Genomic DNA, 72,089 nt, shown 5'->3' on the forward strand with positions numbered 1-72,089 from the left:
AGAGCTGAGGGAGGGAAGGTGGGAGGGGGCAAGGGAAAGAGGGGGGGGAAGGCAGAGACAAATGTATTTAAAATGTAAATAAATTAATTAAAAAAAATAAAAAAAATAAAAAAAATAAAAAAAAAATAATCGCCAAGACTTAGAAACAACCGGTGTCCCTTGATAAATGACTGGATAAAGAAGATGTGGTACATATATACACTGCAACACTATTCAGCCATCAGAAAAGATGAAATACCGCCATTTGCAACAACATGGATGGACCCTGAGAATATTATGCTGAGCAAAATATGTCAGAAAAAGCTAAGAATTGTATGATTTTACGCATATGTGGGATATAAAACTGAAACTCATAGACACAGACAACAGTATAGTGGTTACCAGAGGGAAGGGGAGTTAGGGAATAGTAAAAGGTAAGGAGGGATCAGGAGAGAAGATGACGGAGGAGTGAATGGGAGTCACGCTGACCTCCTCCCAAAACCAATCTGGAATTGCAACTAAATAAGGGAGTAATCACCTGGAAAGCAGTGGAGCGATAGTGGGAGAGGAGCCTTGGTGCCTCAGACAGTGGATTCTACTCTCACACATCCCAACGGGTGAGAAGTGCGGTGGAGGCTCGAGAGGGTGGGCTGGGTGCCCACGAGCACTGGCACCAGAGGAACATTGAAACGACCAGTTAGCGTCCCCCCGAGAAGAACGGGGTCTGAATCATTAACAGGAACCCCTAAACTACAGCAGCTAAAGCCGAGAAAATACAGACAAAACGCAACCCCAAAAAGGTTAGGGGTGCTCTCTGCCAGAGACAGGTGGCTGGGGATGCAAAGAGACATTTAAAGGGCCAACGCAAAAGTTGAAGTGGCAGCCACCCTCCTTGATCTCTGGGTAGAGGCGGCAGCAGGGTGGGCTGGTGCCTGGGAAAAGACTGGTGAGGAAAACTTTGAGAAGAGAACTGACACAGCGGCCGGTGGAGCCCCAGTGATGGCACGCCTCCCACTCTGCAGCTACCATCTTGCTCAGGCGTCAAGGAATCAATTAACCTGCCTTTTGTGTGCTCCGCACACAGCTTGTACGTGTGTGAGCTGCAGGGCTGAGTGCAGACTGGCTGGGAGAGCCTTGAGGAGAGACTAGACGGAGGCGTTAGGGAAAGAACGGGAGGAGGAACCGGGAAGCCCCGACTCCCTCCCCCTTTCCGTAGTCTCCATTGTGGGCTGGAAAGGTGTGCCCCCAAAGAGGCAGAAGCGGGGTGCGCATGAACCAGACTGCCTGCGATTGAAACGCAGTCCGCACAGGCGGTGGATCCCTGGCCAAAAGGGTCACAGAACTGCCCAGAGACCCATAAGGAGAGACACGAAACGGAGGCATTGGGGAAAGAACGGGAGGAGGAACCGGGGAGTCCCGACTCCTTCTCCTTCCTATAGTCTCCATTGCGCGGGAAGAGGCCACACCCCCAAAGAGCCAAAAGCCAAAAAGCACACATAGACACCCCCAAAACACCCAGTGCAGGTGCGCACACTTGCGCCAAGTGACCGGCGAGGGTTGGTGAGCGTGTGTGTAACCTGAATGGGCTGAGGAATGCTTGTACCAGCCGGCAAGGCCTCCAACAGATTGGCACCAATACGGCCTGCGAGGGAGTGCACAGAGCAGCAAGGGCAGGTGTAAATTGACCAGCCCACCCGCCCGTGATTGCGGAGCGGCCCACAAAATTAATAGAGCTGCACAGAGTCCCTGGAGGAGAGACCAGAGACAGGATTAACTGGAGAGTCCTGGAGCTGACTTCCTCCCATTTCCGTAGTCCCCATTTGGCGAGGGCAAGCAACGCACCCAAAGAGCCAAAAGCAGGGAAAATACTCAATAGAAGACCCTAAACTGACCAGTGCCACGGAGCTCGCCGGCCAGGGGGCCAGATGAGTGCGCGAGGTTACGCATAAGCCCCCTGGTCTGGGGCAAGCACATGCGAGCCCAGGCAGGCGGCGGATCCTGTCGCACTGGGAGCGCGCTCAAGGAGCCTGCATAGAATTGCAGAGAGATCCCAAAATATAGCCCAGCCCTGACCGAAGGGGTCACAGAGCTGCTACAAGCAGCAGTCAGACACAGGCATTAGACTCCTGGAAGGCTCAAACAAACAACCCAAGATCTTATAGGGTCAACAACTGACATCATCAGAGGCAGGCCCAGAAAGAAAAGTAAAGGACAAAAATACTTAACAGACTCTCACAAAATTGGGAAGAAAAAGAAGTTCTCCCCAAATGAGTGGAAAAGGGGACTCCCCACAGAGAGAGCTAAATGAAATAGAGGCGAGGGTACTATCAGATACTGAATTCAAAACAATGGTTATAAGGAAGCTCAATGAGCTCAGCCAGCTCAAAGAGAACTATGAGAAACTGCAGAGAAACTATCAGGATTTTACAGAAAATTATATCAGCCTGGAAAAGGACATAGAAACTATCAAGAAGACACAAGACGATATAAAGAATACCATTTCTGAATTGAAGAACACAGTAGAAGGAATCGAAAGCAGGCTGGATGAAGCCGAGGATCGAATCAGGGAGATGGAGGATAAGGTAGAAAGAAGCTCCCAGACAGAACAAGAAATGGAAAAACGGCTCAAAAAGAATGAAGAGGCATTTAGGGAAATGCAGGACAACCTGAAACGCAATAATATCCGTATAATAGGGATCCCAGAAGGAGAAGAAGAGGAGCTAGGGATAGAGAAACTCCTCGAAAAAGTAATGATGGAAAATTTCCCTAATTTGAGGAGAGAAAGGCTCTCATGGATCCAGGAGGCACAGAGGACCCCACTCTAGAGGGACTCAAAGAGGTCCACTCCAAGACACATCATCATTAAAATGGCAAATGTGAAAGACAAAGAGAGAATCCTCAAGGCAGCAAGGGAGAAGGAGAAAGTAACATACAAGGGGGGCCCCGATACGCCTAGGAGCTGACTTCTCAACAGAAACACTACAAGCCAGAAGGGAATGGCAACAAATATTCCAAGCCATGAAAAGCAAGGGCCTACAGCCAAGGCTGCTCTACCCAGCTAGGCTCTCCATTAAAATAGAAGGGGAAATAAGGAGTTTTCCAGACAAGAGAAGACTAAAAGAATACATCTCTACCAAACCAGCACTCCAAGATATGCTAAGGGGACTGGTTTGAGCAGATGAAGGAAAAGAATGAGACAGAGAGGAACACAGGTACAAAGAGAAAAGATGAGTAAGTTTCTACCAGTAATATCTCTCAAAGTGAATGGACTAAATGCCCCAATCCAAAGACACAGGGTAGCTGAATGGATAAGAAAACATGACCCACACATATGCTGCCTACAAGAGACCCACCTCAGAGCAAGAGACCTACACAGATTGAAAGTAAAGGGATGGAAGAAAATATTCCAAGCAAATGGGCAAGAGAAAAAGGCCGGGGTTGCCATACTTGTATCAGACAAAGTAGATTTCAAAACAAAGGCCATAAAGAGAGACCCAGAGGGGCACTTTATTATACTTAAAGGAAGAATCTATCAAGAAGACATCAACATTGTAAACTTCTATGCTCCCAATATAGGAGCCCCCAAGTTTATAAGGAAATTGTTGGATGACTTCAAAAAAGATATAGACAGCAACACACTGATAGTAGGGGATTTCAACACCCCACTGTCAAAAATGGACAGATCTTCCGAACAAAACATCAATAAACATATTGTGGCGCTGAATGACACACTGAATCAAAGAGACTTAACTGACATATATAGAACCTTACATCCCAAAGAAGAAAAATACACATTCTTTTCAAATGCTCATGGCAGTTTTTCAAAGATAGACCACATGACAGGACAAAAAGCAAGCCTCAGCAAATTCAGGAAAATTGAAATAATACCAAACTTTCTCTCAGATCACAAGGCCTTGAAACTTGAAATCAACCTCAAAGAGAAACTTCAAAAACTTGCAAACTCATGGAGACTGAACAGTACACTATTAAACAATGAATGGGTCAATAATGAGATAAGAGAAGAAATCAAAAAATTTCTGGAAACAAATGAAAATGAACAGACACCAGTCCAAAACCTATGGGACACAGCAAAGGCGGTCCTGAGAGGGAAGTTCATAGCAATACAGGCTTACCTAAAAAGATAGAAACAGTTCAAATAAAAGACCTAACACTACAACTTCAAGAACTGGAGAAACAACAACAAATAAATCCCAGAGCAAGTAGAAGGAAGGAAATAGTCAAGATTAGAGCAGAACTGAATGACATAGAGACAAAAAGAACAATTCAGAGGATCAACCAATCCAGAAGCTGGTTCTTTGAAAAGATAAATAAAATTGACAAGCCTTTGAGCAGACTCATCAAGAAAAAAAGGGAGAGGACCCAAATTAATAATATCAGAAACGAAAGAGGAGAAATAACAACGGATACCGCAGAAATACAAAGGATCGTCAGAAACTATTATGAACAGTTATATGCCAAGAAATTTGAAAATCTTGATGAAATGGACAAATTTTTAGAAAAGTATAATCTTCCAACACTGAAGGAGGAAGAAACAGAAAGCTTGAACAGACCGATAACAGCTGGGGAAATTGAAGCAGTCATCAAGAAACTCCCAGCACACAAAAGCCCAGGGCCGGACAGTTTCCCAGGAGAATTTTACAAAACATTGAAGGAAGAGCTAACCCCTGTCCTTCTCAGACTATTCCAAAAAATCCAAGAGGAGGGAAGACTCCCATATCCTTCTATGAGGCCAGCATCACCCTGATCCCAAAACCAGATAAGGACCCTACAAAGAAAGAAAACTACAGGCGAATTGCGCTGGTGAACATAGATGCTAAAATCCTCAACAAAATATTGGCAAACCGCATCCAGCAATACATGAAAAAGATTATCCACCACGATCAAGTGGGAATCAATCCAGGCATGCAGGGATAGTTCAATATACGCAAATCAGTAAACGTGATACATCACATAAATAAAAGAAAAGACAAAAACCACATGATCATCTCGATAGATGCAGAAAAAGCATTTGATAAGGGACAGCACCCATTTTTGATCAAAACACTTAGCAAAATGGGAATAAATGCGGCATTCCTCAACGTAATAAAGGCCATATATGAAAAACCTACAGCCAATATCATACTCAGCGGGCAAAAACTGAAAGCTTTCCCACTAAGATCGGGAACACGATAAGGCTGTCCGTTTTCACCACTTCTTTTCAACATCGTATTGGAAGTCCTAGCCACAGCGGTCAGACAAGAAAAAGAAATAAAAGGCATCCAAATAGGAAAGGAGGAAGTAAAGCTATCATTGTTTGCAAATGACATGATAGTGTACATAGAGAACCCTGTAGACTCTACCAAAAAGATACTCAACCTAATAAGTGAATTTGGCAAAACAGCAGGATACAAAGTCAACATTCAGAAATCAAAGGCATTTTTGTACACCAGCAATGCAATAGAAGAAGAAGAAATCAGAAAAAAAAATACCATTCGATATAGCAAGAAGAAAAATGAAGTACCTAGGCATAAATTTAACCAAAGACGTAAAAGACCTGTATGCAGAAAACTATATAACATTGAAAAAAGAAATTAAGGAAGACACAAATCAACGGAAGCATATACCGTGCTCATGGATTGGAAGAATTAATATCATCAAAATGTCCATACTACCCAAAGCAATTTATAGATTCAACACAATCCTTATTAAGATACCAATGACGTATTTCACAGATATATAACAGAGATTTCAAAAATTTGTATGGAACCATAAACGACCCCGAATAGCCGCAGCAATTTTGAGAAAGAAACATTAAGTAGGAGGGATCACAATACCAGACATCAAACTCTACTACAAAGCCACCATACTCAAAACAATTTGGTACTGGCACAAGAACAGACCCATAGACCAGTGGAACAGAATAGAAAGCCCAGAAAGAAGCCCAGGTCTCTATGGGCATCTAATATTTGACAAAGGGGGCAGAAGCATAAAATGGAGCCATAATAGCCTCTTCAACAACTGGTGTTGGGAGAGCAGAATGGCTACATGCAAAAAATTAAAATTGGATCATCAGCTGACACCATACACAAAAATAAACTCAAGATGGATAAAAGACTTAAATATAAGTCACAACACCAGCAAAGTCCTAGAGAACATTGGCAGGAAACTCTCAGATATCCCACGCAGCAGTTTTTTCACTGATATGTCTCCTAAAGCAAGGGACATAAAGGAAAGAATAAACAAGTGGGATCTCATCAAAATAAGAAGCTTCTGCATGGCTAAAGAAAACATAAGCAAAATGAAAAGGGAGCCAACCCTATGGGAAAATATATTTGCTAATGATACATCAGATAGAGGTTTGATCTCCAAGATATATAAAGAACTCACTCGACTCCACTCCAAGAAGACAAACGATCCAATCAAAAAATGGGCAAAGGACCTGGGCAGATGCTTTTCTAAGGAGGAGATACAGAGGGTCCAGAGGCATTTGAAAGGATGCTCAGCATCACTAGCCATCAGAGAAATGCAGATCAAAACCACCATGAGGTACCACCTCACACCGGTCCGAATGGCCATCATAAACAGATCCACAAACAACAGGTGCTGGCGAGGCTGTGGAGAAAAGGGAACCCTAGTCCACTGTTGGTGGGAATGCAGACTGGTACAGACACTGTGGAAGGCAGTGTGGAGTTTCCTCAAAAAGCTGAAAATGGAACTGCCTTTTGATCCAGTGATTCCCCTGCTGGGACTATACCCTAAGAACACCAAAACGCCAATACAAAAGAACCTATGCACCCCAATGTTCATAGCAGCACAATTTACAATAGCCAAGTGTTGGAAGCAACCTAAGTGTCCATCAGTAGATGATTGGATCAAAAAGTCATGGTACATATACACAATGGAATACTATGCAGCAGAATGGAAAAAAGAACTACTAAACTTTCCGACAGCATGGATGGAACTGGAGAGCAATATGCTAAGCAAAATAAGCCAGGGGGCGAAAGACAAATACTATATTATCTCACCTATAAGCGGAACCTAACCAAAAGTACCAAGATGCAAGGAAAATATGACCAGCAACACTGAAAGGAAAAGAAATCAACTGAGACAAGAGGGAAGGAGGGAGGGGCGGGCAGGGAAAGGGAAGGGAAGGGGAAAGTCAAGGAACATATAGCAAGGACTCATTCACAAAACTAAAGGGGAAGAGCTGAGGGAGGGATGGAGGGAGGGGGCAAGGGAAAGTGGTGGGGGGGAGGCAGAGACAAATGTATTTAAAAATAAAGAAAGAAAGAAAAAAAAATAAAGAGGGATCAATATATCGTGACAGAAGATGATTTGAGTCCTGGCTGGTATGGCTCAGTGGATTGAGTACCAACATGTGAACCTACCTGTGAACCAAAGTGTCACCGTTTCGATTCCCAGTGAGGGCACATGCCTGGGTTGTGGGCCAGGTCCCCAGTGGGGGTTGCACTAGCAACAACCACATATTGATGTTTCTCACCCCCTCTTTCTCCCTCTCTTTCCCCTGTCTAAAAATAAATAAAAAATCTTTTTAAAAAAGATGATGATTTGACTTTGGGTGGTGGGCACACAGTGCAATATACAGGTCATGTATCATAGTAATGTACAATTGAAACCTATATAATCTTATTAACCAATGTCACCCTAATAAATTTAATAATTATTTTAATGCAAAGATCAAAGCCATGGTATGGACAATAAAATACAGCTTCATGGTTAAAGTTTACTAAGAAAGAATCATAGATCTTAAAATAAATTAGTCTTTGCAATTATATCAGTGAGAACAGAATGATCTGAGCTATTCAGAGAAACCACAACCCCACCATCTAGTTCAGGTGCAATTTCTCAGATCAGGGGTCTTCCAGCAAAGATGAGATACTACATTATACATTTACCTTGACTCTATAGTTTCCAAGGACATGAGCCCTTCCTATACCCAAGACTTTTAACATTTTATTCATTGCCTTACTTTCCATTAAACCTATTAAACAGTGCATCACTTAAATTTTTATCTAAACTCCAACCTTCTCCCAAAACCTATAATAGGATTGTGCCTTACTTTTTTGAGACCGAGCTTTGTTTCTCCTTTAAAGGACCAAGAGTTAAGTTCAGCTTTTGTGTTCAGATTTGAGGGATTTGATTGTATTTTAACATGTAAACTTGAGTACATATAGTAATGGAACATTTTCAATTCCGTAGAAAGCTGTGTGATTATCCTCTAAGGACAGTGTGCCTTATCCTTTTAAGGACAGCAATAAGATCTTTGGTAAGTAAGATTTCTTAGTTTACCTTTTATTTCTATTGAATAAAAGATCAGATTTAGTTTGCAACTTTGCCATATACTTGCTTCCAGTATTTTAAAAATTATTATGCTTTATATAATGATGGCTTCATTTAACAACAATGTAATCTAGTCAGAAAGGTTTATTCTCATCTCTGACTATGAGGCAGTAATATTTTTAAAAATATATTTTATTGCTTATGCTATTACAGTTGTCCCAATTTTTCCCCTTTGCCCCCCTCCACCCAGTACCTTTTTTCCCTCCAGCAATCCTCCCACTTAGTTCATATCCATGGGCTGTGCATATAAGTTCTTTGGCTTCTCCATTTCCTATACTATTCATAACATTCCTCTATTTTGTACCTACCAATTATGCTTCTTAATCCCTGCACCTTTACCCCCATTCCCTCCTTCCCCCCTTCCCCTTACCAGCTGAGAACCCTTCAAATGATCTCCATTCTATGATTCTGTTCCTGTTCTGGTTGTTTGCTTAGTTTTTTTCTTTAGATTCATTATTTTTATAGTTGTGAATTTGTTGCCCTTTTAATGTTCCTAGTTTTTATCTTCCTTTTATTAAATAAGACCCTTTAACATTTCATGTAATAATGGCTTGGTGATGATGAACTCCTTTAAGCTTTACCTTGTCTGGGAAGCACTTTATCGGCCCTTCCATTCTAAATGATAGCTTTGCTGGATAGAGTAATCTAGGTTGTAAGTCCTTGCTTTTCCTCAATTTTAATACTTCTTGCTAGTCCCCTCTTGCCTGCAAAGTTTCTTTTGAGAAATCAGCTGATAGTCTTATGGGAACTCCTTTGCAGGTAACTTTCTTTTTCTCTTGCTGCTTTTAAGATTCTCTCTTTAGCCCTAGTGAGTGTGGCTCAGTGGATTGAGTGCCAGCCTGTGAACCAAAGGGCCATTGGTTCAATTCCCAGGGTAGGGCACATGCCTGGGTTGCAGGCCAGGTCCCCAAGCAGGGGGTGTGTGAAATGCAACCACACATTGATGTTTCTCTCCCTTTCTTTCTGCCTCTCTAAAAATGAATAAATAAATAAATAAATATTCTTTATCTTTAAACTTTGGCATTTTAATTATGGTATGTCTTGGTGTGGTCCTTTTTGGGAGGACCAGCAGTAGTGGCAGTGGAATAGATGGTGCCACATTCATGTATGGTGGATAAAAATCAGGAGGGATACTTTAGGAGTGAGCAATCCTAACCCTAGGCCAGACTGCACAGCCCAGGGTTCCAGCGCCGGGAAGATAAATCCCCATAACCTCTGGCTATAAAAACCAGTGGAGGTTGGAGTGGTGGAAGAAACTGATGGATTTTTCAAAAGACTCCATTTAAAGGGCTCACACAGACTTAGAACATATGCAAACCCACCCATTCTGGGATTCAGCACCAGGGCAACAGCTGGAAGGGCACCAGTTGCATACGAGAAGTGGGCGAAGTGACTGGAAACAGGCAAGTGCTGGGTAAACTTCCAGAAGCCAGGCAGCAACATTGTCCCCTCTCCTATCATTCACCCCACACAGAGGCAGTCATATTTCTAAGTATTGAATGCCATTCTAAGACCAGTTAGTCTTGATCTCTTCCTACAGCTAATTTTTTTTAAAAAAATCATTCTTTCAGGATTTGCCCCTCTGATATGCTCACTCTCTGATTTCATTATTCATATCAGAAATGAACTCATGCACATTAAATTAACAAAAATTTTTAATTTTTTAATGATTTTGATGGAATTTTTTCTAAGTAGCAGCTTGAGATTGTGGCTCTACTTACATCCTTTGCAACTTCCACCGTCTGTTGAGCTTACACATAATGCATTCTAGGAATTCAATCAAATAGCAAAAGATCTTGGTTGTTTATATATCATTTAAGATTTCAGTGGTTATAGTTGCAGTGGTTATATCATGGAAATAAGGAAATTAAGCAAAAATATGAGGATCTTTAAAATACACAGTGGCCAGATACAGAAAATACAGTTTGTTTTCTTTTTCATAAGAAAGTTGAAGAGAGAAGATAGTATTTTCCATATTCTTATTTCGAAAAACCTTTATAATATGAGAGCATTTTCTGCTGGAAGAATTGTCTTAACTACTGTTTAGCCACACTGGCATAGGTATTTTCAATTTCTTTGTCTTCGGGACATGTGTGGGTAAATTCTTCGCGGGCATAAGCATTGTGGAGATAGCGCCAGACTCCTGAGAATTCTGCTGGAATATCAAAGTCACGGTATTTCTTGGCAGCAACCTAGGGTTTTGGAAAAAGCAATTGGTAGTAAAAGGCATCAGTAACATGCCTAGTACATAGAAACATATGTAAAAATTCAAGATCATTGTGTACATGTTATCTATACAGAAAGTACTACAAAAGAAAGAATCTTGGAATTACTACTTTAATGTTTTGTGTACAAATGTAGACAAAGCTATATGTTTGCAATCATATTTATATTAAGCATTTAATTATGAATGTTTAGAAGAACAAAGCACAGAAAAAAAGCATATATCTCCCCGTTAGACTGAGTTTGTTTAGGGTCCCAAGTTTGGCTCATTTTTTGATGTATTCTCTGTGTGTGGCATAGGACCTGAGATAGACTAAACTCTGTTCAATAAAAATTTGTTAATGATTACATTATCATAATACTATTAATAGCCCACATTATTTATCCACTGTTCTAAGCATTTTGCATGTCCTAATTTATTTAATTTTCTCAACAATTCTTTGAAATGGGTAATATTATTCTTGTCTTACAGATAAGACAGTGGAAACTGGTTACCTGAAATAGGAAGAAAGAAACAAGAAGTTTTTATGCTTCCCAGAGGAGATCATGAATTTTTCCTTTGAGGAGAGAAAGGAGATATACACTATGCATAATGATGGTGACAAAGCAGTTGTATAACAACCTCACATAGAATGGTCACCGTGATTCATGCTGGCAACTCCCAAGCCCAGACCAAACAGTTCAGGCTACCTATAAATACTTACTTTAATAATGTTCAGCTTGGGTAACAAGCTGCAGTCAGCCAGTGTCAACTGATCCCCATCCAAGAACAATCTTCTGGAAACTGTGAGTTCCTCAGCACTGTCTGGATCAATTTCATCCAAAAGTGGGGTATTTAAGTAGTCATCCAGACGCTTAAATTCTCTGAGCAGAGATTTTTCAAAATCTGAGGCAATGAAGTCAAAGGGTTACTTATAAATGTATTGTGTTCATAATTAAATACATTCTCAATATGCTTTTCACACAATTAGATATCTCTACACACATTCCTACACTGGCTATTAAAAATCTAAGTAGTTAACTACCCACTGATAAGACAGAGTCAGATGTTTAATTAAATGATGATCGGAAATATTTTTGGACTTTTCTTGAGGAGGTGCATTGGCAGGAGAGTAAAAAAAAGTGATATGTTATCACTCAACACAGAATAGTCAGAAAGTAGAATCAGAGCCTAATAGCTGTCATGACTCAGAGGTTAATAAACTTAAAGAATGTTTGTGGGAAATGATAGGTGCTATGGTTTTAGAAACCTAAAAGGCACACAGGACTGGGAAAGTTGGGAAGAGGCATCTAACAAATCCAGTCCTGCAGTTAGTTTACACCTGGCATTCCAATGCTGTAATTGAGCTGAATTGGTAATTTTTATATTGAATCTCGTGTTCTAAATCTAATAAAACTTCATGCAAAGGAATTTCAGAAAATAGAGCAGAGAAGGAGAGGAAGGATATTCCTCAACATATACCACATACCACATTTTGTCCTGTATAATGTGCACCAATGATTTTTGCCCAAACTGTCAGGAAAAAAAAATCTTTCATTTTAATTTTTAAATTCAATTATTTATTTATTTATATTTAGATACTTGTTTTTTGTATTATAAAGGAATTTTAGCATTTACTTTTGAACATATTATGGTACAAGAAGTTTTATGTAACAAATAATTACAAAACACAAGAGCAGATAAAGTATTTCAGGTACTACCCATGTATCATGTGCATCCTTATTTTTCCCTCAAAAATTTGAGCAAAAAAGCATGCATTATACATGGCAAAATATGTTATTCAGGGAAATCCTATTTTTTGGCTGAGTGAGAATGTGAGAGTAAGCAAGTAAGAAAAACAGGGATTTAAAGAAAATTATCTTACGCTTATTTGCCTCCTTTTGTGTATTCTTTATATATGCAGAAAACTTGGCAAAGAGGTTACATCCCACATCAAAGGACTCCTTGTTCTTGGGACTCAAGCAAGGGTACCTTAAAAAGAAACATCACTGCATTATCATTCACACATGAGGAGATAGAGAACAGATGTTCTAGCTTGCATTCTCCTGAGAATGAAGGTTTTGGAAAATTGTGCTGGAAACTAAAGGTCCTGAGAAATATCTCATTGGGAATATGTATTTTCCTAATCTCAGAATAACTTAGTTTCTAAAGTTCACTGGGAAACCAACTGTCTAGAATTCAAAGCTCATTTACCTGTTTCAAATGGTACTTAGGTCCCCATACTTCCTCCTAAAAGTCTGTTTGGCATAAGATATGGTAGTAATACATTTTCAAAGATAAGTAGTAGGAAAAATATAGCTTCAAATTATAACTTACAAAACAAATGAAGGAATAAAGAAGATGGGCATGTTGGCAAAACAGCCAAGATGTCCTCTTCTAAGTAACACCAAGTTCATTTAGCATAATTACATAATGTAATAATTTTATTATTTTAATAAATTAAATAATGAAAAGTATATGATCATGAATAGATGCAAAAAAAGTATTCAATAAAAATCAGTTCCTAATCATAAAACACATCACTAGCAAGTAGAAATGGTCAAGCCAAACAGCCATCTTCCTTGATTCCTCTCTTTCTCTCCATCCTCACATTTGATCTATTAGCAACTCCAGCCAGTTTACTTTTCAAAATGTACACAGAATCTGTCCACTTCTCACCACCTCCACTGCCCATTTTTGGGTCCAAAGCCTATATTACTGCAACAAGTTTGTGAATATTTTCTCCATTCCAATGCTTGTCTCCCACACTACCAGATACTCTCCACATGCTGTGAAAGCAATCATGTTAAAAGATAAGCCATGTGTCTCCCCTACTCAATACCCTGCAATGTCCCCATTTCATTCAGACTCAGAGCCCAAGTCCTCACAGAGGTCTACATGGACTAATGTGATTTTACCCCACCTTACCTCACTGTTCTCATCTCCTACTTTTCTCTAATTCACACCATTCAGCATTGACCTCTTTGCTGTTTTTCGAATAGGCCTAAGAAGCTCCAAACGCAGGGCACTTTCACTTGGTTTGTTCTTAAAATAAAGAACCTTCCTCCATAGTATGACATGATCTGCTTCCTCTCTTCTTTTATGTCTTTTTCTTCTGATAGCTCCTCTTATGTGAGGCCTTTCTCAGGCCACCCTATCTAACATTGCAAACTCTCTCCTGTCCTCTTTCGTTCCTTGCCTTATTTTTTCTTAGTATTTATCAGCATCAAAACTAGTTTATATTTTGCTTTTTATCTTGCTTATTTACTGTCTTCCCCAACTAGAATTTAAAGTCTACTAGGCCAGAGAGTTTTTACCCTTTTTATTCACTAATGTGTCCCAAGTGCTTTGAGTAGTACCTGATACTAAGTATTCAGTAAATATTTGTTGAATTATTAAATCACTTCATTAATTTTAACTTGATAAGAGGTATACATCAAAAACTTTCAGCAAGCATCATATTAAATGGTAAGATGTTCTTCAGAAGGGCAAATCAAAACCACAATGAGATTATTACCTCACACCTGTTAGAATGGCTATTATCAATAAGATGTAATAACAATTATTGGAGAGGTTGTGGAGAAGAAAGAATCTTCATTCGCTGCTAGTGGGAATTTAAACTGGCTAGCCACTATGGAAAATAGTATGGAGGTTCTTTAAAAAATTTAAGAATCAAGTTACCGTATAATCCAGCAATCCCTCTTCTGGGTATCTAACTCCATAATTTTAAAACACTAATTTGTAAAGATATATGTACCCCTATGTTCATTGCAGCATTATTCCCAACAGCCAAAACATGAAAACAACCTAAGTGTTACTTGATAGATGACTGGATTAAAAAATATGTACATACAGGGTAGAGCAAAAGTAGGTTTACAGTTGTTTGTATGAAACCTATATGTTATTAGCCAGTATTACCAGAATAAAAAAGAGCAAATATTTTCTAAAAGGCAATTCATCCATGTTGTTGCAAATGGAAAGATTTCATTTTCTTTATCCCTCCATAATATTTCATTGCATGTATATATATTACATCTTTATCCATTCATCTATCTATGGACATCTAGGTTGGTTCCATATCTTGACTACTGTAGATAATACTGTATGAACATATGGTGCAGACAGGGTGAGACAAAAAGAGGTTAACAATTGTTCATGTAGAAAATAATACAATAAAAGACCTTACAGGAGAGGGGCAAAATGGTGAAAGAGTGAATGGAAGCCACACAGACCTCCTCCCAGGACCAATCTGGAATTACAACTAAATTGTGGAGAAACAACCTGGAACAAACAACTGAATTAGAGTGATAAAGAAGCCTAATAACCTCGGACAAACAGAAGAATCAGCTTTAGCACAATCTGGCTGGTAAGGAGTAAGGGGGAGACTTGAGAAGGCTGGCAGGGCACCCATGGGTAACAGCACCAGAGGGATATATAAACAGCCAGTTGGATCCCTTGAGAAGAGTGGGGCCTAACCCATAAGCAGAGATCCCCAGCCTACAGCACCAGAGCCCAAAAAGTACAGAAGTAACACCCAGCTGCAAAAAGTGGCAAGGTTGCTCTCTGCCAGAGACAGGCAGCTGGAGATGCAAAGAGCAGTATAAGGAGCCAAAACATAAATTTTTATTTGCAGCAAGTTACCCTGGGCTCTGGCAAAGGTGGGGGCAGAGTGGACTAGAGACACCTGAGGAGGGACTGGGGAAGGAGTCTTTGGGGAGAGAATTGAAGGGGCAGCAGGTGGGATTCTGGTGCTGACTCTTCTCCCATATGGAAGCAGCCATCTTGCTCAGGGAGACCACTCCCCTGAGCATCAGCAGTGTGAGAGGAAACAATAGCCCCACCCTCAGGAGGGACTCTGTCCCATGCTGTGTTGCCTAAGCCTGACTGCTGAGTGCAGAGTGACTAGATTAACAACTGAAGGAGACAGCCACAGACAGTAGATTCCTAGAAGTCAAGAACAGACTGCCTAAGGTCAGATGGGCTCAACATCTGGCATAATCAGAGGCAGATCCAGAATGAAAAAAACAGTGGTAAATACTACAGGCTAACGAGATGAAATCCACTGTGGTCTACTCCAGTATTTGTGATATTTTCTTTACTACATAGCTTTTTAACATCCACTTTGGGTCCATCAAGTTTCTGCATAAGAAGTCATTAGATTTTATACTAATATTTTATTTCTCTCCTTCTGTAAAATAATCTTAATCTCATTACAGTCTTATTAATACTGGTTCATTTGCTGTTGATAATGGGATTGCAGTGGGGAGTTATTTTTGTCGACACGGGTTTCTTTCCTGGGCTTTGTGGTTTTGTTCTGGTAGAAGCACAAAAACACACAAAATGAGGTAAGCAGAGTGACCCTCAGTCAACCAGCTGGAGGGTAAGACCTACCAAAAGATGACCAAACAACAGTCAAAATCCAGTTAGTTCTAGAGAGCCAACATAAATGGCATAAAAGGCATCCAAAGAGCAGCAAGTTCAGGAGATCAAGGAGACTGCACTACTGAATCCCACAGGTCTCCTACCATAGCAGCTCCCACAAAAAAGTCAGGAAGTCAAGACTGATAAATTTAAGAAGAAGAAGCAAAAAAGAAGAGTTTCCCAAATAATGGGAACACAAACACACCCGAGTCAAAGGGAAAGGAGGAATCCCCACAAAGAGAACTAAATGAAACAGAGGCAACTAAACTATCAGATATTGAGTTCAGAACAATGGTTATAAGGAAGCTCAATGAACTCAGTGAGCTCAGAGAGAATTAGCAAAAACCTCAGGGAAACTAAGAGGAACTTACTGCAAACTATATCAGCATGTAAAAGGACATAGAAACTATCAATAAGATGCAAGAGGAAATGAAGAATACAGTTTCTGAATTTAAGAACACACTATGACTCAAAAGCAAGCTAGATGCAGAAGATTGAGTCAGTGAGCTGGAGGGAAGGTAGAAAAAGGCTCCCAGAAAGAGTAAGAAAATGTAAACAGACTCCAGAAGAATGAAGAGGCATTTAGGGAAATGGAGGGCAACCAGAAACATAATGATATCCATATAATAGGAATACCAGAAGGAGAACAGGAGCAAGGGATAGAGAAACTGTTTGAAAAAGCAATGATGGAAAACTTCCCTAACTGGAGGAAAGAAAAAGTCATAAAGTCCAGGAAACACAGAGGGTTCCAACCAAGAGGAACCCAAAGAAGCCACACCAAGACACATCATCTTAAAATGGCAAATATCAAAGACAAAAAGAGAATCCTAAAGGAAGCAAGGGAGAAACAGCTAGTAACATACAAGGGAGCCCCAATATGGCTAGCAGCTGACTTATTAACAGAAACACTACAAGCCAGAAGGGAATGGCAAGAAATATTTCAAGTAATGAAACGCAAAGGCCTGCACCGAGACTGCTCTACTCTGCAAGACTCTCAATTAAAATGTAAGGCAAAATAACTGTTTTCCCAGACAAAAGAAGGCTAAAAGAATACACCTCCACCAAACCAGCATTGCAAGATATTATAAAGGGATTGCTTTAAGAAGATGAAGAAAAAGAGGGAGAAAAAGAGAAACACAGGTACGAAGGGAAAATATGAATAAGTGCCTATTAGTAAGAACTTTAAATGTAAATGAATTAAATGCTCCAATTAAAAGACATAGGGTAGCAGAACAGATTAAAAAACAAGACCCACACATATGCTGCCTATGAGAGTCCTGCCTCAGAACAAAAGACCTACACAGACTGAGAGTAAAGAGATGGAAAAAAAAATTTCCAAGAAAATGGACAGGAAAAAAAAAGCCAGGGTAGCAATACTAATATCAGACAAAATATATTTCAAAACAAAGGCCATAAAAAGAGACACAGAAGGACACTTTATACTACTCAAAGAAGAATTCATCAAGAAGACATAATCATTGTATACCTATACGCACCCAACATAGGAGCACCCAGTATATAATGAAAATCTTGGAAGACTTCAAGAAAGATATAGACAACAACACACTTATACTACGGGATTTTAAAACCCCACTGTCAACAATGGATGGATATTCCAAACAAAACATCAACAAGGATATTTTGGAAGTGAATGAAACATTAGATCAAATGGGAAGTAAACTTTCATCCCAAAGAAACAAAGTACACATTCTTTTCAAATGCACATGGAACCTTTTCACAGATAGACCACATGACAAGACACAAAACAAGCCTCAACAAATTCAAGAAAATTGAAATAATAACAAGAATTTTCTTGGACCACAAGGGCTAAAAATTAGAAACCAAACTCAAGGAAAAAACTCAAAAACATTCAAACTCTTGGAGACTGACTATCATGCTATTAAACAATGAATATGTCAATAAAGAAATCAAGGAAGAAATCAAAGATTCTGGAAACAAATGAAAATGAACACACAACAGTCCAAAACTCATGGGACACAGTGAAGGCAGTCCTTAAAGGGAAATTCATAGCAATACAGGCCTACCTAAAAAAGACAGGAACATTTTAAATAAACAGCCTAACCCTACATCTTCAAAAACTGTACAAACAACAACAAAGCCCAGAGCAAGTAGATGGAAGGATATAATCAAGATCAGAGCAGAATTGAATGACATAGAGACTAAAAGAAAATTCAAAGGATCAATAAATACAAGAGCTGGTTCTTTGAAAAGATAAACAAAATCAAGAAGCCTTTAAGTAGACTTGTCAAGAAAAAAAAAGATAGGACCAAAATAAATAATATCAGAAAAGAAAGAGGAGAAATAACAACTGATACCACATAAATACAAAGGATTGTGAGAAATTACTATGAAAAATTATATGACAAGAAATTTGAAAACCTCAATTAAATGAACAAATTTCTAGAAAAATATAACCTTCCAAGAGTAAATGAAGAAGAAGCAGAAAGCCTGAACAGACCAATAACAGCTGGTGAAATTGAAGCCGTAATCAAAGAAACTCTCAGTACACAAAAGCCCTGGCCCGAATGGTTTCACAGGAGAATTCTATAAAACATTTAAGGAAGAGCTAACCCCTATCCTTATCAGACTATTTGAAAATATTCAAGAAGAAGGAAGACTCCCAAACTCTTTTTATGAGGCCAGTATTATCCTAATTCCAAAATCAGACAAAGACACAACAAAGAAAGAAAACTACAGGCCAATATTGCAGATGAACATGGATGCTAAAATCCTCAACAAAATATTGGCAAACTGCATTTAGTAATATGTTAAACAGATCATGCACCTTGATCAACTGGCATTCATCACAAGGATGCAAGGATGGTACAATATTCACAAAGCAATAAACGTAATAAATCACATAAACAAAAGGAAAGACAAAAATCAATAGATCATATCAATAGATGGGGAAAAAGCATTTGATAAGGTACAGAATCCATTTATGATTTAAAAAAACCCCAGCAATGTGAGAGTAAAGGAGACATACTTCAACATAATAAAGGTCATATATGAAAAACCTACAGTCAACCTCATACTCAACGGGAAAAAACTAAAAGCTTTCTCACTAAGATCAGGAACAAGACAAGGTTGTCCACTTTCACCAATTCTATTCAATATAATATTGGGAGTCCTAGTCCCAGTGATCAAAGAAGAGAAATAAAAGGCATAAATTATCACTATTCGTAGATGACATGATAGTGTACATAGAAAACCGTATAGACGCAACCAAAAAAAATACCCAATCTCATAAGTGAATTTGGCAAAACAGTGGGATCCAAAGTCAATATTCAAAATCAAAGGCATTTCTGTACAGCAACAATGACATATAAGAATCAGAAATCATGGAATAAATCTCATTTAATATAGCAACAAGAAAACAAAGTACCTAGGAATAAACTTAACCAAGTAGGTAAAAGATCTGTATTCTGAAAACTACAAAACACTAAAGAAGGAAATTAAGGAAGACAGAAATAAATGGAAGCATATACCATGTTCATGGATTGGAAGAAATAACATCATCAAAATGTCCAGACTACCCAAAGCAATTTGTAGATTCAGCACAATGCCTATTAAAATACCAATGACATATTTCACAGATATAGAACAAACATTTCAAAAATTTATGTGGAACCATAAATGACCCTGAATAGCTCAACCAATTTTGAGAAAGAAGAGCAAAATAGGAGGGATCATGATACCTGACATTAAACTATATACAAGGTCACTGTAACCAAAATAGTCTGGTACTGGTGTAAGAATAGACACATAGATCAATGGAACAGAATAGAGAGCCCGGAAATAAACCCATGTCTCTGTGGTCAATTAATATTCAACAAAGGGGAAGAAGCATAAAATGGAGTAAAAATAGCCTCATCAACAAATGGTGTTGGGAAATCTGTTTCTGGACGGGGAAAAAAAAATGAAACTCAACCATCAACTTATACCTTACACAAAAATAAACTCAAAATGGATAAAAGTCTTAAATATAAGTCACAACACCATAAAAGTCCTAAAGGAGAACAGGCAGGAAACTCTTGGATATCCCACACAGCAATATTTTCACCGATATGCCCCCTAAAGCAAGGAACAAAAAAGAAAAAAAATAAACAAATGGTATCTCATCAAAATAAGAAGCTTCTGTGCAGCTAAAGAAAACATCAGCAAAATGAAAAGAGAGCCAATCATATGGGAAAATGTATTTGTTAATGATACCTCAGACAGCAGTTTAATCTCCAAAATATATAAAGAACTCATAGATCCCCCTTCCAGGAAGACGAACAATCCTATTAAAAAATGGGAAAGGATCTGAACAGACACTTCTCCAAGGAGGACATACAGAGGGCCCAGAGATATATGAAAAGTTGCTCATCATCACTATCCATCGGTGAAATGCAAATTAAAATCACAATGAGACACCACACCGGTCAGAATGGCCATCATAAACAGATCCACAAATAACGGGTGCTGGCGAAGTTGTGGAGAAAAGGGAACCCTAGTACACCGTTGGTGGGAATGCAGACTGGTGCAGCCACTGTGGAAAACAATTTGGAATTTCCTCAAAAAGCTAAACATGGAACTGCCTTTTGACCCCAGGATTCCACTGCTGGGATTACACCCTAAGAATATCAAAACACCAATACAAAAAAACCCTGTGCATCCCAATGTCCATAGCAGCACAATTTACAATAGCCAAGTGCTGGAAGCAACCTAAGTGCCCATCAGTAAATTAATGGATCAAAAAATGATGGTACATTTGCAGAATGGAATACTATACAGTAGAAAGAAAGAAAGAAAGAACTCCTACTCCTTGTGGCAGCATGGATGGAGCTGGAGAGCAGTATTATAAGTGAAATAAGCCAGGTGGTGAAAGACAAATACCATATGATTTCACCTATAAGTGGAAACTAATCAGCAAAGCAAGCAGGCAAGAAAAATATGACCAGCAAAACTGAGTGAAAGAAGAAATTGACAGGGATGGGAGGGAGGGGGGTAGCAGGAAGGGGAAGGGTCAGATCAAGGAACAGGTGTGAAGGACACATGGAGGAAGCCAAGGTGGGGAAGGATTAAGAGGGGGGTGGGAGGGTAGGGGGAAGTGGTGGCTGGCAAATGGAGAAAAATGTATTTGAAAATTAAAAAAAAAGAAATAAGAAAAAATTTTTAAAAGATTAAATGCACTATTTTTTATAAATAAATTGTTTTTTTTGGTAGCTCCCCCTTTTATATAGTTATCACAATATTATTGACTATATTTAGCTGTACTTCACATTCCTGTGAGTATACTGTAACTACCAATTTGTACTTTTTCATGCCTTCACCTTTCTCACCCATACCCCGATCCTCCTCCCATCTGACAACCGTCAAAAATATTCTCTGCATCTATGAGTCTGTTTCTTTTCTGCATGCTCATTTATTTTGTTTTTTAGATTCCAAATATAAATTAAATCATGTTTTTTGTCTTTCTTTGTGTGACTTATTTCATTCAGCACAATACCCTCTATGTCCATCCATATGATTGCAGGTGGCAAAATTTCACTTTGCTATGACTGAGTCATATTTCATTGTATATATGCACCACTTCTTATCTACTGATCTATTGATTAAAACTTAGGTTGCTTCTATACCTTAGTGATTGTAAACAATGCTGCAAAGAACATATGGATGTGCATGTCTTTTCAATTTAGTCTTTCGTATTTCTTAGAACAAATACCCTGAAGTAGAATTGCTGGGTCCTACTTTGTCTCTTATTATATAGTGTTTGTTTTAAAGTCTATTTTTTGGTATAAGAATTGATACCCCAGGTTTTTGCTTGTTTGTTCGTTTTCCATTTTCATGAAATATATTTTCCATCCTTTACTTTCAGTCTGTGTGTCTTTTGATGTGAAGTAATTCCCTTGTAGACAGCTTATGTAAGGATTTTGCTTTATGTCCATTCAGCCTCCATGTTTTTTTGATTGGAGCATTTAATCAATTTATATTTAAAATATTTGTTGGTAAATATGTATTTATTGCCATTTTATTATTCACATTTATGTTTTTTATTCTTCTTTTTAAAAAAGACCCTTTAACATATCTTGTAATACTGGTTTGGTGGTGATGAATTCCTTCAGCTTTTTCTTGTCTGGGAACCTAGTTACCTGTCCTTCGATTCTAAATGATAGCTTTGCTGGGTAAAGTAATCTTGGTTGTAGGCCCTTGCTTTTCATCACTCTGAATATTTCATGACAATACCTGTGGCCTGCAAAGTTTTTGTTGAGAAATCAGTTGACAGTCTTATTTGAGCTCCCTTGTACGTTACCTAACTGGTTTTCTCTTGCTGCTTTTAACATTTTCTCTCTATGTTTAACCTTTCACACCTTAATTATGAGGCATCTTGTTGTAGGCCTATTTGGGTTCATCTTATTTGGGATTCTCTGTGCTTCCAGTACTTGTGTGTCTATTTCCTTCATCAGGTTAGGGAAGTTTTCCATTACATAGGTTTTCAATTCCTTGCTCTCTATCTCTTCATCTTTTGGTGCCCCAATGAAGCAAATGTTCAATTTGCAACTCTGCCTTAGCCTTCACTTTCTGCTGCATGGTGCCTGGAGTTTAGCCAGAAGTGAAAGCTTAGGATCTTCTCAGGTCTTTGCTAAGCATAGGTCTAGACCTGGGCATGTGCATGGACTTCTAGATTTCTTGAATACATGAAAGCTGTGTTTGTTTGTTTTTTTAGTTTGGAAAACATTACTTTCTTTTTTTTTTTAGTTATTTTTTTCATGAGAGCTTTTTAAAGCCTGTATTCTCTTAAGTATCCCACAAGTATCCTAAATTCATTCTTCCCAGGCTTTTCAGTTTGTCTATTGCTTTCCTGAATTGTTATTCTTTGCCCTATTTGGCAGTGGCTAATACATTTGCCTTTAAATTCCTTCCATGAATACCCCCAGGGAAGCTGCCTTAGCCCTGGGGAAACTCCAAAGTAGGTAAAAAAAGAAAAAGGCAAACCCTTAAGCTATTCATTCAGGGTACCACCAGGTCAAACCACACAACCACAGTTATTTGAGAATAAAGTCCATACCATGTCCTCTCTTTTTCTTTCCTTCTCTCTCTTTCTATTTCTTTCAATTGGACCTTGTTTTGTGAAGGGTAGCAATATACCTTGACAAAAACATTTCCAAGCTCCCTTTTTCAATAGATATGACCATGTGAGTTACTTTTGGATGATGAGATGTAAATGAAAATTGTTGAGTGTGACTGCTGTAAAAATTCCTTATAGCTGGCTTGCATCTTTTGTATTTTGCCCTTCTCCTTCTTCCTGTGTGGTAGTTAGCTCTGTTACCTGGAATTCCAGCAGACATATTGTTACCATGAATTAACTTTGAGCCTGGAAGCCTCACTTGAAGGATGGCAGAGCAGAAAGATTAGAAAGAACCTGGGTCCCCAGTAAAATTAGGGAGGTCATTCCAGCCATGTAATGCCTCATTTTTGGCTTGTTAAGTGATAAAAATAAAATCCACATTTATTTAAGCCACTACTTCAACTCTAGTTATCATCATTGAATACAGTGTTTGATACTTAAGCCAAATATAAAAATCAGAAGGGTATAACAAGATTATTCACAGAGCAAAGCCAAAGGTGTAAAGATGCTCAAACTCACCTATTATTCAGGGAAATGGCAAATTAAAGTGTCAGTGAGATATCACTACACCCATCAGATTGGCACAAATTTAAAAAGAGTGACAGTACGTAGTAATAGAGATATGTGTGAACAGTGTACTCTCATACATTGATGGGTAAAGGAATAAAAAATTTAAAAGATATACCATTTGAACTTTGCTCCAGGGAATCTATTACATTGGCATAAAAGCACCAGTACCTAAAGACATATGAACAAGGATGTTATTTATACCACTGTTTGTAATGGTAAAAAACTGGAAAGAAAAGGAATGTCCATCAGTAAAGGAATAATTTAGCAACTTGTATCACATCTGTGACATGCAATATTATGCAGACATTAAAATGAAATTAATCTATACCAGTAGAGTTAAAGGATGTTATAATGTTCTTTGAAGTGAGATAAGCAAGATGCAATATTTATAAAGTAAATTACATTTATTATTATTATGCTTATATGAACCTAGAAAAAGGTATAGAATGATACATAATATATTTTTTTCACTAGTTGCCTTTGGGAGCAACAAAATATAAGGGAACAGATAATGTGGGGAGAGGAAGTAGTAGAAGAAAATAAGGGAAGGGGAAAGAACAAAATAATACTCAATACTTATAGGACAATCTTGGAGCAAGTACTTAAAATCTAAGAAGCCATCAATAATGGATGAAAGAGACCTAGATTGTCAGAAGAGAATCTAGAATGGTACCCCTTGTTTCTTGTGTAAGAAGTATTATGGACTGATAGAACATTTTGTTTACTACATATATTTATTTATTTATGATTGATTGATGCTTCATTTTTTTAGAGCAGCTTTAAGGTCACAGCCAGACTCCTTACCAATGGAAACTGTGAAATAATAAATGAGTGTCAGTTTAAGACACTGAGTTTGTGGTAATTTGTTGTACAGCAATGAAAAAATAAATACAACAGGCTTCCTGTTTCCAGACACTATCTTTGGTAGGCATTTCTATGTTTAGCTGTCATCCAAGTATAAACAGTGAAGTTCTGGCCTCTGGCTAACTATGTGAGGCCTGTTTCCTGACCTCTAGCCCTTGTGCTGGATATGTATGTTCTGCCCTCATGCCATCAGTGATGGAAAAGCCTAATCATATTCAGTCCTCATGGGCTATACAATGCTATTACCACATGCCCTCACTCTTACTCCACCATGGGTTACTTTTCTATTTCTAGGCCAAAGAGAATTCATGTTCCTATTTTAAGTATGCTATGCATTTAAAAATAATTTGAAATGGTATATCTATGTCATCTTTGTGTATTTAACATTGAAGGAGGAAGTTTATGCATAATAGGCATAATATTTTTCAACCTATAGAGCTAAGAGATAAGACTGAATTAAAGAAAATCTTTACCCCTGACCTGGGTGACTCAGTTGGTTTGGCGTCATCCTGCAAAGAGAAGGGTTGGTTTGATTCCCGGTTGGGGCACGTGCCTGGATTGCCTGTTTGGTCCAGGACATGTACAAGAGGCAGTCAAATGATATTTCTCTCTTTCACTGATGTTTCTCACTCTCTCTTTCTCCCTCCCTTCCCCTCACTCTAAAAATAAATAAATAAAATCTTTTTAAAAAGTTCTTTAATTGAAGATCTTCTGAGGGGTCTACAACAAAAATGTTTGATTTTTATCAGTATAAGTGCTCCCTGAACTTCATTATAAATGAATTAATGAGGCTGAAATTGAATGTGGCCCAAATTTACCTGCCTTTCCCAGGTTTCTAAGTCTGCCTTTTGCCCTTTCTTAATATACTACCTATATTTTATATAGTTTTAATAGTTTTATATATATTAAATAAATAATCCTGTAGTAAAGTTTTCTAATCATATATAGAGTGATCAAGGGGCATCTTTGCAAAGTTTTCTAGAAAGATAACAAAAGAGAGGTCTGACATTGAAAAGGAGGTAGAGGTCTAGAAGTAGGAATCCTCAATCTGCAATAAATAGGCCAATAAAATAAATTTGTCTCAAGAACAATAATATCCTGTAAAATACTGTACCTTGGAGGAGCCAGTGTCTGCTCTAGAAATTCCTCAATTTTAATGAAGTCTGTTTTCAATTCCTTGTTATACAACAGGAAGGGAGGATTGGCACCTGGGGCTAAGTCTTTCAGTTCTTCAGGCTTTCTATGATTTTTAAAAATAAGGAGAATTAGACCTCTAGATAAAGCACACATCATACAAACACAAACATTGTATTGGTATCTATCGATTTCAATCCCTAGAATGTAACCTGTTCCAATTTCTCTTACCTGGTCATGTCAACAGTAGTCACATTGAATTTAACTCCTTTAAGCCAGAGGATCATGAAAAGGCGTTGGCAAAAAGGACAGTTTCCAATACTCTCCCCATCACTTCCAGCCTATTAAGATAAAGAAAGGCCTTATTCATTCATTTTCTCAAAAAGCATGTATGGAGTGCTTCCTGGGAAATGAGCTAGTTGCTAGAAACAAAGTTAAAGTTCTTAATCTCATAGATTCCACCAGTTGTGTGCAGAGAGAGGTAATAAATCAATTAATCTCATTGTATGTAAAGTTACAAGTGTGATGACTATATAATAATACTAAATTATACATAGCATATAATATGTTATATATTATGTTATGTGTATATAGTATATATTATGTTATATAACTATATATTATATAGTTATCTGATATATATGATATGATATATGATATGATATATATTCTGGTAATATATACTTACGTACTATATAATATATTATATAATAATATAGTATGTTATAATATATAATATGTAAGTACATATTACCAGAATACATATAAACATTTCTTATGATGGACATTTCAGATATTCCAAAATTTTTGCTACTCAATTTCAACAATAAATGTTTTTTGGTATATAACTTGTTCTACCTCTGAGATTATATTTTTAGAGTTAATCTTTAAAATAAGAATGCAGAATAAAAAGTATATGCATTTTACATTTTGATAGGCCCTGCCAAATTTCCTTCCTGAAAGGTATTTTCCATATGTTCATTGGCTGTTTGATTTCCTTATTTTATGAAGTGTTTGTTCATGAAAATTTTACATTTTTCTGTTAATTGGATGACTTTTCCCTTATTGATTTAGAAAATTTATTTGTATACTAAAGATAATAAGTCTTTTTGATGTATGTTACATGTAATTTTAAAAAGCATATCTCATGTAAATTTAAGTTTTACATAAAATATATTATTCCTTTCTTCAGTGCAGTCTGGTTTTCTGATATTTTCTTTCTTTTCTTTCTTTCTTTCTTTCTTTGTTTTTTTAATGTTATTTAATTTTTCTTTCTTTCTTTCTTTCTTTCTTTATTTATTTTTAAATACATTTGTCTCTACCTCCCCCCCACCACTTTCCCTTGCCCCCTCCCTCCTTCCCTCCCTCAGCTCTTCCCCTTTGGTTTTGTCCATGAGTCCTTGCTATATGTTCCTTGACTTTCCCCTTCCCTTCCCTTTCCCTGCCCCGCCCCCCGCTCCTTCCCTCTTCTCTCTGTTGATTTCTTTTCCTTTCTGTGTTGCTGGTCATATTTTCCTTGCATCTTTGCATTGTTGGTTAGGTTCCGCTTAAGGGTGAGATCATATGGTATTTGTCTTTCTCCCCCTGGCTTATTTCACTTAGCATAATGCTCTCCAGTTCCATCCACGCTGTCGCAAAGTTTAGTAGTTCTTTTTTTCTCTCTGCTGCGTAGTATTCCATTGTGTATATGTACCATGACTTTTTGATCCAATCATCTATTGATGGACACTTAGGTTGCTTCCAACACTTGACTATTGTAAATTGTGCTGCTATGAACATTGGGGTGCATAGGTTCTTTTGTATTGGCATTTTGGTGTTCTTAGGGTATAGTCCCACCAGGGGAATCACTGGATCAAAAGGCAGTTCCCTTTTCAGCTTTTTGAGGAAACTCCACACCGCTTTCCACAGTGGCTGCACCAGTCTGCATTCCCACCAACAGTGTTACAAGGGTTCCCTTTTCTCCACAGCCTCGCCAGCACCTGTTGTTTGTGGATCTGTTTATGATGGCCATTCGGACCGGTGTGAGGTGGTACCTCATGGTGGTTTTGATCTGCATTTCTCTGATGGCTAGTGATGCTGAGCATCCTTTCAAATGCCTCTGGGCCCTCTGTATCTCCTCCTTGAAAAAGCATCTGCCCAGGTCCTTTGCCCATGTTTTGATTGGATCGTTTGTCTTCTTGGAGTGGAGTCAAGTGAGTTCTTTATATATCTTGGAGATCAAACCTCTATCTGATGTATCATTAGCGAATATATTTTCCCATATGGTTGGCTCCCTTTTCATTTTGCTGATGTTTTCTTTAGCCGTGCAGAAGCTTCTTATTTTGATGAGGTCCCACTTGTTTATTCTTTCCTTTATGTCCCTTGCTTTAGGAGACATATCAGTGAAGAAACTGCTGCGTGGGATATCTGAGAGTTTCCTGCCAATGTTCTCCTCTAGGACTTTGCTGGTGTTGTGACTTATATTTAAGTCTTTTATCCATCTCGAGTTTATTTTTGTATATGGTGTCAGCTGATGATCCAATTTCAATTTTTTGCATGTAGCTATCCTGCTCTCCCAACACCAGTTGTTGAAGAGGCTATTATGGCTCCATTTTATGCTTCTGCCCCCTTTGTCAAATATTAGATGCCCATAGAGACCTGGGCTTCTTTCTGGGCTTTCTATTCTGTTCCACTGGTCTATGGGTCTGTTCTTGTGCCAGTACCAAATTGTTTTGAGTATGGTGGCTTTGTAGTAGAGTTTGATGTCTGGTATTGTGATCCCTCCTACTTAATGTTTCTTTCTCAACATTGCTGCGGCTATTCGGGGTCGTTTATGGTTCCATATAAATTTTTGAAATGTCTGTTCTATTTCTGTGAAATACGTCATTGGTATCTTAATAAGGATTGCGTTGAATCTATAAATTGTTTTGGGTAGTATGGATATTTTGATGATATTAATTCTTCCAATCCATGAGCACGGTATATGCTTCCATTGATTTGTGTCTTCCTTAATTTCTTTTTTCAATGTTATATAGTTTTCGGCATACAGGTCTTTTACGTCTTTGGTTAAATTTATGCCTAGGTACTTCATTTTTCTTCTTGCTATATTGAATGGTATTTTTTTTTCTGATTTCTTCTTCTTCTATTGCATTGCTGGTGTACAAAAATGCCTTTGATTTCTGAATGTTGACTTTGTATCCTGCTGTTTTGCCAAATTCACTTATTAGGTTGAGTATCTTTTTGGTAGAGTCTACAGGGTTCTCTATGTACACTATCATGTCATTTGCAAACAATGATAGCTTTACTTCCTCCTTTCCTATTTGGATGCCTTTTATTTCTTTTTCTTGTCTGACCGCTGTGGCTAGGACTTCCAATACAATGTTGAAAAGAAGTGGTGAAAACAGACAGCCTTATCGTGTTCCCGATCTTAGTGGGAAAGCTTTCAGTTTTTGCCCGCTGAGTATGATATTGGCTGTAGGTTTTTCATATATGGCCTTTATTACGTTGAGGAATGCCACATTTATTCCCATTTTGCTAAGTGTTTTGATCAAAAATGGGTGCTGTCCCTTATCAAATGCTTTTTCTGCATCTATCGAGATGATCATGTGGTTTTTGTCTTTTCTTTTATTTATGTGATGTATCACATTTACTGATTTGTGTATATTGAACCATCCCTGCATGCCTGGGATGAATCCCACTTGATCGTGGTGGTAATCTTTTTCATGTATTGCTGGATGCGGTTTGCCAATATTTTGTTGAGGATTTTAGCATCTATGTTCACCAGTGCAATTCACCTGTAGTTTTCTTTCTTTGTAGGGTCATTATCTGGTTTTGGGATCAGGGTGATGCTGGCCTCATAGAAGGAGTCTGGCAGTCTTCCCTCCTCTTGGAATTTTTGGAATAGTCTGAGAAGGACAGGGGTTAGCTCTTCCTTCAATGTTTTGTAAAATTCTCCTGGGAAACCGTCTGGCCCTGGGCTTTTGTGTGCTGGGAGTTTCTTGATGACTGCTTCAATTTCCCCAGCTGTTATCGGTCTGTTCAAGCTTTCTGTTTCTTCCTCTTCAGTGTTGGAAGATTATACTTTTCTAAAAATTTGTCCATTTCATCAAGATTTTCAAATTTCTTGGCATATAACTGTTCATAATAGTTTCTGACGATCCTTTGTATTTCTGCGGTATCCGTTGTTATTTCTCCTCTTTCGTTTCTGATATTATTAATTTGGGTCCTCTCCCTTTTTTTCTTGATGAGTCTGCTCAAAGGCTTGTCAATTTTATTAATCTTTTCAAAGAACCAGCTTCTGGATTGGTTGATCCTCTGAATTGTTCTTTTTGTCTCTATGTCATTCAGTTCTGCTCTAATCTTGACTATTTCCTTCCTTCTACTTGCTCTGGGATTTATTTGTTGTTGTTTCTCCAGTTCTTGAAGTTGTAGTGTTAGGTCTTTTATTTGAACTGTTTCTATATTTTTTAGATAGGCCTGTATTGCTATGAACTTCCCTCTCAGGACCGCCTTTGCTGTGTCCCATAGGTTTTGGACTGGTGTCTGTTCATTTTCATTTGTTTCCAGAAATTTTTTGATTTCTTCTCTTATCTCATTATTGACCCATTCATTGTTTAATAGTGTACTGTTCAGTCTCCATGAGTTTGCAAGTTTTTGAAGTTTCTCTTTGAGGTTGATTTCGAATTTCAAGGCCTTGTGGTCTGAGAGAAAGTTTGGTATTATTTCAATTTTCCTGAATTTGCTGAGGCTTGCTTTGTGTCCTATCATGTGGTCTTCTTTGAAAAACTGCCATGAGCAGTTGAAAAGAATGTGTATTTTTCTTCTTTGGGATGTAAGGTTCTATATATGTCAGTTAAGTCTCTTTGATTCAGTGTGTTATTCAGCGCCATGATATGTTTATTGATGTTTTGTTTGGAAGATCTGTCCATTTTTGACAGTGGGGTGTTGAAATCCCCTACTATCAGTGTGTTGCTGTCTATATCTTTTTTGAAGTCATCCAACAATTTCCTTATAAACTTGGGGTCTCCTATATTGGGAGCATATAAGTTTACAATGTTGATGTCTTCTTGATAGATTCTTCCTTTAAGTATTATAAAGTGCCCCTCTGGGTCTCTCTTTATGGCCTTTTTTTTGAAATCTACTTTGTCTGATACAAGTATGGCAACCCCGGCCTTTTTCTCATGCCCATTTGCTTGGAATATTTTTTCCCATCCCTTTACTTTCAATCTGTGTAGGTTGGTTTTTCTGATATTCTTACACAATCATTATGTATCTATCAAGATTACAGAAAATTTATTTGTGTTTTCTATGAAGATCATCTCTCGTGTTTTTTTTCTAGTACCTTTAGGTTTTAATTTTAGCATATGTTTCATCTATTTGGAATATATTTTGGTGTAAGAAGTGTATCAAGACTCCAGCTTTAATATTTTTAATTTTTTTTACACTTAGTTAATAGTCATCTTAACATCATTCATTAAAAACCCACCCTTCTCCCACTAATTAAAACAACACAACACACTTTTTGGCTTTGAAATTTTATATATACTTGAATTTATCTGTGGGCTGTCTATTCTTCATTCATTCATTTACTCTCCCAATAAATATTCACTGAACAAATAATTATGTGTTTAGCATAGACCAGAAATTATATATATAAAAAGCAGACATTAAAATAAAAATAGTACCCCATATTAATGCTCAGTTTTAAACTGAGATAAATCTTTTGAAGGAAGGATGTGCATGTTATGAGAATGTATAACAGAGAAATATAGTGTATATAGGATCTGTCAGGGAGGCCTCTCCTGAGAAAGTGGCACTTTGAGTTCAAATTATAGGTAAGTATTAAGTAGGTGAGTGGTCATGAAGAGTGTGTTCTAAAAGAGGGATTCGTATATCCAAAGGTCTTGCAACAGGTTTGAGCAGGTATATTTAAGGAACTGAAAGAAGGTCAATGTGGCTGGGATTCAAAAAGAAAAGGAGAGAAGAGAAAAATTTAATAAAGTAGGCTACATCAAAGCAAACACTTCTGTTTTCAAAAGAAATGTTAAGAAAATGAAAAACTTGCACTGTAAATATACAAAAGTATATGAGTAAAGAACTTTAATAACTCAATAACAGGCTACTGAATTAAAAATGAACAAGAGATTTAAACACTTTACAAAACATTTACAGATGGTAAATAAGGACATGAAAAGATGCTCAACATCATTAGTCATCAGGAAAATGCAAATTAAATACACAGTGATTTAACATTATACACACATTAGAATAGCTGAAATTAAAAAGAATGATCATACCAAGTACTGGCAGGAATGTGGAGCAACTGAAACTGACACCATGTTGTTGGGAGTGGAAACTAGTGCAACTGCTTTATAAAGAGCTTATCAAAGTTAAAAATGTTATCTACCATATGAGCCAGCAATTCTAATCCTAGGTACTTATCCAAAAGAAATGAAAGCATATGGCTATAAAAAGATTTGTCCATGAATATTCATAGCAAATTTATTCACATTAGCCAAAAACTGGAAACTACTCAAATATCCTTCAGTGGGTTAATGGATAAACAAATATGGTACATCCATATAAGGAAATACTTCAGCAGTAAAACAAATGAGCTATTGATATAAATAATCTGGGGAAATCTCAAAATAATTATGCTGGGTAAAAGAAGCCAGACAACAAAAGAGTATATACTGCATAATTCAATCTATAGAAAATTTTAGAAAATGCAAACCAATCTATCCTGACAGAAAGCAGATTAGTGATTGCCTAGCAGGGATATAGTGGGATAGGGTGAGGAAAATTGACTGTGTTAATTAACTGCAAAATGAAATAAGGGAACCTTATGAGGTGATAGAAATATTCTATATTTTGATTGGGGTGGTGGGTATACATTTGTTAAAAGTCATTTGATGCACTTAAAATTGGTGAATCTTATTTAATGCAAATTATGCCTCAATAAAATATATTTAAATAGAAATCTTCAAAAAGCAGAACCAAAAACACCTCAAATAAATAATTATGAAGGGATTGTAGGCATTGCAAAGACAAAGGAAAGGGTATGAACATGGAAGGGGGTGCCTGGGAAATGGTAAAGAACTGAGATCATCAGAAGAGAGGAGGTTATGGATCTGAGAGGGTAGAATATTGAAAGAGTCATTTGTGTAGATATTAAAATCACCGAGAACTAAGATAGGAATAGTGTTAGAGAGAATGAGAGTGATCCAAGAGCTAAAATCCTCAAAAAATAAGGTAGAGTAACCAGAGGTTTGGAGGACTACTATAACAAGAAGGCGTAGTGGGTGGTTAAGTCTGATTTTATGAAACATAAACGAGGTATTTCTCTGGATGTCAGAATGGTCTGACAACAGGAATGAAAAGCAAGGATATCTAAAGAACACTTAGGCCATGTCCAGGTGCAGTGGTAAGAGGAATGAGGAAGAACAGGCAGCCACTTTTTTTTTCATTTTTTTAATTGTTCAAGTACAGTAGTCTCCATTTTCCCAGCACCACTTTTCCCTGCCCTACCCACCCCCACTCCCCACCCTCAATCCTTCCACACTTTGGCTTTGGCAATGGGTCCTCTAAACATATTCCTTCATGATCCTTTTCTTTCCCCTGTTATCCCCCTCCCACTTCCCCTCAAATTACTGTCAGTTTGTTCTTTATTTCAATGGCACTGGTTATATTTTGTTTGTTTTGTTGATTAGGTCCTACGTATAGGTGAGATCATACTGTATTTGTCTTTCACCTGCTAGCATATTTCACTTAGAATAATGCTTTCCAGTTCCATGCATGCTGTTCTGAAGGGTAGGAGCTCTTTCTTTCTGCAACATAGTATTCCATTGTGTGAATGTACCATAGTTTTTGCATACACTCATTTACTGATGGGCACTTAGGTTGCTTCCAGCACTTGGCTATTGTAAATTGTGCTGCTATGAACATTGGGGTGCATAGGTTCTTTTGAATTGGTGTTTTGGGATTCTTAGGGTATAATCCCAGCAGTGGAATCACTGGGTCAAAAGACCGTTCCATTTTTAGATTTTTGAGGAAATTCCAAATTGTTTTCCACAGTGGATGCACCAGTCTGCATTCCCACCAACAGTGTACTAGGGTTCCGTTTTCTCTACAACCTCACCAGCACTAGTTTGTTGATTTGTTTATGATGGCCAATCTGACCAATGTGAAGTGGTATCATTGTGGTTTTAATTTGCATTTCTCTGATAGCTAGTGATACTGAGCGTCCTTTCATATGTCTCTGAGTGCTGTGTATGTCCTCCTTGGAGAAGTGTCTGTTCAAGTCCTGGGTCTCTTTTTTAATTGGATTTTGTGTCTTCCTGGAGTGGAGTCATGTGAGTTCTTTATATATTGTGGAGAGCAAAGCCTTGTCTGAGGTATCATTGGCAAATACATTTTCCCATACAGTTGGTTACCTTTTCATTTCGCTGATGTTTTCGTCAGCTGCACAGAATCTTCTTATTTTAATGAAGTCCCATTTGTTTATTCTTTCCTTTATGTCCTTTGCTCTAGGGGATATATCAGTGAAAATATTGCCGTGTGGAATATCTGAGATTTTCCTGCCTATGTTCTCCTCTAGGATGTTTATGGTGTTACAACTTATATTTAAGTCTTCTATCCATTTGGAGTTTATTTTTGTGTAAGGTGTAAGTTGGTGGTCAAGTCTAATTTTTTTGCATGTAGCTGTCCAGTTCTCCCAACACCATTTGTTGAAGAGGCTATTTGTACTCCATTTCATGTTTCTGTCCCCTTTGTTAAATATAAAAGACTTGGCTTTTTTTTCTGGTCTCTTTAATCTGTTACAATGATTTATGTATTTTTTCTTATGCCACCACCCGACCTTTTTGATTACAGTGGCCTTGTAATATACTTTGATGTCAGGTATTGTGATCCCTCCTACTTTGTACTTCTTTCTCAATATTTCTGTAGCTATTTGGGTTTGTTTACATTTCCATATAAATTTGTGAAATGTTTGTTCTATATCTGCGAAATATGTCATTGGTATTTTAATAGGCATTGTGTTGAATCTATAAATTGCTTTGGGTAGTCTGGACATTTTGATGATATTAATTCTTCCAATCCATGAACATGGTATATGCTTCCATTTATTTCTGTCTTCCTTAATTTCTTTCTTCAGTGTTTCGTAGTTTTCTGAGTATAGATCTTTTACCTCTATAGTTAGGTTTATGCCTAGATACTTTATTTTTCTTGTTGCTATATCAAATGGGGTTTTTCCCCTGATTTCTGATTCTGATATATCATTGTTGGTGTATAAAAATTCCTTCGATTTTGAATATTGACTTTGAATCCCGCTGTTTTGCCAAATTCACTTATTAGATTGGGTAGTTTTTTGGTTGAGTCTATAGGGTTCTCTATGTACACTATCATGTCATCTGAAAACAGTGACAGTTTTACTTCTTCCTTTCCAATTTTGATGCCTTTTATTTCTTTTCTTTTCTCATTGCTGTGGCTAGGACTTCCAATTCTATCTTGAATACATGTGGGGAAAGCAGACATCCTTGTCTTGTTCCTGAACTAAGTGGGAAAGCTTTTAGTTTTTGCCCATTGAATATGATATTAGCTGTAAGTTTCTTGTATGTGGCCTCTATTATGTTGAGGTATGCTCACTCAGCTCCCATTTTGCTGAGTGTTTTTGACATAAATGGGTGCTGTTCCTCATCAAATGCTTTTTTCCGTATCTATTGATAAGATCATGTGATTTTTGTCTTTACTTGTGTTGATGTGAAGTATTATGTTTATTGATTTGTAAATGTTGTTCCATACTAGTACCCCTGGGGTGAATCCCACTTGATAGTGGTGGATGATTTTTTCAATGTATTGTTGGATGTGGTTTGCCAGTATTTTGTTAGGGATTTTAGCATCTATGTTCATCAGCAATATTGGCCTGTAGTTTTCTTTCTTTGTTGTGTCTTTGTCTGGCTTTGGGATTTGGATGATGCTGGCCTCATAAAAAGAGTTTGGGAGTCTTCTCTCTTCTTGGATTTTGTGGAGTAGTTTGAGAAGGATAGAGGTTAACTCTTCCTTAAATGTTTTGTAAAATTCTCCTGTGAAACCGTCTGGTCTAGGGCTTTTGTGTACTGGGACTTTTTGATTACTGCTTCAATTTCACCAGCTATGTTGGTATATTCAGGCTTTCTGCTTCTTCTTCATCCAGTTTTGGAAGACTATATTTTTCTAGAAATTTGTCCATTTCACCCAGGTCTTCAAATTTTGGGGCCCATAGTTGTTCCTAGTAATTTCTTACAATCCTTTGTACTTCTGTAGTTTCATTTATAATCTCTCCTCTTTCATTTCTGATTTTATTTCTTTGGGCCTTCTCTTTTTTTCTTGATGAGTCTGCTTAAAGGATTATCAATTTTGTTTATCTATTCAAAGAACCAGCTCTTGGGGTTTTTTCATCCTTTTATATGTTCTTTTAGTCTTGAATTCATTTAATTCTACTCTGGTCTTGATTATTTCCTTCCTCATACTTGCTCTGGACTTTCTTTGTTGTTATTCCTCCAGTTCTTATAGATGTAGGGCTAGGTTCTTTATTTGAAATGTTTCTATATTTTTTAGGTAGATATGTGTTGTTATAAACTTCCCTCTCAGGACTGCCTTTGCAGTGTCCCATAGGTTTTGGGCTGATATGTGTTCATTTTCATGTTTCCAGAAACTTTCTGATTTCTTCCTTGATCTCAGTTTTAACCCATTCATTATTTATTAGCATGGCATTCAACTTCCATGAATTTGAATGTTTTTTAGTTTTACCCTTGAGATTGGTTTCTAGATTCAGGCCCTTGTGGTCTGAGAAAATGCTTGTTATGATTTAAATTTTCTTGAATTTGTTGAGGCTTGTTTTGTGTCCTATCATGTTGTCTATCTTTGAAAATGTTCCATGTGCATTTGAAAAGAATGTGTATTTTGATTCTTTGGGATGAAATATCATATATATATATATATATATACATATATATACACATATATATATACACATATATATACATAGACACACACACACACACACACACACATACTTATATATGTTAAGTCTATTTGATCTAATGTGTTGTCCAGTTTACAATATCCTTGTTATTGTTTTGGGTGGTCTATTCATTTTTGACAGTGGGGTATTAAAATCCCCTAATATAAGTGTGTTGTTGTCTATATCTTTCTTGAAGTCCTCTAAGATTTTCCTTATATATTTGGGTGCTCCTATGGTGGGTGCATATAGATTTACAATGTCTATGTCTTCTTGATGGAATCTTCCTTTGAGTAGTATAAAGTGTCCTTCTGTGTCTCTTTTTATGGCCTTTGTTTTGAAATATCTTTTGTCTGATATAAGTATTGCTACCCTAGCTTTTTTTTCCCCCTGTCCATTTGCTTGGAATATTTTTTTCCAATCCTTTACTTTTAGTCTGTGTAGGTATTTTCTTCTGAGGTGGGTATCTTGTAGGCAGCATATGTGCGGGTCATGTTTTCTTATCCATTCAGCTACCCTATGTATTTTGATTGGAGCATTTAGTTTACATTTAAGGTTATTATTTTAGGTACTTATTCATTTTTCCTTTTACCCATGTTCCTCTCTCTCTCTCATTCTTTTTCTTTATCTTCTTAAAGCAGTCTCTTTAGCATGTCTTGCACTGCTGGTTTGGTATATTCTTTTTGTCTTTTGCTGGGAAACTCCTTATTTCACCTTCCATTTTAATTGAGAGCCTTACTGGATAGAGTAGTGTGGTTGCAGTTCTTTGCTTTTCATTTCTTGGAATATTTCTTGCCATTCTTTTCTGTCTTGTGTTTCTGTTGAGAAATCAGCCACTAGCTATATTGGGGCTCCTTTGTGTGTTACTTCCTGTTTCTCCCTTGCTGCTTTTAAGATTCTCTGTTTTTCTTTGATATTTGCCATTTTAATGATGATGTGTGTTAGAGTGGGCCGCTTTGGGTTCCTCTTAGTTGGGACCCTCTATGTTTCCTGGACTTTGTGACCTTTTCTCTCCTCCAATTAGGGAAGTTTTCCATCATTACTTTTTCAAATAGGTTTTCTATCCCTTCCTCCTCTTCTACCCCTTCTGGCATTCCTATTATACAGTATTATTATCTTTCACTTTGTCCTGCACATCCCTTAAGCCCTGCTTGTTCTTTTTGAATCTTTTTTTCATTTTCTTGCTCTTTCTGGGAGCTTTTTTCTACCTTGTCCTCCAGCTCACTGATTCGATCTTCTGCTTCATTTAGCCTACTTTTGAGTCTTTCTACAGTGTTCTTCAATCCAGAAATTGTATTCTTCATTTCCTCTTGTCTCTTATTGATAGTTTCTATGTCCTTTCTCATGCTGACATAGTTTGCAGAAAGTTCCTCATAGTTTCCCTGTAGTTTTCTGTAATTCTGTCTGAGCTCACTGCGCTCATTGAGCTTCCTTAGAACCATTGTTTGTAACTCAATATCTGATAGTTTATTTGCCTCTATTTTATTTAGTACTCTTTCTGAGGATTCCTCCTTTCCTTTTCATTGGAGGTTGTTTCTTTGTCTTCCCATTATTTGTCAGACTCTTCTTTTTTGCTTTTGCTTATTTTTTTAAAGATTTTATTTATTTATTTTTAGAGAAAGGGGAAAGGAAGGAGAAAGAGAGGTAGAGAAACATCAATGTGTGATTGCCTGTCATACACACCCTACTAGGGACCTGGCCTGCAACCCAGTCATGTGCCCTGACTGGGAATTGAACCAGTTACCATTTGGTTCACAGGCTGCCACTCAATTCACTGAGCCATACCAGCAAGGGCTGCTTCTACTTCTTTAGGTGATCTGTTTTGACTCCCTGTCTTTTGGTGTAAACTTCTATGGTAGTAGACTTGTGAGATTCAGTGGTGTAGTCTCCTTGATCTGCTGAATTTGATGCTCTTGTGATGCCTTTTATACTGCTTATTTTGGCTCTCTGGGAGTAATTGGGCTTTGATTGTTGTTTGGTCATTCTTTGGTGGGTTCTTCCCTCCAGCTGGTTGTCTGAGGATAACTCTGTGCATCACATCTTGCATGTTGTTGTGCAGGTAGTGCCAGAACAAAACCGCAAAGCCTGGGAAACAAACCTGCATCCACAAAAATAACTCCCCCAATAATCCCCTTATCAACAGCAAATGAGCCAGTATTAATAAGACTGTAAAGAGACTAAAACTATTATTAGAAAGGAGAGAAATAGGCTATAGTATAAAATCTAGTGACTTAATATGCACAAAATTGATGGACAAGAAATGAATGTTAAAAAGCTATGTAGTAAAGAAAATATCACAAGTCATGGAGAAGAACACAGTGGATTTCATCTCAGTAGCCTCTGGTATTTACCACTGTGTTTTCTTTCTGGATCTGCCTCTGGTCATGTCAGATGTTGACCTCCTCTGACCTTAAGCAGTCTGTTTGAGATTTCCAGAGATCTACCATCTGTTGCTGATTCCTTCAATTGCTAGTCACTCTGCACCCAGCCGTCAGGCTTAAGCACCATAGGGAGGGGCCAAACCCCTCCTGGCGTCAGGGCTATTGTTTCCTCTCAGGCTACTTCTGCTCAGGGGAGTGGTCTGCCTGAGCAAGATGGCTGCTCCCTTAAGGAGGATGACCTAGCACCAAGATCCTGGCAGCTACTCTCTCAGTTCTCTCCCAAAAGCCTCCATCCCCAGTCTCTCCTCAAGCATCTCTAGTCCACTTTCTCCACACTTTGCCAGGGATCTACTGTATGTGGCTGTCACTCTGCACTCAGAAGTCATGCTTAAGCACCGCAGGGCCAGGGCAGAGTCCCTCCTGGGGGTGGGGTGGCTGCCACTTCTTGAGATGTTTATAGCTGATGTAGTGCCATCATGGGAGATTGAAGTTTTAGGCATCTCATTCTAAACATGTCTCACATTAAATTTCTTCTTTGTTCTTTACACACTGACCTACATTTTCTTTAGGGCTTTCAAGCCTGTTAAAGTCACTATCATCTGGTATGGACTGAATTTTGTTCCCTCCCCAATTCATATGTTGAAACTTTAACATCCAAGATAATTGTATTTGGGGGTGAGGTCTTTGGGAACTAGTTAGGTTTATATGCGGTCATGAGGATGGGGTTCTTATGATGGGATCATGCTTGAATTAGCAGAGACCAAAACTCTTTCTCTTTCTCCCTCTCTCTCTCCCTCTTTCTCCCTCTCTCTTCCTCTATCTCTCTCTCTCTCCCTCCTTCTCTCCTTCTCTCTCTATCATTCAAGGATACAGCCAGAAGTCAGGCACCTGTAAGGCAGGAAAAGAGTTCTCACCAGAAACTGACTATGCTGGCACCTTGATCTTGGACATCCAGCCTCTATAACTGCGAGGAACAAATTTTTGCTGTTATAGCCACATAGTCAATTATGTTTTGTTATGGCAGCCTGAGCAGACAGGACACCATCCACCCAGCTGGCCAAACTAGAAACTAGGAAATAATCCTTTTGCTTCACTCTGAATATTGAATCCAACTACTAATTCTTGTCAGTTATACCAGTAAATATCTCCAAATAAGTTCAGGTTTCTCATTTGCCATGGTTATTACATCATTCAATCATTTATTCATTCATTCAATGTTGATTTGATGCTTACTATCTGTCCAACACTGTTAGGTGCTAGCTTTCCAAGTCCAAGCCATTAGCGTCCCTCGTCCCTTGAATCTATTTTTCAACCTTTGCCTCAGTCTGTAGAAGAAAATAAAAGGTACTTCATCTTACATCTGCTCTGACCTGTCATTTCTACTAGTAATGTTAAGGTCCAAACACCCATGGGCATAATTCTAATTTTTAGGTAAATTTTCTTTCTCTGGCAGTGGGTACAACAGATAAAATCATGCTTATTACTGCTCTTTTGTGATGTAATGGAGTGAAGAGGTATGTGAAGTGGCAACCAACCTCAGCAGCTGCATTTCTTTTGTAACAAGTCAGACTAAGGATGCAATGAGAACTGGAGTTAGTGAGTGGAAAGAAACATGATTAGGCTGGGGGGCAGGAAGAAAAACAGACTCTGAGAATAGATACAGCAGGAAGGGTGGAACATCTTTGGAAAAAAGAAAGGCAAAACAGTGAGATATGGAGGTAATGAAGTAAAGTTTTACAGGAAAATTGTAGTTTTTTTTTCTGTTTATAATATACTAATTTAAAGTTCCATTGCTTAAAATTTTAGGATGTGAATTTCCCAACCTCATTGATGAATTATCTCCCTCATAAGTGTTTTTAGCAGGCAATAACAGGATGTGGTCATTCAGCAAAACAACTTATTTATCTTTGTGTTTGTGATCTAAGTTTCTAAACATAAGAAATAATAATAGCCACAATATTTGACAGTTATTAAGTGTTAACTATGTTAACCATTTCTGTATTTTACATATTTTTTTTGTTTAATCTTCATATTAAAATGATCTTGTGAGGTAGGTTTTGTTATTATTTGTGCTTTGCAGATAAGGAAATTGAGACTCACAGAAGCTGACTTGCTCAAATAGATGCATCTAGACCAGAGTTGATGACATATGTACTCTTTTCATGTAGTAAATCCAGTACCGTCTACTTCAGAACCCACACTCTTTAACACACTTTCTATCATATAATAGTTTTGTTGTATTTTTGACTGCTCTGTAATAACCAATTTTAATTTCTTAACCCCTTCACCTTTTTCACCCATCCTCCAACCTCCCTCTCATCTGGAAACTGTCAAAAAGTTCTCTGGTCTGGCTAAGAGGGAAGTGTAGGTAGATACACCTTGTCTTCTTGCACTACCAAAAGGAGGACAACAACAAATTTTAAAACAAAAACAACCAGAACTACCAGGAAATTGAACTGTATGGAATTCTGACAACCAAGGAGTTAAAGAAGAAACATTCATCCAGACTGGATGGACAGCTGGGGCAGAGAGGACTGACAAAGACAGCAGCTGGAGGACCAGGCAAAGTGGCAGCAGGCAGACCAGGTGGTCCCACATTTGTGTGCCAATAAACCAGGAGGAACAACTGGGGAGCAAGACAGACTGTGCAACCCAGCATTCCAGCACAGGAAAAGAAACTTTCAAAACCTCTAGCTGTAAAAATCTGTGGTGGTTGTGGTGGCAGAAGAAATTTACAGCCTCACAGGATAATTCATTGGAGAGACCCACAGGGTCCTAGAACATACAGAAACTCACCCACCCAGGAATCTGCACCAAAAGAGTCCAAATTTCTTGTGGGTAGTGGGAGAAGTGATGAAAGCCAGCTGAGAGCTGAGCAGGAGGTATTGTTCCCTTGCTGACCCCACCCCCACATACAGCACCACAACTCAGAGACCTGGGTTGCCCTGCCCTGGTGAATACCAAAGGCTATGCCTCTTACAATGTAACAGGAGCACAAAGACAAAGAAATATAGCCCAAATGAAAGAACAGACCAAAACTCCAGGAAAAAAAATACAAAAACTAAGCGGTGAAGAGATAATCAACTTATCAGATGCAGAGTTCAAAACACTGATAATCAGGATGCTCACAGAAGTGGTTGAGTATGGTCACAAAATAGAGGAAAAAGTGAAGACTATGTAAAGTGAATTAAGGAAAAATACACAGGGAACCAATAATGAAGGGAAGGAAACCAGGACTCAAATCAATTATTTGGAGCAGAAGGAAGAAATAAACATTCAACCAGAACATAATGAAGAAACAAGAATTCAAAAAAAAAAAATGAGGAGAGGCTTAGGAGCCTCTGGGACAACTTTAAATGTTCCAACATCTGAGTCATAGGGGTGCCAGAAGGAGAAGAGGAGAGCAAGAAATTGAAAACTTACTTGAAAAAGTAATGAAGGACAACTTCCAAAACCTGGCCAAGGAAATATACTTCCAGGAAGTTCAGGAAGCTCAGAGAGTCCCAAAGAAACTGGACCCAAAGAAGCACACACAAAGGCACACCATAATTTAATTAACCAAGATTAAAGATGAGGAGAGAATCTTAAAAGCAGCAAGAGAAAAGGAGACAGTTACCTACAAAGTAGTTCCCATAAGACTATCAGCTGATTTCTCAAAAGAAACCTTGCGGACAAGAAGGGGCTGGAAAGTATTCAAATTCATGAAAGACAGGACCTACATCCAAGATTACTCTATCCAGAAAATCTATCATTTAGAATGGAGGGGCAGATACAGTGCTTCCCAGTTAAGGTCAAGTTAAAGGAGTTCATCATCACCAAGCCCTTATTATATGAAATGTTAAAAGGACTTATGTAAGACAAAGAAGAAGATCAAAACTATAAACAGTGAAATGACAACAAATTCACAGCTATCAACAACTGAACCTAAAACAAAAACAAAACCAAGCTAAGCAAACAACTAGAACAGGAACTAGGAATAAAATCACAGAAATGGGGATCACATGGAGGATCACCAGTGGGGAATGGGAGGAAGAAGAATGGGGGAAAAGATACAGGGAATAAGAAGCATAAATGGTATGTACAAAATAGACAGGGGGAGGTTAAGAATAGTAGAGGAAATGGAGAGGTCAAAGAACTTATAAGTGCAACCCATAGACATGAACTAAGGTTGGGGTGGAGGCGGGGAAGTACAGGGCAGAAGGGAATAAAGGGGAGCAAAAATAGGTCAACTGTAATAACATAATCAATAAAATATACTTCAAAAATTAAAAAAATAAATTTAAAGAAATGTTCTCTGTATCTGTGAGTAAGTTTCTGTTCGGCTAGTTTGTTTATTTTGATTTTTAGACACAATTGTCTTTTATTATATTTTATTTTATTATTTTATTTTATTGTTGTTCAGTTACAGTCATTCCACCTTTTTCCCCTTTGCTCACCCCAACCCTATCCCCTTCAATCCCCCAATCAATCCCCCCCATTGTCCATGCCCATGAGATCTCTACTCGTGTTCCTTTTCTTGCCCCTTCTCCTTCTTTCCCCTATAATCCCCCTTCCCACTTCCCTCTGGTCACTTTCAGTTTGCTCTTTATTTCCATTTCTCTGGTTCTATTTTGCTTGCTTGTTTGTTTTGTTGATTAAGTTCTACCTATAGGTGAGATGATACAGTATTTGCCTTTCACCACCTGGCTAATTTCACTTAGCATAATACTCTCTGGTTCCAACCATAGTGTTGTGAAGGGTAGGGGGTTCCTTCTTTCTTTCTGCTGTGTAGTATTCCATTGTGTATATGTACAACAGTTTTTTGATCCACTCATTTACTGATGGACACTTAGGTTGTTTTCAGCCCTTGGCTATTGTAAATAATGCTGTTAAAAACATCGGGATTTTTTATTAATCATTTGTTTTGATAGTTCTAAGAGAGTTTGAAAATGGTATGGACATTCAGAGGAGAGTATCATTTCTTTCTTCTTTCCCACATAAACAAAATGTTTTGATAAAATATTACATTCCAAATTTTGGCCCAAATGTTAGATGCTATAATGATATATACAAACCTACTACAATTTAATTTTAGAGTGTTTGATCGAAAACACAAAAACTTCATTTAACAATGAATAACAAACCAATAAGAAAAATTCTGCATTTAGATAAAATAAAATGTGTTAGAATATCTTTTGACTTTAGTACATGGGTATAAATCTTGCCCAAATCATAGAGAGCTGAAAGACAATGTTTCACTGAGTATATGGAACACGTAGGTGGTGTGATATAAATTCTTAATTATTATAGGAAGGTGCTTAATCTCTTAAAGGAATGCTATCAGAGCATGGGGAAGAAGTTGTGGTAAGGTTTTTAAGCTACAGTCAGAGGTAACTGGGGAAATCACCGACTCATTTAATCTTTACAATGATACCACATTATCTATAAATGAGATACCACTGGTAAAGAGCAGTGCTTTTAAAAGTTACTCATTAACATTTTTCATCTCTCTAAATTTCTGCATCCCTTTCACTATCTTCTATTAAACTTCTAGAGACCTGTGGAACAGACCTTAAAGCGAAGGAAAGCAAAACAAAGACCTGGACAAAAGGATACTAAAGATTTTTCCAGAAAATCTTTAATTCATATCAGTATCATTAGATAACCTTACATCTAAAGATTGCATCTTATGAAATTCTGAAAAGTTTCCCTAAAAACCTTTCCAAATTGAAAACAATTGAATAAGGTTTGACATAGCTACTTTAAAGGATTGGAATCCTAACTCTGCCATTCCTTAACTATGTGACCTTGGACAAAGTTACAGTTTAGACAAAAGAAAAACTTCAGTTGCTTCTTGTTTGGAATTGCTAGATCTAAAAGGCCAGTTAGAAAATTAAGGCTTATTTATATCATGTCTGAGCAGTCACATGTTTTACTAGAATCCAGAGATAGGAGAAGTAGTTCCTATGTACCGTGGTCCAGCACACACTTATTTGGATTACTTTGAGACGCAAGAATTCAAGGTCTCTCTCCTATAATTTCAAAAAGGCTGATTGATTATGTCCTTGGTGTATATATGTGACCAGTTGTTAATATTTTAAAATGATTATAAAAATATTACTTTGGCTAAATGAAATTTAAGCTAACATTTGATAAACATACCTTATTTTATGTCTTTGTGTGCCATCAAGAAGCGATATAGTTTTAGAGGCAAGTTACTTAAAATCTGTTGTCTTAGCTTATTTATCTAGAGATGATGAGCGCAACATTATTACAATGATGAGTACTACTACCACTATTACTACTGATCTGCTATTACTACTACTACTATATCCCTTAAGTTGTTTAGCACTAAGTGAGACAATATATGTAAATAGCTTAAAAAGCATCAGGCATGATATAAGAGTTTGTCATTATTAACAAACAATAGAAATGTTCCCTGAAAGTACCTATGGACAAGGACAATGGGGACAGGGGAGGACTGAATGTGGGAGGTGGGGGGTGGGTAGGGCAGGGGAGAATAATAGGGGGCAATAGGGACAACTGTAATTGAACAATAATAAAAAAAGTTTGTTGTTATGATTATCATCCTGAATACTTCCAACAGTCAATGAAAGTATAGAGAAAAAATAGTTAACATAAGCAAGGATTTAAGAAACTATGTAATTTCTACTTTGAATAACCACTACATAATTATTTTTCTTGATGAACTAATTTAGAAACACATGTTTCTTTCTACTGCTTTAGGGGTTTTCCAAAGGGCTTTTCTGAAAAGTTAAGACAAAAAAAAAATACCAAGCAAACCATAAAGAGGAAGCATAGCACTCTAAAATGTCGCCTCCTCACATAACAAGCACAAAGACTGTTGGCTTTTTTCTCCTGTAGTGTCTGTGTGACCCTGCTGTGATGTTTGCCCATTGTGGGAAAAGTTTAGAAAGCTCTGTTTGGGCTATGTGTGGGAATGGGGCTCTCAGGCTATTGTTGGACTTCTCCCATTCAGACCTCTCAAAACCTACTTCATAAAAAACAGATTGTGAGAGCTGGAAAACCTTTAAGGATCATTTAGTCAGCATCCTTCATTATACAGATGAAGAAACAAAAGTTGATATGGAGGGAGGGGTTTGTCAAGGTTACATAGGAAGCCACTAAGAATACAATTTAGTTGCTCTATCAACAAGCTAGTGTTCTTTCCACCATCTTCTTGATTTTTCCAGGTGAGATGCTTGTCTGTGAATATCTAAGAACAACTAAATACCCAAGCATCCTTCTAGAACTCAGAATAGAAATATAATTTAAAAATTATTTCTTGTTGATAACCCAAATGTTGACTTTTTTGAAGCTGAAGTCCACTGTCAAGAAATAATATATTCTGTATTTTGTTATTATAGCTAGAAAACTTACCTTCACGAAAAGCTCAATTTCAGGGTCTGCTTGAATGTTGGGCTTCAGGTCTGCCATCTTTCTGTTTTCACTGCCAGTTCTCAGTCCCTGACTCCTGCACAGTCCACAATACTTGTGAATTCTTTTCTTCCAATTTTATCCAAAAGCTCAAATAAAGTTGGTGCTTTAAGAGGACAGTCCAGTTCTTAATGGACTGAGTCTGAGCTGGGGCTAATTTTTCTTCTCAAGTGGTGGGAGGCAGAGAATTCTAGATGCTTGAGAGCAACTCTTGAGTTCGTTTTCCTTCCTCCTCTTGAATCAAGGCGGAGCCAAAGGGGTGTGCACAAACTGGCTAGCTAGAAGGGTGGGGGTGTTTCCACAGAGGTTTCAATGCTATGAGTCAGCATAGAAGGAAACAAACACACACAAACACACATCCAGTTCTGGCTTCTATATATCAAGCACACCAGATGTTCTCTAGCCTCCCTTTGAGTCCTGGGCTCCATGCCCAGACTATGGCCTCTTACTGCTGTTCCTGTAACCTGACAGCAGCGAAAAGCTCTTCCAGGAAAAGGGCCAGAAATGACTTGGGCTTTATCATTGAAAAGGATGTTTATCTAATGATACTGAACAAAAAGGGTTTAAAAAAGTGTACTTCATCAAATATCTATACCCCTAATTCTACTGCTTACACAGCGAGATTTCCCTTCTGGGTTGCAAATTTCACTTCTCTTCTTAACCAGGAAATATTCCCTGGGCTGGTTGAGCCTGGGGCCATCTTTTGGGTGTCTCACGTCATTCTTTATTTCTGGGAAGTGTGGACTGGGATGGATCATTTCCTTTTTTTTTTTTTTTTTTTTGTATCTGTGTTAGGAACTACAAGCAGTTGTGTATCTCTTCTTGTCAGTCCTGGGAGAGCAGTAAAATATCCAAACTTCACTCAGTGACTGTAGTGTTTCTGGAAACTGTTTTCTGCCTGCCAGGAAAGGGCAGGGGATGGAGCTGGATTAATAAACCTCTCTGATTAGAGCCAAAATGAACATCGATCCATGATTTGGGCACCTTTGTGACCCTCTTTCTGCAACACCAGACGTCCCCCATGCTCATGCGGGCTGTACATGCACTGGCTATTGACTTCATGTAAAGAATTTACAGAATAAGACGCTTTCAGCAAAACCTCATCTGTGCCACACCTGCAGGTTCTAGGCAAGGAATGGCTGACATGAAAATGGGTGTTCTTCAGGGTATGGGATCTGATGATTTCCCAAATGGCTGATAAATGAGAGGGAAATTGTGATAGACATCTGCTGAGCCAGCCCTGAGGGTGAGTTTAGGACTGGCTGTTTGGCAGGACCTGGGGAGCGCTTTGGTCATATTTTACTCTGTTCATTCACTCTTTTACCAAAGACAATCAATGAATGCTTACTCTGTGCCAGGATGCTGATCCACTCACTGAGACGGACAGCACAGGGGACTGTACCTTTGGGAGGACAACAGGAATTCAACTTTAAGCACGCTAAGTCTGAGGCATCCTCACTCTTCCTCATTCCCTGTATCTAATTAGTACAAAATGTCACTTCTGCATCCTGGATATTTTTAAAATCCATCCACTTCAGTTTGCCACCCCCTGCCCTGCTATTCCAGATTTCAAGCCAGAATCCTTCTTTTTCAGTGATTTTTACATTTTAATTTTAAAAGACCCAAATCATTGCTTGGCCCTCAGCCCTCATGGGAAAACCACCACTCCTACCACACAACAGCAGCAGCAGCAACAACATACAACAGCCTAATGAGCTTTGTATGATACACAGTCTAAGAGATGAACTTTCTTTTTTCCTCTCTTTTTCAAGTTGCTTTAAAAATTTTATTTTGAGACATAGAGGGAACGATGGCAGAGGAGTGAATGGGAGTCACACTGACCTCCTCCTCCCAAGACCAAACTGGAATTGCTACTAAATAATGGAGTAATCACCTGGAAAACAATGGAACGATAGTGGGAGAGGAGCCTTGGAGCTGCGGACAGACAGTGGATTCAACTCTCACACATCCAAACGGGTGAGAAGTGTGGTGGAGGTTTGTGGTGGAGGTTCAAGAGGGTGGACTGGGTGCTCACGGGCACTAGCACCAGAGGGACATTCAAATGGCCAGTTAGCTCCCTGTGAGAAGAACGGGGTCTGAATCACAAACAGGGACCCCTAAACTACAGCAGCTAAAACCAGGAAAATACAGACAAAACGCAAAGCCGAAAAGCTTAGGGGCGCTCTCTGCCAGGGACAGGTGGCTGGGGATGCAAAGAGACATTTAAAGGGCCAACGCAAAAATTGCAGTGGCAGCCACCCTCCTTGATCTCTGGGTAGAGGTGGAAGCAGGGTGGGCTGGTGCCTGGGAAAAGACTGGTGAGGAAAACTTTGTGAAGAGAACTTAGACGGCTGCCGGTGGAGCCCTGGTGATAACGCACCTCCCACTCTGCAGCTACCATCTCACTCAGGCAGAAGGGAATCAATTAACCTGTCTTTTGTGCGCATGTGAGCTGGGGGGCTAAGTGCAGGCTGGCTGGGAGAGCCCTGAGGAAACACTGGAGATGTAGGCATTGGGGAAAGAACAGGAGGAGGAACCGGGGAGTCCCGACTCCCGCCCTGTTCAGTAGTCTCCATTCTGGGCAGGCAGGGCATGCCCCCAAAGAGGCAGAAGTGGGACACGCATAAACCAGACTGCCCGCGATTGAAACGCGGTCCACACAGGTGGTGGATCCTTGGCCGAAGGGGTCACAGAACTGCCCAGAGACCCCTGAGGAGAGACTGGAGTCCGAGGCGTTGGGGAAAGAAGGGGAGGAGGAACCGCGGAGTCCTGACTCCTTTCCCTCCTCTCCATTGCGCGGGAACAGGACACACCCCCAAAGAGCCAAAAGCTGAAAAGCACACAACAGAGAGCCCAAAACCACCCAGTGCAGGCACGCACACTTGCGCCGAGGGGCTGGCGAGGGTTGGCAAGTGTGTGTGTGGATTCGCTCAGGCTGGCGAGGGCTCGCGTGGGCTGGCAAGGCCTCTCACAGGTTGGCACCGATGGGGCCTGCGAGGGAGTGCACAGATCGGCAAGGGCAGGTGTAAATCGACCCACGCGGGTTGCGAGAGCAGAGCAGGCCCCAGAAATAGTGGATCCTGGACCAAAGGGGTCACCGAGCTGCCCAGAGTCCCTGGAGGAGAGACTGGAGACAGGATTAACTGGAGAGTCCTAGAGCTGACTTCCTCCCATTTCCATAGTCTCCATTTGGCGAGGGCAGACAACGCATCCAAAGAGCCAAAAGTGGGGAAAGCACACAATAGAAGACTCTAAACTGACCAGTGCGTGGGTGCCCACCGGCCTGGGGGGCCAGACGAGTATGCGAGGTCCCGAAGAAGCCCCCTGGGCTAGGGCAAGCATGTGCCAGCCCCGGCTGGTGGGGGATCCTGCCGGGACGGGGAGGACGATCAAGGAGCCAGCAGGAGAGTGCAGAGCCATCCACAGAAATAGTGGATCCCTGGCAGAAGGGGTCACACAGCTACCCAAAGCAGGAGTCTGACACAGACAGCAAACTCCTGGCAGGCTCAACCAAATACCCAAAGGCCATATAAGGTCAACAACTGACATCTCAGAGGCAGGCCCAGAACAAAAAGTAAAGGAAAAAATAAATAAATAAATATAAAGACCCGCCTACTACCATAGAAGTTTAATCCACAGAGTCAGGAAATCTAGATGGCCCAATAGAAGCACAAGCAAAAATAAATAAATACATAAATAAATTGCTTATCAGACTCTCACAAAAATGGGAAGAAAAAGAAGTTCCCCCAAATGAGTGGAAAAGAGGACTCCCCACAGAGAGAGCTAAATGAAATAGAGGCAAGGGAACTATCAGATATTGAACGCAAACCAATGGTTCTAAGGAACCTCAATAAGTTCACCCAGCTCAAAGACAACTATGAGAAACTATCAGGATCTTACAGCAAACTATATCAGCCTGGAAAAGGACACAGAAACTATCAAGAAGACACAAGAGGATATGAAGAATACCATTTCTGAATTGAAGAACACAGTAGAAGGAATCCAAAGCAGGCTGGATGAAGCCAAGGATTGAATCAGTGAGATGGAGGATAAGATAGAAAGAAGCTCCCAGACAGAACAAGAAATGGAAAAAAGACTCAAAAAGAATGAAGAGGCATTTAGGGAACTGCAGGACAACCCGAAACACAATAATATCCACATAATAGGGATGACAGAAGGAGAAGAAGAGGAGCAAGGGATAGAGAACCTCATCAAAAAAGTAATGATGGAAAATTTCCCTAATTTGAGGAGAGAACAGGTCTCATGGATACAGAGGATACACAGAGGACCCCAGTCAAGAGGGACTCAAGGAGGTCTACTCCAAGACACATCATCATTAAAATGGCAAATGTCAAAGACAAAGAGAGAATCCTCAAGGCAGCAAGGGAGAAGGAAAAAGTAACATAAGAGGGGGCCCCGATACACCTAGGAGCTGACTTCTCAACAGAAACACTACAAGCCAGAAGGGAATGGCAACAAATATTCCAAGTCATGAAAAGCAAGGGCCCACAACCAAGGCTGCTCTACCCAGCAAGGCTCTCAATGAAAAGAGAAGGGGAAATACGGACTTTCCCAGAGAAAAGAAGGTTAAAGAATACATCTCTACCAAACCAGCACTCCAAGAAATGCTCAAGGGCCTGGTTTAAGAAGATGAAATAAAAGAGTGAGAAAGAGAAAAACACAGGTACAAAGAGAAAAAATGAATGTTTCTTTCAGTAATACCTCTCAATGTAAATGGACTAAATGCCCCAATCAAGAGACACAGAGTAGCTGAATGGATAAGAAAACGTGACCCACACATATGCTGCTTACAAGAGACCCACCTCAGAGTAAGAGACCTACACGGGTTGAAAGTAAAGGGATGGAAAAAAAATATTCCAAGCAAATGGGCAAGAGAAAAAGGCCAGGGTTGCCATGCTTGTATCAGACAAAGTAGATTTCAAAAGAAAGGCCATAAAAAGAGACCCAGAGGGGCACTTTATAATACTTAAAGGAACAATCAATCAAGAAGACATCAACATTGTAAACTTATATGCTCCCAATATAGGAGCCCCCAAGTTTATAAGGAAATTGTTGGACGACTTCAAAACTGCTATAGACAGCAACAAACTGATAGTAGGGGATTTCAACACAGCCACTGTCAAAAATGGACAGATCTTCCAAACAAAACATTAATAAAGATACTGTTGAGCTAAATGACACACTGAATGAAAGAGACTTAATTGACATGTTTAGAAACTTACATCCCAAAGAAGAAAATTACACATTCTTTGAAATGCTTATGGCAGTTTTTCAAAGATGCACCACATGATAGGACAGAAAAAAAACCTCACCAAATTCAGGAAAATTGAAATAATATCAAACTTTTTCTCAAACCACAAGGGCTTGAAAATGGAAATCAACCTCAAAGAGAAACTTCAAAAACTTGCAAACTCATGGAGACTGAACAATACACCATTAAACAATGAATGGGTCAATAATGAGATAAGAGAAGAAATCCAAACATTTCTGGAAACAAATGAAAATGAACAGACACCAGTCCAAAACCTACGGGACACAGCAAAGGCGGTCCTGAGAGGGAAGTTCATAGCAATACAGGCTTACCTTAAAAAGATAGAAACATTTCAAATAAAAGACCTAACACTACAACTTCAAGAACTGGAGAAACAACAACAAATAAATCCCAGAGCAAGTAGAAGGAAGGAAATAGTCAAGATCAGAGCAGAACTGAATGACATAGGGACATAAAGAACAATTCAAAGGACCAACCAATCCAGAAGCTGGTTCTTTGAAAAGATAAATAAAATTGACAAGCCTTTGAGCAGACTCATCAAGAAAAAAAGGGAGAGGACCCAAATTAATAACATCAGAAATGAAAGAGGAGTAATAAAAACTGATACCACAGAAATACAAATGATCATCAGAAACTAGTATGAACAATTATATGGCAAGAAATTTGAAAATCTTGATGAAATGGACAAATTTTTAGAAAAGTATAATCTTCCAACACTGAACGAGGAAGAAACAGAAAGCTTGAACAGACCGATAACAGCTGGGGAAACTGAAGCAGTAATCAAGAAACTCCTGGCACACAGAAGCCCAGGGCTGGACGGTTTCCCAGGAGAATTTTACAAAACATTGAAGGAAGAGCTAACCCCTGTCCTTCTCAGACTATTCCAAAAATTCCAAGAGGAGGGAAGACTCCCAGAATCTTTTTATGAGGCCAGCATCACCCTGATCCCAAAACCAGATAATGACCCTACAAAGAAAGAAAACTGCAGGCCAATTTCGCTGATGAACATAGATGCTAAAATCCTCAACAAAATATTGGCAAACCGCATCCAGCAATACATTAAAAAGATTATCCACCACGATCAAGTGGGATTCATCCCAGGGATGCAGGGATGGTTCAATATACGCAAATCAGTAAATGTGATACATCACATAAATAAAAGAAAAGACAGAAACCACATGATTATCTTGATAGACACAGAAAAAACATTTGATAAGGTACAGCACCCATTTATGATGAAAACACTCAGCAAAATGGGAATAAATGGGGAATTCCTCAACATAATAAAGGCCATATATGAAAAACCTACAGTCAATATCATACTCAACGGGCAAAAACTGAAAGCTTTCCCACTAAGATCGGGAACACGACAAGGATGTCCACTCTCACTGCTTCTTTTCAACATTGTATTGGAAGTCCTAGCCACAGCAGTCAGACAAGAGAAAGAGATAAAAGGCATCCAAATAGGAAAGGAAGAAGTAAAGCTATCAGTGTTTGCAGATGATATGATAGTGTACATAGAAAACCCTGTGGACTCTACCAAATAACTCCTCAACCTAATAAGTGAATTTGGCAAAACAGCAGGATACAAAGTCAACATTCAGAAATCAAAGGCATTTTTGTATACCAGCAATGAAATAGAAGAAGAAGAAATCAGAAAAAAAATATCATTCGATATAACAAGAAGAAAAATGAAGTACCTAGGAATAAATTTCACCAAAGAGGTAAAAGACCTGTATGCAGAAAACTATACAACATTGAAAAAAGAAATTAAGGAAGACACAAATAAATGGTAGCATATACCGTGCTCATGGATTGGAAGAATTAATATCATCAAAATGTCCATACTACCCAAAGCAATTTATAGATTAAATGCAATCCCTATTAAGTTACCAATGATGTATTTCACAGAAATAGAACAGACATTTCAAAAATTTATAGGGAACCATAAACGACCCCGAATAGCCGCAGCAATTTTGAGAAAGAAAAACAAAGTAGGAGGGATCACAATACCGGACATCAAACTCTACTACAAATCCACTATATTCAAAACAATCTGGTACTGGCAAAAGAACAGATCCATAGACCAGTGGAACAGAATAGAAAGCCCAGAAAGAAGCCCAGGTCTCTATGGGCATCTAATATTTGACAAAGGGGGAAGAAGTATCAAATGGAGCAATAATAGCCTCTTCAACAAATGGTGTTGGGAGAGCTGGACGGCTACATGCAAAAAATTGAAATTGGATCATCAGCTGACACCATATACAAAAATAAACTCGAGATGGATAAAAGACTTAAATATAAGTCACAACACCAGCAAAGTCCTAGAGGAGAACATGGGCAGGAAACTCTCAGATATCCTACGCAGCAACTTATTCACTGATATGTCTCCTAAAGCAAGGGACATAAAGGAAAGAATAGACAAGTGGGATCTCATCAAAATAAGAAGCTTCTGCACGGCAAAAGAAAACATCAGCAAAATGAAAAGGGAGCCAACCGTATGGGAAAATATATTCGCTAAGGATACATCAGATAGAGGTTTGATCTCCAAGATATATAAAGAACTCACTCAATCCACTCCAAGAAGACAAACGATCCAGTCAAAAAATGGGCAAAGGACCTGGGCAGATGCTTTTCCAAGGAGGAGATTCAGAGGGCCCAGAGACATTTGAAAGGATGCTCAGCATCACTAGCCATCTGAGAAATGCAGATCAAAACCACCATGAGGTACCACCTCACACCGGTCAGAATGGCCATCATAAACAGATCCACAAACAGCAGGTGCTGGCGAGGCTGTGGAGAAAAGGGAACCCTTGTAACACTGTTGGTGGGAATGCAGACTGGTGCAGCCACTGTGGAAAGCAGTGTGGAATTTCCTCAAAAAGCTGAAAAGGGAACTGCCTTTTGATCCAGTGATTCCCCTTCTCGGACTATACGCTAAGAATCCCAAAAAGCCAATTCAAAAGAACCTATGCACCCCAATGTTCATAGAAGCACAATTGACAATAGTCAAGTGTTGGAAGCAACCTAAATGCCCATCAGTAGATGACTGGATCAAAAAACCATGGTACATTTACACAATGGAATACTACACAGCAGAAAGAGGAAAAGAACTATTAAACTTTGCGACAGCATGGATGGAACTGGAGAGCATTATGCTAAGCGAAATAAGCCAGGGGGCAAAAGACAAATAGTATATGATCTCACCTATAAGTGGAACCTAACCAACAATACAAAGATGCAAGGAAAATAAGACCAGCAACACTGAAGGGAAAAGAAACCATCAGAGACAGGAGGGAAGGATGGGGGGGCAGGGGAAAAGGAAGGGAAGAGGAAAGTCAAGGAACATATCGCAAGGACTCATGGACAAAACTAAAGGGGAAAAGTGAGGGAGGGAGGGAGGGGGCAAGGAAAAGTGGTGGAGGGTAGGCAGAGACAAATGTATTTGAAAAAATAATTAAAAATTTTATTTTGAGATATAATTCACATGCCATAAAACTGACTAATTTTAAGTGTACACATCAAGGATTTTTCGTGAATTTGTTGAGTGGTGCAATGATCACCACAATTTTAGATATTTTCATCACCTCAATTATATTCCTCTCTTATGTACCTGCAGTTAATCCCCATAACCATCCCCAGCCCCTGGCAACAACTAATCTGCTTTCTGTTCCTATGGATTTGCCTACTCTGGACATTTCCTATAAATTGAATGATACAGTATGCGGTCTTCTGTGACTTGCTTCTTTTAGTCATGATGTTTTCAAGGCTCATGCATGTCGTAGTATGCATCAGTACTTTTGATGGCTGAGTAATGTTCAGCCACATGTATATATCACATTTTGTTTATCTGTTCATCAGTTGATGGGTATTTGGGTTTTTTTCAATCTTTTGGTTACTGTGAATAAGTGCTGTAGTGAACATTTGTGTGCAAGCTTTTGTTTTAACACCCATTTTCAGTTTTTTTGAATATATACCTAGGAGTTGAATTATTGGCTCGTATGTTAATTCTATGCTGAACTTTTTGAGTAACTGCTTAACTGTTTTCCATGGTGGCTGCACCATTTTACATCCCTACCAACAAAGATGTGAAAATTCCAATTTCTCCACATCTTCACCAATACTTTTTATTTTATGTTTTTGGTTTTCTTTTAAAAATTATAGCCACCTTAAGAGGGTGTAAAATGGTATGTCATTGCAATTTTGATTTGCATTTCTTTAATAACTGATGAAGTTGAGCATATTTTTATGTTTTTGTTGGCCATTTGTATATATGATTTGGAGAAATATCTTCTCATATGCTTTGCACATTTTTAATTTGAGTTGTCTTTTTGCTTTTGAGTTGCAAGAGTTCTCAATGCTTGACTCATCAGATATATGATTTATAAATATTTTCTTACAGTTTATTGCTTGTCTTTTAATTCTCTTAATAGCATCTTTTAAAGGGCAAAATTTTTGAATTTTTAAAGTCCAATTATCATTTTTTTATGGATTGCAGTTTTGGGTGTTGTATTTAAGAACTCTTTACATTGTCCAAGGTCATGAAGATTTTTTTTCCAATATTTTCTTCAAAAATTTTAATAATTTATATATCTTACATTTAGGTCTCTGATTCATTTAGAGTTATTTTTTGTGTGTATGGTGTGAGGTAAGGGTCTAAATTAATCTATTTTTGCATGTGGGTATCCTATTTTCCCAGCATCAATTGTTGAAAAGATTATCCTTTTCCCCCATTGGATACCCTTCGCATCTTTATCAACAAAGTGACCATCACTATAAGGGTTAATTTCTGGATTCTCTGTTGTTTCATTTATCTATATTTATTCTTATATTGGTACCATGCTCGACAACTGCTTTATACTAGGTTTTGAAATCAGGAAATGAAAAACATTCCATTTTTTTCTTATTTTTAAATATTGATTTGGTTATCTTGGGATCTTTACACTTCCAGGTAAATTTTAGGACCATCTTGTATATTTCTGCAAAAGAAAAAGAGCCTGCTGGAATTTTGAGAAGAAATATGTCGAATATATACATCATCTTAATAATATTGAGTTTTAAAATCCATCATTATAAGATACCTATCCATTTATTGAGATTTTCATCAATAATATTTTGTAGTTTTCACTGTACTAACTTATAGTTTTTGATAAATTTATTCACATGCATTTTATTTTTTGATGCTCTTGTGAATGAAAATCTTCTATTAATTTTACTTTTGGAATGGTTATACTGGTATATAGAAATACAATTGATTTTTTAAAATAAATATTTATTTTGGGGTAACATCAGATTTATAGAAAAGTTGCAAAGATAGTACAGAGAATTCTCACATTCTCTTCATCCAGTTTTTCTTAACACTGACATTTTACATTACCATGATACATTTGAAAAAAAACTAAGAAACTCACATTATTACATTTCTGTTAACTAAATTTCAGACTTGGAGGTCACTGTTTTTTTTTCCACTAGTGTCTCTTTTCCATTCTAGGATCCTTTCCAAGAAATGACATCACATTTAGTCACCATTTCTGTATAGTTTCTTCTCATCTGTAACAGTTCTCATTCTTTCCTTGTTTCTCGTGACATTGGGACTTTTGAAGTATTGGCCAGATATTTTGTAAAATGCTCATCTATTTGGATTTGTCTGATGTTTTTAAAATCATGATTAGATTGGAGTTATTGGTTTGGGGAAAAGTAAAGTGCCCTTCTGAACACATCATATCAGTGGTACATACTGTCAACATGTACCTTACCGCTGGTGAAGTTAACCTTTATCATCTGGCTAAGTAGTGTTTGCTAGATTTCTTTATGTAAAGTTACTTTTCTTTACCTACATACTTTATTCTTTGGAAGCAAGTCACTAAGTCCGTCTATTTTTTTTTTAAGATTTTATTTATAGAAGAGGAAGCTCAGATAGACGACTAGAAAAAGGAGGTGGGCGGCCCCAGCCCAAGTCCCCTCCCAGGTTCTGAGTCTCCCAGGTTTTAGGCAGATTGATGGGCTCCTTCAGGCTGTAGTGACAGCAGAGAAGGTAATGGTGGCAGCAGCTATGGTGTGGTGGCTCATTCTCCCAGTGCCTGTCTGTGTTTCAGATGTGGTTAAGAACCAGCTGGTTGAGGTTCAATGCAGACAAGATGGATGTGATGCTATGTTTGAGAACTGCTGATAGGCCTATAATTTCCAGAGTTTGGTAGAAAATGTGTATCAGATATTTGTTTAATTGGTTTACAGACTATCTGTGGACTCTTCTCCTGTCAAATTTCCAGCCATCTTTTGAGTCTTCAAGTCCAGGAGGTTCAGCAACATCAGATGACCATGAATTTGATCCATTAGCTGAGATGCTGGTTCATAATTTTGATGATGAACAAACATTTAAAGAAGAAATGATAGAAGGAGAAACGAACTTCAGTTCTGAAATAGAGGACCTTACAGGGGAAGATGATATGCCAATTAATTGACTCAGGCTTTATGGTTATGATAGTACTAGTTGACTGCTAGAAGATGAGGAGGAAGAAGGTAAAGATGATGAAGATGCTGATAACGACTGTAACAGTGGCTGTAGTGGAGAACATAAAGAAGAGAATATAAAGGATTCATCAGATCAAGAGGATAAATTGTCTTCCAATGATGATTCATCACAATCTGTTGCTTCTCAAGATGCACAGGAAATAATGTGCTCACATCAATGTAAATATTTTGATACAAATAGTGGAAAAGAAGAACAATCGGAAGAAAATGAAGAGTATATTCCATCAGAAGACTGGAGAAAGGAGATTATGGTAGACTCCATGTTTCAAGCAGAGATTCCCGTTGGCATTTGTAGATACAAAGAAAATGAAAAAGTATGTGAAAATGATGACCATCTCCTGTGGGACCGAGTACTTACCTGAAAATAAAGTGATTGCATTTCTTAAGGATGCATCTAGATGAACAGGTGATGGGAAAGATGTAGAAGCAATTCCTGAAGTATCTCTCATAAAAGACAATGAACAGGCATTATATGAATTGGTAAATGCAATTTTGACACAGAAGAAGTATTGAGAAGATTAAGATTTAATGTAAAAGCACTAGAGAGTAATAATCTGTTTGGATAGAGCAAGAATGTAGAAATTTTGAACAAGGGCTGAAGGCTTATGGAAAGGATTTTCATTTGATTCAGGCTAATAAAGTTTGAACAAGGTCAGCTGGTGAATGTGTAGCATATGTGGAAGAATATGAATGTTACAATTTCTTTGCTCAGCAAATATGATTTGGAAAAAGGAAATATAATCTTCATCTTACTGTAATAGATTACATGGATTCTCTTCTAGATGAAAGTGAAAGTGCTGCTTCTAGTTGAGCACCATCCCCTCCCCCAACTGCCTCAAACAGTAGTAGCAGCCAGTCTGAGAAAGAAGATGGCACTGTAAACAATAGTAATCAAAATAAGGTGTCATCTAATGGGTCAGGTGAAATATTAACCAAAGAATAAGTAAAAATTGAAGGGTTACACATTAATGGAACAACAAGGTGGAAATAAGAAACCACTTCATGCAGACATGGATAGTAACTGTATGAAACAGATAACTTTACCACTGACCCAAAACTTGCCCATATTTATGAAAAAAGTGAGAGACCTGCCAAAAGGTGAAGGGTAAACAGCAATGGAAAAGAAAGTCCAGGTTTTTCTGAAATTTTTCAAGAAACAATCTCACATGGAAAATTTGAATATACAGATTACTGAATTTTAGACTTATTTTACTTTCTTCGGAGTAAATCTTTGTGTGATTAAAATTTTCAGTGTTGATGGGTTACCTTAAAAACTTGACTTCCTTAATATTTTACAAAACATTTAAGGAAGAGCTAACCCCTGTACTCAAACTATTCCAAAAGATCCAAGAGGAGGGAAAACTCCCAGACTAAAGCATATGGTTAAAATTTGAAATTGAATAGAATCCTAACTTTAGTAAATAAGATTTCACGATTTGGACTTTTGTTTTATTTTTATTTTAAAACTATAAAGGACACTTTTAAGGATATAACAAATAATATTGTAAATTTGAATGGACTAAAGATATATCTCTACCTTCCCATTGGATGTATTAATCCTCAAATTTTACTACTTTTTGCTTAGTTTGTTGGCATGGAATAAAAAACCAATTTTTTTGTTTAATACCATTTTTTAAGTTTCTTGAAATGTCTCTCAGACATTTTTCTCTATATACAAATTGAGTATCATTATTAAGGAAATCCTGATGAATTTTGAAAGTTATGGTAGCATGAGTTTTTATATATATAGAAGTTTAAAAATAAAACAAGTGAGGTTTGTAAATGTAAAATATTTCACATCAATGATGTATTTCCGTATTCTATTCTGGGCTTAAGAAATACTTTCTATATTTTTCAAGATTCTTTGTAGCCTTCATAAAATTTTCCAATATGTATGTCTTGACTGAGCTATCCTTTCTTAATTCAAAGCTTATATAATTTTCTTACTTGTACAGTTGGTAAACTTTTATGAAAGGAATTGATATTCTGGGTTTGTAAGCTTTCATTTTATTTTGCTATGGTTTTTCTAATGATTTTTAAGTGTTTGTGTAATAACTAAGTCATGTTGCTTTTTAAAAAAAATATAAAGCATTGCTCTATATTTTTAAAAATATTTTTTATTCTTCAAATACATTTGTCTCCATTTTCCCCCTACCACGTTCCCCTGCCCCACACACCACCACCTCCCACCCTCACTCCTTCCCCACTTTGGCTTTGTCCATGGTTCCTCTACACATATTCCTTGACTTGACCTTTACCCTTCTCTTCCCCGTTACCCAGCTCCACTCTCATTACTGCCAGTTTGTTTTTTCTTTCAATGTTGATGGTTATATTTTGGTTGCTTATTTGTTTTTTTTGCTTATTTGTTTTGTTGATTAGGTTGCACTTATAAGTAAAATCATATGGTATTTGTCTTTCATCCCCTGGCTTATTTCATTTAGCATAATGCTCTCCAGTTCCATCCATGCTGTCGCGAAGGGTAGGAGCTCTTTCTTTCTTTCTGCTGCATAGTATACCATTGTGTAAATATTCCAGTTTTGGGACCCATTCATTTACTGATGGGCACTTAGGTTGCTTCCAGCACTTGGCTATTGTAAATTGTGCTGCTATGAACATTCAGGTGCATAGGTTCTTTTGAGTTGATGTTTTGGGATTCATAGGTTATAATCCCAGCAGTGGAATTGCTGAGTCAAAGGGCAGAACCTTTTTTAGCTTTTTTAGGAAACTCCATACTGTTTTCCAAAGTGGCTGCACCAGTCTGCATTCCCATCAACAGTGTACTAGGGTTCCGTTTTCTCCACAACCTCGCCAGCACTTGTTTGTTGATTTGTTTATGATGGCCATTCTGACCAGTGTGAAGTGGTATCTCACTGTGGTTTTAATTTGCATTTCTCTGATAGCTAATGATGCTGAGCATCCTTTCATATGTCTCTGGGCCATGTGAATGTCCTCCTTGGAGAAGTGTCTGTTCAAGTTCTTTGACAATTTTTTACTTGGATTACATGTCTTCCTGGAGTGGAGTTGTGTGAGTTCTTTATATATCTTGAAGGTCAAATCTTTGTCCAAGGTATAATTGGCCAATATATTTTCCCTTACGGTTGGTTCCCTTTTCATTTTGCTGATGTTTTCATTAACTATGCAGAAGCTTCTTATTTTGATGAAGTCCCATTTGTTTATTCTTTCCTTTATGTCCCTTGTTCTAGGGGACATATCAGTGAAAATATTACTGTGTACAATATCTGACTTTCCTGCCTATGTTCTCCTCTAGAACTTTTATGGTGTCATGCCTTATATTTAAGTCTTTTATCCATCTGGAGTTTATTTTTGTATATGGTGTAAGTTAGTGGTCAAATTTCATTTTTTTGCATGTAACTGTCCAGACCTCCCAACACCAATTCTTGACGAGGCTATTTGTCCTCCATTTTATGCATCTGTCCCCTTTGTTGAATATTAATTGACCATAGAGACATGGGTCTATTTCTGGGCTCTCTATTCTGTCCCATTGACTTATGTGTCTGTTCTTATGCCAGTAACAGACTTTTTTTTTATTACAATTGCCTTGTAATATAGTTTGATGCCAGCTACTGTGATTACTGTGATCCCACCTACTTTGTTCTTCTTTCTCAAAATTGCTGAAGCTATTCAGGTTCATTTATAGTTCCATATAAATTCTTAAAAGGTTTGTTCTGTATCTGTGAAATATGTCATTGGTATTTTAATAGAGATTGTGCTGAATTTATGAATTGCTTTGGATAGTTTAGACATTTTGATGATGTCAATTCTTCCAGTCCATGAATACGGTATATGCTTCCATTTATTTGTGTCTTCCTTAATTTCTTCAGTGTTGTGTAGTTTTCTAAGTAGACGTCTTTTACCTCCTTGGTTAAGTCTATTCCTAGGTACTTTTTTTCTTGTTGTTATAGCAAATGGGATTTTTTCCCTGATTTCTGATTTTATATACCATTGTTGGTGTAAAAAAATTCCTTCAGTTTTGAATATTGACTTTGTGTTCTGCTGTTTTGCCAAATTCACTTATTAGGTTGAGTAGTTTTTTGGTTGAGTCTATAGGGTTTTCTATGTACACTATTGTCATCTGAAAACAATTACAGTTTTATTCCTCCTTTCCAATTTGGATGCCTTTTATTTGTTTTATTTGTCTGATAACTGTGGCTTGGACTTCCAATACTGTGCTGAATAGAAGTGGTGAAAGCAGACATACTTGTCTTGTTACCCAACATGGTGGGAAAGTTTTAGGTTTTGATCATTGAGTATGATGCTGGCTGTAGGTTTTTCATATATGGCCTTTATTATGTTGAGGTATGCCTCCTTTAACCCCACTTTGCTGAGTGTTTTTCTCATAAATAGATACTGTACCTTATCAAATGCTTTTTTACCATCTATTGATACAATCATGTGATTTTTCTCTTTCCTTTTGTTTATGTGATGTAACATGTTTATTGATTTGCAAATATCGTGCCATCCTTGCATCACTGGGATGAATCCCACTTACTCATGTTAGATGATATTTTTAATGCATTGCTGGATGGGGTTTGCAAATATTTTGATGAGGATTCTAGCTTTTATATTCATCAGTGATATTGGCCTATAGTTTTCTTTCTTTGTTGTGTCTTTATCTTGTGTTGGGATTAGGATGATGCTGGCCTCATAAGAAGAGTTTGGGAGACTTCCCTCTTCTTGGATTTTTTTTGAATAGTCTGAGAAAAACAAGGGTTAGATCTTTCTTAAATGTTTTCTAAAATTCTCCTGTGAAACCGCCTGGTCAGGGCTTTTGTGTGCCACGAGTTTTTTGATTACTGCTTCAATTTCACAACTGTTATTGGTCTGTTCAGGTTCTCTGTTTCTTCTTCATTTGGTGTTGAAATGTTATCTTTTGTTGAAATTTGTCCATTTCATGGAGGCTTTAAAATTTCTTGGCATATAGTTTTTCTTAGTAATCTCTTACAACCCTTGGTTTTCTGTGGTATCAGTTGTAATCTCTCCTCTTTCATTTCTGATTTTATTTATGTGGGTCTTCTCTCTTTTTTTCTTGGTGAGTCTGCTTAAAGGATGGTCAATTTTGTTTATCTTTTCAGAGAACCAGCTCCTGGATTTATTAATCCTGTGAATTGTTCTTTTAGACTCTATGTCATTCAATTCTGCTCTGATCTTGTTTCCTTCCTTCTACTCTCTCTGGGTTTTGTTTGTTGTTGTTTCTACAGTTTGTGAAGATGTAGGGTTAGGTTCTTTATTTGAAATGTTTCTCTTTTTTACGTAGACCTGTAGTGGTATGAACTTCCCTTCCAGGACTGCCTTTACTGTGTCCCATAGGTATTGGACTCTTGTGTGTTCATTTTCATTTGTGTCCAGAAACTTTCTGATTGCCATTTTAACTCTTTATTGAACATTAATTGTTTAATAGCATGCTATTCACTTTCCATGACTTTGAATGTTTTCAAGTTTTTCCCTTGAGGTTGGTTTCTACTTTCAGGCCCTTGTGGTCTGAGAAAATGCTTGTTATCTTAATTTTCCTGAATTTGTTGAGTCTTGTTTGGTGTCCTATCGTGTGGTATATCTTTGAAAATGTTCCATATGCATTTGAAAAGAATGAGAGAATCAAGATAGCGGAGCAGTGAGAGGAAGTCACACTGACCTCTTCCCAGGACCAACCTGGAATTACAACTAAATTTTGGGGAAATCACCTGGAACAAAAAACTGAACAATAGCAAGAAAGGAGCCTTATAACCTTGGACAGGGAGAAGAATCAGATTTAACACAACCTAACTGGTAAGCAGTGCGAAAGAGACTTGAGAAAGCAGGTGGGGCACCTTCGGGTGGCAGCACCAGAAGGATATTGAAATGTCCAGTTGGATCCTCCTAAGATGAGCAGAGTCTAAACCATAAGCAGGGATCTCCAGCCTACAGCACCAGAGCCCAAAAAATACACACATATTAGCCAGCTGCGAAAAGCATCAGGGTTGCTCTCTGCCAGAGATAGGCAGCTAAAGGCATAAAGAGAAGTTTAGAGGGCCAACACACAAATTTTTATTTGTAGCCACTTATCCTGAGGTTCAGCAAAGGCGGGGGCAGAGTGGACTGGGGGTACCTGAGGAGAGATTGGGGAAGGAGGCTTTGGGGAGAGAACTGAGAGAGTAGCCTGTGGAATCCCAGTGCTGACACATTCCCCAGACAGCAACAGCCATCTTGCTCAGGCAGACCACTCCCCTAAATAGCAACAGCATTAGAGAACCCAATTGCCCCGCCCCAAGCAAGGCCTCAGCCCCACCTTGTGCTGTCTCTAAGCCAGCCTGCTGAATGCAGAGTGACTAGATTAACAACTGAAGGAGACAGCCACAGACAGTAGATTACTGAAAGTCTTGAACAGACTGCCTAAGGTCAGAGAGGGTCAACATCTGACATCATCAGAGGCAGATCCAGAAAGAAAAAAACAGCAGTCTCCTACCATAGAAGTCCACATCACAAAGGCAGAAAATCAAGACAGATCAATTTAAGAAGCAGAAGCAAAAAAGAAGTGTCTCACAAATAATGGGAAGACAAAGAAAAACCCCCCAAAGAGAAAGGAGGAATCCCCAGAAAGAGAAATAAATGAAATAGAGGAAAGTAAACTGTCAGATATTGAGTCCGAAACAACAGTTCTAAGGAAGCTCAATGAGCTCAGTGAGCTCAGACAGAATTACAAAAAAACTGCAGGGAAACTATAAGGAACTTACTGCAAATTATATCAGCATGAAAAAGGACATAGAAAGTATCAATAAGAGACAAGAGGAAATGAAGAATAAAGATTCTGAATTGAAGAACACAGTAGAAGGAATCAAAAGCAGGCTAGAAAAAACAGAGGATCAAATCAGTGAGTTGGAGGACAAGGAAGAAAAAAGCTCCCAGAAAGAGCAAGAAAATGAAAAAAAGATTTCAAAAAAATGAATTTTTTTAAGGAAATGCAGGACAACCTGAAATGTAATAATACCCATATAATAGGGATGCCAGAAGGAGAAGAGGAGGCACAAAGAATATAGAACCTGTTTGAAAAATCATGATGGAAAACTTCCTTAATTTAAGGAGAAAAAAAATCACACAAATCCAGGAAACACACAGGGTCCCCTACAAGAGGAACCCAATGAGGCCCTTTCCAAGACAAATCATCATAAAAATGGCAAAAAGCAAAGACAAAGATTCCTAAAGGAAGCAAGGGAGAAACAGCTAGTAACATTCAAGGGAGCCCTGACACGGCTAGCAGGTGACTTCTCAACAGAAACTCTACAAGCCAGAAGATAATGGCAAGAAATATTCCAAGTCATGAAAAGCAAAGGGCTGCAACTAAGGCTGCTCTACCCAGCAAGGCTCTCAATTAAAATGGAAGGCAAAATAAGGGGTTACCATGACAAAAGAAGGTTAAAAGAATATATCTCCACCAAACCAGCATTGCAAAATATGCTGAGGGGACTGCTTTAAGAATCTGAAGAAAAAGAATCTTTGAATACTCAGTTCCTTTCACAGTCACCAATACTTGATATTACCAATATTTTTAATACTTATTAATCTGATTGTGACAATGATGTGATATTTTCATTGTTACTTGATTATTTGTTGAAACTAAACCTGCTGTTGTATATTTCTTGCCTATTTCTATTATTTTAAAAAGGTTTAAGTGACTTTTTGGTATTCTTTATCCATTTTTTGATTAAATGACTTTTTGGTATTCTTTATCCATTTTTTTGGTTAAATGTTTGTAGAATTATTGCCCTAAAAAATCTAAACTATTAAACTTTTTTTAGATGTGTTACAAATACTTTTCTATTCTATTACTTTTTCTTTAACCTGTATCATATGAATATTACTATATAGTCTTAAATGTATAATACAGTCATATTGTCAATATTTTACTTTATAGCTTCTGAGATTGAATATGTTCCATCAAGGTAAGAAAAAATATTATTTTGAATTTTCTCTAAAAACTACTTAGATTTTACATATGATTTTTAACTCACCTGAATTTTTTTTGTATAATGTGTGAAATAGGACTCTATATTTGTTTTATTTCAAGTAATAGTGGTCTATGAACATTATTTGTTGAATAAGCCTTATTTTCCCCATTGATTTGAAATATCAATTTAATCATATATTATATTGTCAGACAGATATATATATATATACATTTATTTCTAGAATGCTCATTTTATTTCATTGATCTACTTTATTTTTGTTTTGGTATCATATTGTTTTCATTGCTGAGACTTTATAATGGATTTAAATTTTTTAATATTTTATCATCGATCTTGATATTTATTTATTTTTTTTTTAAAAAGGCACTTGGGGCGAGATGGGGTAAATATGAAGGGTGGGGCACTGGGGTCATGCCGTTTTTGGTCAAAAACTGCTGAGTATTTGGTGCGGTATGGGCAGGTGCACTCTAAATCACCCATCATGAAATGGGCCAAGGCATTGAAAGAGCTTTCAAAAAAATTCACTGAAGCTGCATGCAGCCTCTCAACAATTCTGGCTGGTACACTGATACAGATGGGTCCCTAGAACACTCACCTAGCAGAGGAAGCATGTACTACAAGGGGCCCACCCCCCAGAAAATAATTCAGGTCTTTTAGGGGTTTCCTCTTGTATGTATGTTATATTTAACATTTTGAAAATCTGCTTAATAGGATACCTTCTCTTTTTTTTATATTTTATTTTATTTTTATTATTATTTTTAATTAATTTATTTACTTTTTAAATACATTTGTCTCTGCCTTCCCCCCACCTCTTTCCCTTGCCCCCTCCCACCTTCCCTCCCTCAGCTCTTCCCCTTTGGTTTTGTCCATGAGTCCTTGCTATATGTTCCTTGACTTTCCCCTTCCCTTCCCTTTCCCTGCCCCCCCCCTTCCCTCTTGTCTCTGTTGATTTCTTTTCCTTTCAGTGTTGCTGGTCATATTTGCCTTGCTTCTTTGCATTGTTGGTTAGGTTCCGCTTATAGGTGAGATCATATGGTATTTGTCTTTCGCCCCCTGGCTTATTTCGCTTAGCATGATGCTCTCCAGTTCCATCCATGCTGTCGCAAAGTTTAGTACTTCTTTTTTTCTTTCTGCTGCGTAGTATTCCATTGTGTATATGTACCATGACTTTTTGATCCAATCATCTACTGATGGGCATTTAGGTTGCTTCCAACACTTGGCTATTGTAAATTGCGCTGCTATGAACATTGGGGTGCATAGGTTCTTTTGTATTGGCGTTTTGGTGTTCTCAGGCTATACTCCCAGCAGGGGAATCGCTGGATCAAAAGGCAGTTCCATTTTCAGCTTTCTGAGGAAATTCCACACTGCTTTCCATAGTGGCTGCACCAGTCTGCATTCCCACCAACAGTGGACTAGAGTTCCCTTTTCTCCACAGCCTCGCCAGCACCTGTTGTTTGTGGATCTGTTTATGATGGCCATTCTGACCAGTGTGAGGTGGTACCTCATGGTGGTTTTGATCTGCATTTCTCTAATGGCTAGTGATGCAGAGCATCCTTTCAAATGCCTCTGGGCCCTCTGTATCTCCTCCTTAGAAAAGCATCTGCCCAGGTCCTTTGCCCATTTTTTGATTGGATCGTTTGTCTTCTTGGAGTCAAGTCGAGTGAGTTCTTTGTATGTCTTGGAGATCAAACCTCTATCTGATGTATCATTAGCAAATATATTTTCCCAAATGGTTGGCTGCCTTTTCATTTTGCTGATGTTTTCTTTAGCCGTGCAGAAGCTTCTTATTTTGATGAGGTCCCACTTGTTTATTCTTTCCTTTATGTCCCTTGCTTTAGGAGACATATCAGTGAAAAAATTGCTGCGTGGGATATCTGAGAGTTTCCTGCCAATGTTCTCCTCGAGGACTTTGATGGTGTTGCGACTTATATTTAAGTCTTTTATCCATCTCAAGTTTATTTTTGTGTATGGTGTCAGCTGATGATCCAATTTCAATTTTTTGCATGTAGCCATCCAGCTCTCCCAACACCATTTGTTGAAGAGGCTGTTATTGCTCCATTTTACGCTTCTGCCCCCTTTGTCAAATATTAGATGTCCATAGAGACCTGGGCTTATTTCTGGGCTTTCTATTCTGTTCCACTGGTCTATGGGTCTGTTCTTGTGCCAGTACCAGATTGTTTTGAGTATAGTGGCTTTGTAGTAGAGTTTGATGTCCGGTATTGTGATCCCTCCTACTTTGTGTTTCTTTCTCAAAATTGCTGCAGCTATTCGAGGTCGTTTATGGTTCCATATAAATTTTTGAAATGTCTGTTCTATTTCTGTGAAATATGTCATTGGTATCTTAATAGGGATTGCGTTGAATCTATAAATTGCTTTTGGTAGTATGGACATTTTAAGGATATTAATTCTTCCAATCCATGTGCATGGTATATGCTTCCATTTATTTGTGTCTTCCTTAATTTCTTTTTTCAATGTTGTATAGTTTTCTGCATACAGGTCTTTTGTGTCTTTGGTTAAATTTATCCCTAGGTACTTTATCTTTTTTCGTGCTATATCGAATGGTATATTTTTCCTGATTTCTTCTTCCTCTATTGCATTGCTGGTGTACAAAAACGCCTTTGATTTCTGAATGTTGACTTTGTATCCTGCTGTTTTGCCAAATTCACTTATTAGGTTGAGGAGTTTTTTGGTAGAGTCTACAGGGTTCTCTATGTACACTATCATGTCATCTGCAAACAATGATAGTTTTACTTCCTCCTTTCCTATTTGGATGCCTTTTATCTCTTTCTCTTGTCTGACCGCTGTGGCTAGGACTTCCAATACGATGTTGAAAAGAAGCGGTGAGAGCGGACATCCTTGTCGTGTTCCCGATCTTAGTGGGAAAGCTTTCAGTTTTTGCCCGTTGAGTATGATATTAGCTGTAGGTTTTTCATATATGGCCTTTATTACGTTGAGGAATGCCCCATTGATTCCCATTTTGCTGAGTGTTTTGATCATAAATGGGTGCTGTACCTTGTCAAATGCTTTTTCTGCATCTATCGAGATGATCATGTGGTTTTTGTCTTTTCTTTGATTTATGTGATGTATCACGTTTACTGATTTGCGTATATTGAACCATCCCTGCATCCCTGGGATGAATCCCACTTGATCGTGATGGATAATCTTTTGAATGTATTGCTGGATGCGGTTTGCCAATATTTTGTTGAGGATTTTAGCATCTATGTTCATCAGCGAAATTGGCCTGTAGTTTTCTTTCTTTGTAGGGTCTTTATCTGGTTTTGGGATCAGGGTGATGCTGGCCTCATAGAAGGAGTCTGGCAGTCTTCCCTCCTCTTGGATTTTTTGGAATAGTCTGAGAAGGACAGGGGTTAGCTCTTCCTTAAATGTTTTGTAAAATTCTCCTGGGAAACCGTCTGGCCCTGGACTTTTGTGTGCTGGGAGTTTCTTGATGACTGCTTCAATTTCCCCAACTGTTATCGGTCTGTTCAAGCTTTCTGTTTCTTCCTCCTTCAGTGTTGGAAGATTATACTTTTCTAAAAATTTGTCCATTTCATCCAGATTTTCAAATTTCTTGGCATATAATTGTTCATAATAGTTTCTGATGATCTTTTGTATTTCTGTGGTCTCAGTTGTTATTTCTCCTCTTTCATTTCTGATATTATTAATTTGGGTCCTCTCCCTTTTTTTCTTGATGAGTCTGCTCAAAGGTTTGTCCACTTTATGAATCTTTTCAAAGAACCAGCTTCTGGATTGGTTGATCCTCTGAATTGTTCTTTTTGTCTCTATGTCATTCAGTTCTGCTCTAATCTTGACTATTTCCTTCCTTCTACTTGCTCTGGGATTTATTTGTTGTTGTTTCTCCAGTTCTTCAAGTTGTAGTGTTAGGTCTTTTATTTGAAATGTTTCTATCTTTTTAAGGTACGCCTGTATTGCTATGAACTTCCCTCTCAGGACCGCCTTTGCTGTGTCCCATAGGTTTTGGACAGTTGTCTGTTCATTTTCATTTGTTTCCAGAAATTTTTTTATTTCTTCTCTTATCTCATTATTGACCCATTCATTGTTTAAAAGTGTACTGTTCAGTCTCCATGAGTTTCCAAGTTTTTGAAGTTTCTCTTTGAGTTTGATTTCGAGTTTCAAGGCCTTGTGTTCTGAGAAAAAGTTTGGTATTATTTCAATTTTCCTGAATTTACTGAGGCTTGCTTTGTGTCCTATCATGTGGTCTATCTTTGAAAAACTGCCGTGAGCATTTGAAAAGAATGTGTATTTTTCTTCTTTGGGATGTAAGATTCTATATATGTCAGTTAAGTCTCTTTGATTCAGTGTTTCATTCAGCGCCACGATATGTTTATTAATGTTTTGTTTGGAAGATCTGCCCATTTTGGACAGTGGGGTGTTGAAATCCCCTACTATCAGTGTGTTGCTATCTATATCTTTTTTGAAGTCATCCAACAATTTCCTTATAAACTTGGGGGCTCCTATATTGGGAGCATATAAGTTTACAATGTTGATGTCTTCTTGATAGATTCTTCCTTTAAGTATGATAAAGTGCCCCTCTGGGTCTCTCTTTATGGCCTTTGCTTTGAAATTGACTTTGTCTGATACAAGTATGGCAACGCCAGCCTTTTTCTCATGTCCATTTGCTTGGAATATTATTTTCCATCCCTTTACTTTCAATCTGTGTAGGTCTTTTGCTCTGAGGTGGGTCTCTTGTAGGCAGCATATGTGTGGGTCATGTTTTCTTACCCATTCAGCTACCCTGTGTCTTTTGATTGGGGCATTTAGTCCATTCACATTGAGAGATATTACTGATAGAAACTTACTCATCTTTTCTCTTTGTACTTGTGTTCCTCTCTGTCTCATTCTTTTCCTCATCTGCTTAAACCAGTCCCCTTAGCATATCTTGGAGTGCTGGTTTGGTAGAGATGTATTCTTTTAGCTTTCTTTTGTCTGGGAAACTCTGTATTTCTCCTTCTATTTTAATGGAGAGCCTAGCTGGGTAGAGCAGCCTTGGCTGTAGGCCCTTGCTTTTCATGGCTTGGAATATTTGTTGCCATTCCCTTCTGGCTTGGAGTGTTTCTGTTGAGAAGTCAGCTCCTAGGCGTATCGGGGACCCCTTGTATGTTACTTTCTCCTTCTCCCTTGCTGCCTTGAGGATTCTCTCTTTGTCTTTGACATTTGCCATTTTAATGATGATGTGTCTGGGAGTGGACCTCCTTGGGTCCTTCTTGAGTGGGGTCCTCTGTGCCTCCTGGATCCATGAGAGCCTTTCTCTCCTCAAATTAGGGAACTTTTCCATCATTACTTTTTCGAGGAGGTTCTCTATTCCTTGCTCCTCTTCTTCTCCTTCTGGTATCCCTATTATATGGATATTATTGTGTTTCAGGTTGTCCTGCATTTCCCTAAATGCTTCTTCATTCTTTTTGAGCCGTTTTTCCATTTCTTGCTCTTTCTGGGAGCTTTTTTCTACCTTATCCTCCATCTCACTGATTCGATCCTCAGCTTCATCCAGCCTGCTTTGGATTCCTTCTACTGTGTTCTTCCATTCAGAAATGGTATTCTTCATATCCTCTTGTGTCTTCTTGATAGTTTCTATGTCCTTTTCCAGGCTGATATAGTTTGCTGTAAGATCCTGATAGTTTCTCTGCAGTTTCTCATAGTTCTCTTTGAGCTGGCTGAGCTCATTGAGCTTCCTTAGAACCATTGTTTTAAATTCCATATCTGATAGTTCCCTTGCCTCTATTTCATTGAGCTCTCTCTGTGGGGAGTCCCCTTTTCCACTCATTTGGGGAGAACTTCTTTTTCTTCCCATTTTTGTGAGAGTCTGTTAAGTATTTTTGTCCTTTACTT

At 38.1% G+C, this 72,089-nt stretch overlaps 1 protein-coding gene and 1 pseudogene across 1 annotated transcript; one reads left to right on the forward strand and one right to left on the reverse strand.

Moving 5' to 3' along the window:
- Window positions 1-9,977: 9,977 nt before the first annotated feature.
- CLIC2 (chloride intracellular channel 2) lies at window positions 9,978-46,690 on the reverse strand. Its single transcript, XM_054572246.1, has 6 exons — window positions 46,404-46,690; window positions 25,896-26,005; window positions 25,645-25,770; window positions 12,429-12,535; window positions 11,268-11,449; window positions 9,978-10,532 (listed from the first exon to the last, which is right to left on the reverse strand). Exons 1-6 carry the CDS (start codon window positions 46,458-46,460, stop codon window positions 10,377-10,379), a joined length of 738 nt encoding a protein of 245 aa, XP_054428221.1. The 5' UTR covers window positions 46,461-46,690; the 3' UTR covers window positions 9,978-10,376.
- Window positions 46,691-57,789: 11,099 nt separating this feature from the next.
- LOC129069587 (mesoderm induction early response protein 1-like) lies at window positions 57,790-59,479 on the forward strand (annotated as a pseudogene).
- Window positions 59,480-72,089: the final 12,610 nt, after the last annotated feature.

The sequence above is a fragment of the Pteronotus mesoamericanus genome, unplaced genomic scaffold (assembly GCF_021234165.1).
Source record: "Pteronotus mesoamericanus isolate MK-2021 breed Mesoamerican mustached bat unplaced genomic scaffold, CSHL_Meso_final contig_226, whole genome shotgun sequence".
Classification (NCBI taxonomy): Eukaryota; Metazoa; Chordata; class Mammalia; order Chiroptera; family Mormoopidae; genus Pteronotus; species Pteronotus mesoamericanus.

What these genes read in the sequence shown, in the direction of transcription:
- CLIC2 (XM_054572246.1), bottom strand. Translation starts at nt 46,460, where the DNA reads ATGGCAGACCTGAAGCCCAACATTCAAGCAGACCCTGAAATTGAGCTT. An exon ending in AAATTGAGCTTTTCGTGAAG is followed by an intron (nt 26,006 to 46,403) that starts GTAAGTTTTCTA and finishes TTATCTTAATAG; the next exon opens with GCTGGAAGTGATGGGGAGAG. An exon ending in ACTACTGTTGACATGACCAG is followed by an intron (nt 25,771 to 25,895) that starts GTAAGAGAAATT and finishes TAAAAATCATAG; the next exon opens with AAAGCCTGAAGAACTGAAAG.